This window comes from Capra hircus, chromosome 19, assembly GCF_001704415.2.
Source record: "Capra hircus breed San Clemente chromosome 19, ASM170441v1, whole genome shotgun sequence".
Taxonomy (NCBI): domain Eukaryota; kingdom Metazoa; phylum Chordata; class Mammalia; order Artiodactyla; family Bovidae; genus Capra; species Capra hircus.
This window is the reverse complement of record NC_030826.1, coordinates 13,820,310-13,883,018: the sequence shown is the minus strand read 5'-3', so window position 1 is coordinate 13,883,018 and position 62,709 is coordinate 13,820,310. Positions and strand designations below refer to the sequence as shown.

The following is a 62,709-nucleotide window of genomic DNA, read 5'->3' as shown; positions in this document are numbered from 1 at the left end:
GTCTTTAATGTCAACTGAAATAAGACTAAGGTAAGGAAGAGACATTCATATATCACTTGTGCAATTAACAGTTGATGATAAAAGAGAGAAAAACTCCCTAAAATATGGAGACTAGGTTGAAGAGTTGCACAACTAGGGTCAGGAAGTGCAGTTCAGTTCAGTTCCCGGAGTTCACTCAAACTCACGTCCATCGAGTCGGTGATGCCATCCAGCCATCTCATCTTCTGTCGTCCCCTTCTCCTCCTGCCCACAATCCCTCTCAGCATCAGGGTCGTTTCCAATGAGTTAACTGTTCGCATGAGGTGGCCAAAGTATTGGAGTTTCAGCTTTAGCATCAGTCCTTCCAAAGAACACCCAAGACTGATCTCCTTTAGGATGGACTGCTTTTCAAGAGTCTTCTCCAACACCACAGTTCAAAAGCATCAATTCTTCAGCACTCAGCTTAGGAGGGCTTATTAAACATATCATATTGCAACATAGAGAAACATATCTACCCAATCTGTCTCTCATACTCCTGACTTTCCCTAAACTCTCTGATACTGTATTTACCCTACAGGACTTATGAATCCATCAACTGGTGCTCCTTTCGTTGCTGGGAGAGAGATGAACAAACCTGTCCCTGAATGGCAGCCCTCTTTCTGCAGTCTGGGTGCCACTGAAAGGCATTTACTCACTCTTCCCAGCTTCATTGGAATTCCTCTTGTGCAATCAGTCAAAAAAATATCTGAGCCAGCTCTCATGTATAAACAAGTTTTGGCTTTCCTTCCCTGCCCCAGCTGTCCTGCACAGAATGTACCACAGTGGGGTTAGAATGTCCAAACTTTCACTTTCTCTGGGAAGACAAGGCTCTGGGGTGATGAATTAAAACTCAGATGTTCATTCTAGTAAATCATGTGGTTGAAATCAATGTAAACTCTTCTCTGCTTTCTATTTCTCTTTCTAATGTCTTTACCTTGAAGTACCCTAACTCTGGCCTCTGTCAATAGCACCTACTGGCAAAACCCCACTGTTGGAGACCCCTAACTATGGACTTTGCGATTCCCTGCACCAAAGTGCCACACAGCAGGGATGGATTCCACCATAAATTCATGATCAACAGCTTCATATAAGACTTCAACTTTGCCCTGCAATTTTAGTACAATTTCAACACAAACTCTCACTCTTGCAAATGATGATTGAAAATCTTGTCTGTGTTTCTCAAACATCAATCTCTTTCAGTCCCTCACACTTGGCAGATGTCCTTGCCTCCCCCTTTACAGAAAACAACAGCAACAGCAACATTTAAGCTACTGGTACAATTTTTTAAGAAATATAGGGCTATCAGGTTATTTAGTTCTTCTTGAGTTAGCTTTGGTAGGGTGCCAATCTGGATTCAACCAGGAGAAAGGGACCATTCAGTCACTTGAATAGAGTAACTTTAATATAAAGAAGGAGATCAGTCCTGGGTGTTCATTGGAAGGAATGATGCTGAAGCTGAAACTCCAGTACTTTGGCCACCTCATGCGAAGTGTTGACTCATTGGAAAAGACTCTGATGCTGGGAGGGATTGGGGGCAGTAGGAGAAGGGGACGACAGAGGATGAGATGGCTGGATGGCATCACGGACTTGATGGACATGAGTCTGAGTGAACTCCGGGAGATGGTGATGGACAGGGAGGCCTGGCGTGCTACGATTCATGGGGTCGCAAAGAGTAGGACATGACTGAGCGACTGAACTGAACTGAACTGAAATGAACTGTAAGAGGGATTAGAGTAACAAAGGATTTACTTTGTTGTTGTTCAGATGTTAAGTTGTGTCCAACTCTTTGAGACCCCATGGATTGCAACACGCTAGGCTCCTCTGTCCTCCACTTTCTCCCTCCAAGAGTTTGCTCAAATTCATGTCCATTGAGTCAGTGATGCTATCTAATCATCTCCCCCTTTGCTGCCCACTTCTCTTTCTACCCTCAATCTTTCTCAGCATCAGGATCTTTTCCAATGAGTCAGCTCTTCCCCTCAGGTGGCCAAAGTATTGGAGCTTCAGCTTCAGCATCAGCCCTTCCAATGAGTATTCAGGGTTGAAATACGTTTTAGTATTGACTAGTTTGATCTCCTTGAAGTCCAAAGGACTCTCAAGAGTCTTCTCTAATGCCACATTTTGAAAGCATCAATTCTTTGGTGCTTAGCGTTCTTTATAGTCCAACTCTCACATTCATACATGACTACTGGAAAAACCATAGTCCATCCTAAAGGAAATCAGTCCTGAATATTCATTGGAAGGACTGATGCTGAAACTGAAACTCCAATACTTTGGCCACCTGAGGCAAAGAACTGACTTATTTGAAAAGACCCTGATGCTGGGAAAGATTGAGGGCAGAAGGAGGAGGGGACAACAGAGGATGAGATGGATCCGTCGGCATCACCAACTCGATGGACATGAGTTTGAGTAAACTCTGGGAGTTGGTGATGGACAGGAAAGCCTGGCATGCTGCAGTCCACGGGGTCACAGAGTCAGACACAACTGAGCAACTGAACTGAACTTGACTATATGAACCTTTCTGGGCAGTGATATGTCTGCTTTTTGGTATGCTGTCTAGGTTCATCATAGCCTTCCTTCCAAGGAGCAAGCATCTTTTAATTTCCTGGCTGCAGTTACCATACACAGTGATTTTGGAGCCCAGGAAAATAACACATGTCACTGTTTCCACTTTTCCCCCTTCTATTTGCCATGAAGTGGTGGGACTAGATGCCATGATTTTAGTTTTCTTTTTAATATTGAATTGCAAGCCAGCTTTTTCACTCTCCTATTTCACCCTTGTCAAGAGGCTTTTTAGTTCCTCTTCACTTTCTGCCATTAGAGTGGTATCAACTGCATATCAGAGGTTGTTGATATTTCTCCCAGAAATCTTGATGCTAACTTGTGATTCATCCAACCCAGCATTTTGCATGCTGTAGTCTTCATATAAGTTAAATAAGCAGGGTGACAATATACAGTCTTGATGTACACCTTTCCCAATTTTGAGCCAGTCATTTAGTTGTTCCATGTCTTGTTCTGACTGTTGCTTCTTGAGCCCTATACAAGTTTCTCATGAGACAGGTAAAGTGGTCTGATACTTCCATCTCTTTAAAGAATTTTCCAGTTTGTTGTGATCCACACAGTCAAAGGATCTAGTGTAGTAAATGAAACAGAAGTAGATGTTTTTCTGGAATTTCCTTGCTTTCTCCATGGTCCAATAAATTTCAACAATTTGATCTCTGATCCCTCTACACTTTCTAAACCCACCTTGTACATATGAAAGCTCTCAGTTCATGTCCTGCTAAAGCCTAGCTAGAAGGATTTTGAGCATAACCTTGTTAGCATTGAAATGAGAAAAATTGTATGGTAGTTTGAATAGTCTTTGACATTGCCTTTATTTGGAATTGGAATGAAAACTGAACTTTTCCAGTTGTGGCCACTGCTGAGTTTTCCAAATTTGCTGACATATTGAGTACAGCACATTAACAGCATCATCTTTTAGAATTTTAAATAGCTCAGCTGGAATTTCATCACTTCCATTAGCTCTGTTTGTAGTAGCAATTCCAAAGGCCCACTTGACTTCACACTGTAGGATGTTTGGTTCTAGGTGAGTGAACACAACATTGAGTTTATCTGGGTCATTAAGACCTTTCTTGTATAGTTGTTCTGAATATTTTTGCCACCACTTCTTAATCTCTTCTGCTTCTGTTAGGTCCTTACCTTTTCTGCCCTTTATTGTAGCCACCCTTATATGAAATGTTCCCTTGATATCTCCAATTTCTTGAAGAGATCTCTGCTCTTTCCCATTCTATTTTTTTTCCTCTATTTCTTTGCATTATTCACTTAAAAAGGCTTTCTTATCTCTCCTTGCTATTCTCTGGATCTTCACATTTAGTTGGGTAAGTCTTTCCCTTTTTTCCTTACCTTTCACTTCTCTTCTTTCCTCAACTATTTGTAAAGCCTACTCAGACAACCACTCCACCTTCTTGTACATCTTTTTCTTTGAGATAGTTTTGGTCACTGCCTCCTGTATAATGTTATGAACCTTGGTCCATAGTTCTTCAGACACTCTGTCTATCAGATCTAATTTTTGAATCTATTCATCACCTCTACTGGGTGATATCATAAGGGATTTAATTTAGATCACACCTGAATGGCCTAGTGGTTTTCCCTACTTTCTTCAAGTTAAGCCTGAATTTTGCAATAAGGAAATGATTATCTGAGCCACAGTTAGCTCCAAGTCTTGTACTTATTGATTGTGTGGAGTTTCTCCATCTTTGACTACAAAGAAGATAGTCAATCTGATTTTCATGTTGACCAGATATCTGGTGAGGTCCATACATAGAGTCATCTCTTGTGTTGTTGGAAAATTGTGTTTGGTATGATCATCATGGTCTCTTGACAAAACTGTTGGCCCTTGCCCTGCTTCATTTTGTACTCCAAGGCCAAACTTGCCTGTTATTCCAGGTATCTCTTGACTTCCTACTTTTGCATTCCAATCTCCTATGATGAAAAGGACATTTTTTTTTTTTGGTATTAGTTCTAGAAGGTGTTGTAGGTCTTCATAGAACTGGTCAATGTCAGCTTCTTTGGCATCAGTAGTTGAGGCATTGACTTAGATTACTCTGATGTTGAATGGTTTGCCTTGGAAACAAACCGAGATCATTGGTTTTGAGACTGCACCCAAGTACTGCATTTTGGACTCTCTTGTTGACTGAGGGATTGACTAGCAGGAGTAAAGAGAATTCTAAAGAGTATGAGGGTGGCAGATGCAAGGAACAGCCACTAACTCTAGGACTCAGTGTGCCCAAGGCATCCTTACCCCCAGGGATGAGATGTGGACCTTCTTGGAGAAGGCAAGATCAAATTCACGGGATCATGATCAGTTTGGTGCTGCACCCACAGAGCCTGCAGAAATCCACCCTGTAGGGGTGGGAAAATTGTTCACCAAAAGGTATCTTAACAGAGGCACTTTGCTACTAAGTGTCCTACATCTCTTAAAGAAATTGATTTAGTAGTTAAAATTTTTTTCCTGTAAAAGAGGAGTCAAGGTCAACTTCTGAGTATGAAGGACTGGAAGAGACTGAGGTTTGAGAAGCATGGACAAGATTTTCAATAATCCTGATAAAGAATGGGCTTCTCTTGTGGCTCAGCTGGTAAACAATCCACCTGCAATGCAGGAGACCTGGGTTCGATCCCTGGGTTGGGAAGATCCCTTGGAGAAGGGAAAGGCTACCCTCTCCAGTATTCTGGTCTGGAGAATTCCGTGGACTATATAGTCCATGGGGTCACAAAGAGTTGGACACGACTGAGTGACTTTTACTTCACTTCACTTTATGAAGAGTGGGAGCTTGTGTTGAAATTGTACTAAAATTGCAGGGCATCGTTGAAGCTGTTGATCATGAATTTATGGTGGAACCCATCCCTGCTGGGTGGTACTTTGGTGCAGGGAAGCATAAAGTCCATAAGTGTCTCCAACAGTGCAGGTTTTGCCAATAGATGCTATTGACAGAGATCAGAGTGAGGGTACTTCAAGGTATTAAAGGGATTAGAAAGAGAAATTGAAAGCGGAGAGGAGTTTGCACTGATTTACAACCATGTGATTTACTAGAATGAACATCTGGGTTTTCATCTCCCCTGTGTCCCATGTTCCCAGATACAGAAAGCAAAAGCTGAGGAGTTCTGACCCCACCGTGGTACTTTCTGTGCAGGACAGCTGGGGCAAGAGGGGAGAGCCAAAACTTGTTTATGCATGAGACTTGCCTCAGCTATTTTTTCCACTGATTGCACAAGAAGGATTCCAATTTTATTTCTTCTGAATTTTTGAAGGTGAGAAGAGAGAGTAAATGCCTTTCAGTGGCACCAAGACTGCAGAAAGAGGGCTTGGCATCCAGGGACAGGTCTCATCTCTCTCCCAGCATCACGAGGAGCACTAATTGGTGGATTCTTAAGTCCTGTAGGGTAAACACAGTATCAAAGAGTTTAGGGAAAGTCAGGGGTATGGAAGACAGATTGGATAGATATGTTTCTCTATATTGCAATATGATATATTTAATAAACCCTCCTAACAGCACTTCAAGGCTATGGTTTTTCCAGTGGTCATGTATGGATGTGAGAGTTGGACTGTGAAGAAGGCTGAGCGCCAAAGAATTGATGCTTTTGAACTGTGGTGTTGGAGAAGACTCTTGAGAGTCTTCTCAAGAGTTGGATCTGCAAGGAGATCCAACCAGTCCGTTCTGAAGGAGATCAGCCTTGGGTGTTTTTTGGAAGGACTGATGCTAAAGCTGAAACTCCAGTACTTTGGCCACCTCATACGAAGAGTTGACTCATAGGAAAAGAGTCTGATGCTGGGAGGGATTGGGGCCAGGAGGAGAAGGGGACGACAGAGGATGAGATGGCTGGATGGCATCACTGACTCGATGGACGTGAGTTTGAGTGAACTCCAGGAGTTGGTGATGGACAGGGAGGCCTGGCGTGCTGCGATTCACGAGGTCGCAAAGAGTCGGACACGACTGAGCGACTGAACTGAACTGAACAGCACTTCCTGACACTAGTCCTGCAACTCTCCAATCTAGTCTCCATATTTTAGGGAGTTTATCTTTCTTCCATCATTCATTGTTAATTGTACAAGTAATATGTCAATGTATTCTCCTTACCTTAGTCTTATTTCAGTTGATACTAAAGACCTCTTGAGTACCTAAATCCCTCAACTCACTCTGTTATTCCTAACAGGAAGGGAGTGCTGGTACTACTTGAGAGGTTATTGTTCCAGAAGCTTTCTGCACTCTCATGCATCTATCAATCCACATCCACATACATCTACAAGCATACAGATGCACAAATATTTAGCACCACCTTTAGGGAAGAAGGAGAAAGATGGGTCCCTTAACAGTATCATACGATGCAATACAATATTTAGACCCAGGTGCTGATGTAGAGACAGAGAGTTATAGGAAAGGAGTCATGAAATATGAAGCCAATAATATCTGAGTCTGAGCCCCATTTAGTAGCTCTGTAACCTCAAGCAAGCTATTTAACCTTGTGGTACCTCAGTTGTGATGCTTAAAGAGGAAAGCACTTTGCACACAGAGGTTGTTGAGTTACCTCTTCTATCTATGAGCTTCCATCGTGGCTCATATGCTAAAGAATCTGCCAGCAGTGCATGAGACTCTGGTTCCATCCCTGCATTGGGAAGATCTCCTGGAGGAGAAAATGGCAATCCACTCCAGTATTCTCACCTGAAGAATCCCATGGACAAGGAGCCTGGTGGGCTACAGTCCATGGGGCAGCAAAGAGTTGCTCACAACTGAAGCCACTTGGCACGGCATGGCTTCTATATATCTGTCTATCTGTCTATCTATATTCATCTATCTTCTATCACTGTCTTCTTCACCCACTCTCACATCTCTCGTTTTCTCATCTGATAGATTTTTTTTTAATTACAGTAAGAACCATGTCTCAAAGAACTTGCTTGGAAAACAAACATCGCCCAACACCACATAGAGTTTGTGAGGGTTTTTGTTTTTTTGGTTTTTTTGGTTCTTTTTTTTCCAGAAAAGTCAGCTGCTTGGCAGAGGTCCAAGTTTCAAGTTTCCTAAGTGCTGATGGTGGCCTTGAACGCAGGCCAGGATCTCTGTCCAGCAGCGTATAAATCTCGGCTGCCTGGGCCTTGCTGCATCGTCTGCACACGATGTCCTCAATTAGCAACATGAAGCTGGGCAGCCTCTTCCTCCTGGCCATTCTCCTCACCCTCAACACAAGACTCCAGGCAATTGGTAAGTCTCGTCCCACCTCTCAGAACAAGAGAGTCAGAAAGGGGAAAATCTAGCACTCCTGTGCAGTCTAAAGAGGGGGTGGAGCGGGGTGGGTGAACCTGGAGAACAGTCTGCATGAGGAGACACCGAGGCACACCTTATTTTTCCCACGAGTCCCCATGCCAGCGTCCCTCTGTGTCTGCCGACCTCCTCTCTCCCTTTCTCCAGAGGCCAGCTGTCCATTTGCACTGCCCTCACCTCCTCCTCTGTCTCTGCTCCATCAGCTTCTGGGTATGTTCCCAGTATCTCTACCCTCTTCTCTCCATTTGCTTCTACCTACAAACAAATACATTTCTGCATTGTTGAGAAACATGCTTCTGAACCCGCTTCTGTTTTCTGTCTTTCTTGACAGTTACCAATCCCACCTGAGCCCTTCTAACATTGCTTCAACCACCACCACCACTACAATCACCACCAACATCCCCCCTCCACCAATTATCCTCCGACTTCACTCTCCCAAAGCGCCAATATCTTCCTGGTTGACAATCTAATAATTTTTTTCAGTAGTCAACCTCCTTGGTATTTCTGCAGAATCTGACATTGTTCACGATTTTTCAATCTGAATCTGTCTTCCGTGGCTTCTGTCTTTGCTCTTTCTTTTCTGTGCTTTTGGCTTTCTTTTCCTACACTTCCACAGCCAAAGATGATTTCTCTGGCTGTCTTGCTCCCCCCATATAAGCAATGACCAGACTTTGTCAAAGCTTCTTTCACAGTTTCTCTTATAGCCTTTGCAATCTGATTGCCACCGCCCTAGTTACATACCTGGACCCTTGCAATACTCTTGGAACTCTTTCTCCTCTAAAACACATGTGTGTTGAATTCCAGCCAACTCTACGCTTGAATGTGAGATTGTTCTTCCCAAAGTGCAGCTCTAATCAGGCGACTGATTTCCTCAAAATGTATATTCTCTTATGTGACAACCTCCTCAACTCCAGACTGTGGAAATCTCCTTAATCCTTGAAAGCCCCAGTGTACTATTTCCATCATAAACATAATGGACACACTCAGTTCTTCTAGACTAGGGCAGTAGTTCTCAAACTTTAATATGACAGGAATTACCCAAGGATCCGGTTAAACTGCAGACTGTGATTCAGGTCCGGGATGGGGTCCAAAATTCTGCATTCTTAACAAGCTTCTAAGTGATGCTGATGACGCTGGCCTACAGACCATATTTTGGGTAGGAAGAGGCTCTGCCAATACTTTAGAATCACCCCGGAAGTGTATTAAAAAGCCAAGACCCTCGACTGGACCAATTAAATCAGGCTCTCTGAGGTCTCAAGCTCTGTGTTTGCTTGTGTGTGTTTACTGAGATAAAATTTACCATTTTAAGCTGTACCACTCAGTGGTTTTTAATATATTCACAATGTTGTGCAGCCATCACCATCTAATTGCAGACCATTCATCACCCCCTAAAGAAAGCCCATACCCATTGTCAAACTCCCTGTTCTTTCCTCCCCACCCCCACCCCCTTCTAATCCACTTTCCATCCGCGAAGCATTTTTCTATTCTAGATATTTCATGCAAAGGAAATTATATAACAATGTGGGCTTTTGTGTCTGGCTTCTTCAACATTTTCAAAGTTTATCTAAATTTAGCATATATCAGTACTCCATTCCTTTTTATGGCTGGATCGTACGGCTCTACCAGGTGTGATTTATACATTCATCAGTTGATGGACATTTGTATTATTTCTACTTTGTGGCTAGTAAGCAAGTTATGCTGCCACGAGCATTTGTGTATAAATTTTTGTGTGAACATGCTTTCAGTTCCCTTGGGTGGATTTGCAAGCAGTAGAGTTGCTGAGTCATGTGGCAAGTCTGTGATTAATTTCTTGAGGAACTGCCAAGCTCTCTTTTCCACAGAGCCTGTACCAGTTTATCCAACATCAATCTGTGACAGTTCTCAACCCTCCCACATCCTTTCCAACACTTGCTGACACCTGACTATTAATTATAGCCATCATAGTGATTGTGGGATATCTTACTGTGATACCTCATTGTGGTTTCAATTTGCATTTTGCTAGTGATTAATGTGATTAATGATATTGGGTACTTTTTCATATGCTTAATGTTCATTTGTATGTAATCTGTTCAAGAAATGTCTAATCAAGCCCTCCCTTTGCAAGATGGGAGGGTTTGTCCTTTTCTTGCTGAATTGTAGGAATTCATTATATATTCTGGATTGTTGTCACTGTTTGGTTGCTAAGATGCGTCTGACCCTTTTGCAACCTCATGGACTATAGCCCACCAGGCTCCGCTGTTCATGGGATTTCCCAGGCAAGAATACTAGGGTGGATTGCCATTTCCTTCTCCAGGGGATCTTCCTAACCCAGGGAACCAACCCATGTCTCCTGCACTGCAGTCAAATCGTTCACCACTGAGACCCTTAGAAGCATGCTTTAGACATTTGACCCTTATCAGACATATGATTTGCAAATATTTTCTCCCGCTCTGTGGATTTTCTTTCCATTTTCTTGACAGTGTTCTTTAATGCACAAGAGATTTTAATTTTTTGAGGACCAACGTATATGCCTCTTTTTTTGCTTTTGTTTAGGGTGTCATATTTAAGAAACCATTGCCCAATCCAAGGTCACAAAGATTTATACCCATGTTTCCTCCTACGAGCTTTATAGTTTTAACTTTTACATTTAGGTCTTTGATCCATTTTGAGTGAATTTTTGTACATGTGTGTGTATACTGTACTCACTCAGTCGTGTCTAACTCTTTGCGACCCCATGGACTATAGTCCACAGGCTCCTCTGTCCATGGACTTCTCCAGGCAAGAATACTGGAATGGGTAGCCATTCCCTTCTCCAGGGGATCTTCCTGACCCAGGGATTGAGTCCAGGTCTCTCAAATTGCAGGTAGATTCTTTACTGTCTGAGCCACCAGGGAAGCGCATACTATAGGTATGTATGTATGTATACATATGATTTGAGGCAGTAATCCCAATTTATTCTTTTGCATGTGGATGTCCATTTTCTCAGCACCATTTATTAAAAAGACCACTCTTTCCCCATTGGATGGTCTTTGTCAACGTGTGTGACTGTATTTGTGAGTTCAAATCCCAGCTAATTCTCTAGCACAGTAATCACTAAACCACTCCTATCTAGTCTTTGCAGTCCCTTTCTCTTGTCACTTATTATTAAAGATGCATAGTGTTGTGAACTGTGGCTATTTCAGAGCAAACTTGATTTCCCATCCTAGTTTTAATCTGCCCTGTTGATATGAAAACTAAACATCCCAATTTCCTGAAACATCCAGTCCTGTTCCTTACACAGAGTTGATATTTTTCTTAGAATAAGTTAATGAATTAGAAACAAGGGAATGAATGAATGAGTAAATGAACCATGAGCAAATGAATGAATGGTTGGATATTGACGAAGAGTTGTGGTCCCCAGCTTTCCTCCACAAATTGGTAAAAGCTGATTAAATCCTAAAATGTCAGACCTACTGGCTCTGGAAGAATCTCTAGTCCATCTCAGCATCAGCATCAGCTGGAGCCCTCATTAAAATATACAAGTACAGGCTCAACCCTGGAGAAGCTGAGTAATTAGGCCTGAAGAGGTCCTACTATCCGTAGTTCATTTTAAAGATGCTTGTTATCATCGGCCACATTTGGGAGTCACTCATCTACTAGCCAGAGAAGGCAATGGCAGCCCACTCCAGTACTCTTGCCTGGAAAATCCCATGGATGGAGGAGCCTGGTGGGCTGCAGTCCATGGGTCACTAAGAGCCAGACGACTGAGCGACTTCACTTTCACTTTTCACTTTCATGCATTGGAGAAGGAAATGGCAACCCACTCCAGTGTTCTTGCCTGGAGAATCCCAGGGACGGGGGAGCCTGGCAGGCTGCCGTCTATGGGGTCGCACAGAGTCGGACACGACTGAAGCGACTTAGCAGCAGCAGCAGCAGCAGCATCTACTAGCCTCTCTTTACTTGCTCATACCACAACACCAGACAACCTCCATTTACGGAGTATAAAAGTGAGATTGGAAGAGATTCATAATGTGATGGCAGAGGCAGGGTCAACCCTGTGGCAGGAACCACAGTGAGAATTCTCTTGGTGGTGGTGATATACTCGTGGTGGAGGTGTTATTCTTTTGCCCAAGTCTTTGATCAGCTTCCAGGGCTGCCTCCGTCTTTAAACTCTGTCTCCAGGAGTATCAAAGAGCCACACTGAGACTTTTTGAGGAATCTGAATCCAATAAATTCTCATCTGAAGTAATTTCTTGACCTTTAGGGGCTCTACTCTGTATTCAAGGTTAATTTCACTGAGTTGTATAGCAAAAAGGACATGTGCTTTAAAAGAAAATGTCTCTGAATTGAAATCCAAATATTCCTGCAAATCCTTCAGATATTATTTGATGGAAGGGTCAGATTAGTTTCTCAGTGAGTTCATGTTTAAACAATGAAGACCTAGATCAAAGTGTATTCTGATGTTGTTACGCCATGGTCATTTATAAGTATTTATTTAGTTTAAGAGTCTCAGCCAGTCTTTTCTGACCGTGAAGGTGTCTGTGAGGAGCAGTGCCGAGAAGACCGGGACTGCGCGGCAGGAGAGAAGTGCGTCGGCAATGGCTGTGGCCACGTGTGCTCACCAGCCCCGCAAGCAAGTAAGGCTGAGCGCCCTGCCCGATGTCCTGGGCTTAAAGGGACTATGCACTTGGTCCTTCCCAACCTTTCAACAAATGTTCCATAGTAATTTATCTTGAGTACGGTTTTGAATGTTTTCAACATAAAACATTCAAAGGATGGGGTGTTCTTTGAACTCCTTCATCACGGTACCATTGCATTCAGTCCTTCTCAATTGTTTCCAGCACACTCACTTTCAGTTCAGTTCATTTGCTCAGTCATGTCTGACTCTTTGTGACCCCGTGAATAGCAGCATGCCAGGCTTCCCTGTCCATCACCAACTCCCAGAGTTTACCCAAACTCATGTCCATTGAGTCGGTGATGCCATCCAACCATCTCATTCTCTGTCGTCCCCTTCTCCTCCTGCCCCCAATCCCCCCAGCATCAAGTTCTTTTCCAATGAGTCAACTCTTCACATGAGGTGGCCAAAGTGTTGGAGTTACAGCTTCAGCATCAGTCCTTCCAAAGAACACCCAGGACTGATCTCCTTTAGGATGGACTGCTTGGATCTCCTTGCAGTCCAAGGGACTCTCAAGAGTCTTCTCCAACACCACAGTTCAAAAGCATCAGTCGCTTTACCACCCCCCAAATATATATCTAGGTTGGAAAGCAAGACTCCACAACCAAAGGTATAGAAACTACCATTACCCAGAGAAACATCACTGTTGGTCATTCCACACTTACTCTGTCCGTGTGTATGAATGTGTTAGTGATTGCACATTTTTTAACTCATTAAGATATTTAGCCTTCCCTCAGCACATTTTAGTTTTAACTTTTTATTATAGGCAATCTGTGTACAAAGCAGACAGACTGGTATAATGATACACCATGTACCCATCACCCAACCATTGTCAATGTGTGGTCTTTCTTCCTTCTTGTCTAATCCCACTCACTTCCCCCATCCCTGGTATTTTCAGATTCCAGGCATTATTTTATCACATTCTACGTGTATTCTACATGTATCTCTAAAAGAGAGGACAAGGTTTATCTTACCTGTTTGGTTGTTATTTTATTTACTGTTGTAGATGTATTTACTGGACACATAGTTTTTCATTATATAACCTATTTTATTTCTGCAACCTCTGTATCTTTTTCTCTCTCTTATATTATAAGTTTTGCATTTAGAAAGCTTTATGTTTTTTGTTCTAATAGGTACCTTCTATCAATACCTTAGTGTACTAACTGGGGTCCCCACCCTTTATTTATTATTGCCTATAGATTTCCTACTATGACTAATAGTAAATAATACTATGCGAAGTCGATTCAGTCGTGTCCGACTCTGTGGGACCCCATAGACAGCAGCCCACCAGGCTTCCCCGTCCCTGGGATACTCCAGGCAAGAATACTGGAGTGGGTTGCCATTTCCATCTCCAATGCATGAAAGTGAAAAGTGAAAGTGAAGTCACTCAGTCGTGTCTGACTCTTCCCGACCCCATGGACTGCAGCCTACCAGGCTCCTCTGTCTATGGGATTTTCCAGGCAAGAGTACTGGCGTAGGGTGCCATTGCCTTCTCCGAAATAATACTATAGCAATAGTAAATAATAAAAATAATTCATTTCTTTCTTTATTCCTCCCCACTTCCCTATTCCCAGCAGTTAAGTTTAAGCAACATCCTTGCATTTGCACTGAATCTTGTTAAGGTGCTTATCAAGCTTACTCTGCTTTTCGTATGTTCTTTCCTTGTCCTTCCTGATATTTAATAGGTATATTGTCACAGCACATAGAGGGTTCATAGGCTCTCTTCATGAACATTATTGAGTCTTAATTCTTCTGTAAGTATGTATTTAATGATCTTACTAGTCCCAGTTTTCCTATCTCTCCACTACTTTTGTTGGCTGGCAGTCAACCTCTAGTGGGTTCCTTAGGAAGCTCTCGTAGGAATGATGTCCCCAGGCTTCTCCACCAGTCACCTCATCGCTTTCCTCAGATTTCTGCACAGATGCAGACACCTCATTGGTCTGGTGGAAGGTGGTATTTAGTCTCCTTCCACCCACTCTTATTTTGGAGTTTGAGGGGATATCTTGTTCTACAGATCTGTTGTCTGTGTGTTTTGAACTGTGCTATTTTGATTGCTCTGTTTTTCTGGGGAGATTCTAGAAGGTTCAAAAACTATCCCAATCTGCACAATTAAAACCAAGTTCCCAGAATCTGACATTATTTTTGTCTCACAACTACCAATTATCTCCTTTGTGAAGTGTCTACTAAATTCTTTTCCCCAATTTACTCTTTGGTTATGAATTGTTACTATTGACTTGTGAGGAATTCTGGATCCAAATTGTTTGTTGTATACGTGTATTATAAACATTTTCTCTCAATCAGGCTTTTTTTTTCTCTGTCTTAATGTTGTCATTCAATGAAGAAAAGTTCATAATTTTAATGAGATTCCATCTATTTTAATGGCCAGTAACATTTCTGTAAAATTTAAGAAATGTTTGCCTATCTTAAGGTCCTAAAGCTATCTTTTATAGCATTTTCTAGAAGCTTTATTGCTATACCTTTCTCTTAAATCTGTTAACTCACTTGAACAGATTTGTTGTGTGGTATGAGGTAGGAGACAAGGTTTCTTTTATTTCGTATGGAGACCCCCGTTCATCCAACCACAATTTCAGTCCTACAAGTTTGCTAAACTTATCTCGATTCTTATCTTGATAATTGTTGGTTTTGGTGAACTTTCATATAAAATTTCAGAGTCAGCTTATGCATTTTTGTGACAAATCCTTTTACAATTTTGACTGGGACTGTATTAAATTTCAATTTGGGAAGGTAACGAATATGTCTAAAACACCATATCTTTTCATCCAAGAACATGGCATCTCTGCATTTATAAGATAGTTATTTTTTTTTCTTTGTCGTATCGTATAGGTTTTTGCACATAACTGGATAGATGTAGTTCTAGGGAGTTGATGGTTTTTGAATGATATTGTAAAGGCATTTGAAGTATTTATTCTGAGATTGTAAGAGAAGAGCTTTTAACCACATATTTCTGCTCATCAGCCATCTGTAGCATCGAATGCAGTGAAGACAGGGATTGTGGGAGAGGAAAACAGTGTATCCAGGACGGCTGTCGGTGGATCTGCTCCCCGCTGATGAGTGTAGGTGAGTCCTGACTCTCTCCACCCTGCTCTGTCCTGGAAGAGTTCAGTGCATGACGTGATCTGATCTGGCACAGTTGTGTGGTCATCCAGAGAAACAAACCAGAATACCTGAGGTGTTCATGATAATCACTGTATCTGAAGACACTTGTCTAGTGCAGCCTCTCTTCACTTGCCCAGGCCATACATCAGTCACCCAGTTACAGATGATAAAAGTAGCTGGAAAGAGATGAATTGTGAGTAGGACAGAGGTAGGTCAACCCTGTGGCAGGACCCACAGTGAGAATTCTCTTGGTGGTGGTGATGTGATTGTTGGTTCAGATGTTGTTCTTTTGCCAAAGGTTTTGATGCAGCTTCCAGGGCTGCCTCCATCTTTAAATTCTGTCTCCATGAGGATCAAAATGTCACACTGAGACCTTCTTTAGGGATTAGAACCCAGTAAATAATTGCATCAAAAATAATTTCTGGACCTTTAGGGCCTCAACTCTATATTCAAGGTTAATTTCACTGAATTGTATAGAAAAAGGCACATGTGCTTTAAAGGCAAAGAACCCGGAATTCAAGTCCCAACTCTGCCATGGACTAGATAATCTCTCAACGGCCTCATCTATAAAATACCAAAATTAAAACCTACTGTTTAAAGATCACTGGGGTTACCATTAACCTGCTTTCCTTGCATCTTTCTTTCCTACAAAGACTTCAGTCCTAAGGAATTACTCCAAATAACCCTGCAAATACCTCAGCTATTATTTGCTGTTAGGGTCAGATGAGGTTCTGTGTGAGATCATATTTAAACAGCGAAGTCCTAGATCAAAGTATACGCAGCTGTTGTTACGCCATGGTCATTTATAAGTATTTATTTAGTTTAAGAGTCTCAGCCAGTCTTTTCTGACCGTGAAGGTGTCTGTGAGGAGCAGTGCCAAGAAGACCGGGACTGCGCGGCGGGAGAGAAGTGCGTCGGCAATGGCTGTGGCCACGTGTGCTCATCAGCCCCGCAAGCAAGTAAGGCTGAGCGCCCTGCCCGATGTCCTGGGCTTAAAAGGACTATGCACTTGGTCCTTCCCAGCCTTTCAGCTAATGTTCAATAGTAATTTATCTTGAGTACAGTTTTGAATGTTTTCAACATAAAACATTCAAAGGATGGGGTGTTCTTTGACTCCTTCATCACGGCACCATTGCATTCAGTCCTACTCAATTATCTCCAGCACAGTCACTTTACCACCCCCCAAATATATATCTATGGCTGGAAAGCAAGACTCTACAGCCAAAGCTATAGAAACAAATAAATGGAACCCACATCCTTTTGCCCAGAGAAACACCATTGTTGGTCATTCCACACTTACTCTGTCCGTGTGTATGGATGTGTTAGTGATTGCACATTTTTAACTCTAAGATATTTAGCCTTCCCTCAGCACTTTTTAGTTTTAACTTTTTATTATGGCCAATCTATGTACAAAGCAGACATATTGGTATAATGATACACCATGTACCCATCACCCAACCATTGTCAACGTGCGGTCATTCTTCCTTCATGTCTAATCCCACCCACTTCCCGTCATCCCTGTTATGTTCAGATTCCAGGCATTATTTTACCACATTCTCCATGTATTCTACATGTATCTCTAAAAGAGATGTATAAGGTTTATCTTATCTGTTTGGTTCTTATTTTATTTACTGTTGTAGATGTATTTGTTAGATACATAGTCTTTCATTATACAACCTATTTTATTTGTGCAACGTGTCTACCCCTTTCCCCCTCACTTATTATGTTTTGCATTTAGGAAGCTTCATGTTTTTTGTTCTAATAACTACCTTATATCAAGACCTTAGAGTACTAACCTTGGTTCCAACCCTTTTTTTCTATTATTGCCTATAGATTTCCCACTATGAGTAATAGTCATATTAAAATTAGCTCATTTCCATCTTTCATTCCTCTCCCATTCTCTATCCCCAGCAGTTAAGTGTAAGCAATATCCTTGCATTTGCACTGAATCATGTTAAGGTACTTATCAAGCTTATTCTGCTTTTCGTATGCTCTTTCTTTTGTCCTTCCTGATATTTAACAGGTACATTGTCCCAGCAAATAGTTCATAGACTCTCTTTATAGAACATTATTGAGTCTTAATTCTTCTGTAAGTATGTATTTAATGCTCTTGCTGCTGCTGCGTTGATTCAGTCGTGTCCAACTCTGTGAGACCCCATAGACGGCAGCACCCCAGGCTCCCCCATCCCTGGGATTCTCCAGGCAAGAACACTGGAGTGGGTTGCCATTTCCTTCTCCAATGCATGAAAGTGAAAAGTGAAAGTGGAGTCGTCAGTCGTGTCCGACTCTTAGCGGCCCCATGGACTGTAGCCCACCAGGCTCCTCCATCCATGGGATGTTCCAGGCAAGAGTACTGGAGTGGGCTGCCATTGCCTTCCCAATTTTCCTATCTCTCCACTCCTTTGGTTGGCTGACAGTCAACCTCTAGTGGGTTCCTAAGGAAGCTCTCGGAAGAATGATGTCCCCAGGCTTCTCCACCAGTCACCTCATCGCTTTCCTCGGATTTCTGCTCAGATGCAGACACTTCATTGGTGTGCTTGGAGGTGGTGTTTTGTCTCCTTCCACCCACTCATATTCTGGAGTTTGAGGGGATACCTTGGTCTACAGATCTGTTGTCTATGTGTTTTGAGTTGCGCTATTTTGATTGCTCTGTTTTTCTGGGGAGATTCTAGAAGGTTCAAAAACTATCCCAATCTGCACAATTAAAACTACCTTCCCAGAATCTGACATTATTTTTGTCTCACAACTTCCAATTATCTCTTTTATGAAGTGTCTGCTCAATCCATTTCCCCATTTTTCTCTTAGGATATGAATTGCTACTATTGACTTGTAAGGAATTCTGGATCCAAATTTTTTGTTGTATACGTGTATTATAAACATTTTTTCTCACTCAGGCGATTCTTTTCTCATCTTAATGTTGTCATTCAATTTTAATGAGATTCCATCTACCTATCTATTTTCATGGTCAGTAATATTTCTGCAAAATTTAAGAAATATTTGCCTAGCCCAAGGTCCTGAAGCTATCTTTTATAGCATTTTCTAGAAGCTTTATTGCTTTACCTTTCCCTTAGACCTATAACTCACTTGAACAGATTTGTTGTAGGGTGTGGGGAAGGAGACAAGGTTTCTTTTTTTCATACAGAGCCCAGGTCATCCAATCCCATTTCAGTCCTGCAAGTTTGCTAAACTTATCTTGATTCTCATCTTGATAATTGTTGGTTGTATAAAATTTCAGAGTCAGCTTATGCATTTTTGTGACAAATCCTTCTACAATTTTGACTGGGACCGTATCAAATTTCAATTTGGGAAAGAAATTAATATCCCTAAAACACCGTACCTTTTCATCCAAGAACATGGCATCTGTCTGCATTTATAAGATAGTTAAATTTTTTTGTTGTTGTATCATGCACCTTTCTGCACATAATTAGATAGATGTATTTCTAGGGAGCTGATCATTCTTGAATGGTATTGTAAAGGCATTTGACGTATTTATTTTGAGATTGTAAGAGAAGAGCTTTTAACCACATATTTCTGCTCATCAGCCATCTGTAGCATCGAGTGCCGTGAAGACAGGGATTGTGGGAGAGGAAAAGAGTGCATCCAGGACGGCTGTCGGCGAATCTGCTCCCCGCTGATGAGTGTAGGTGAGTCCTGACTCTCTCCACCCTGCTCTGTCCTGGAAGAGTTAAGTGCATGATGTGATCTGATCTGGCACAGTTGTGTGGTCATCCAGAGAAACAAACCAGAATGCAGAGGTGTTTATGATAATCACTGTATCTGGAGTCACTTGTCTAGTGCTGCCTCTCTTCACTTGCCCAGGCCATACATCAGTCACCCAGTTACAGATGATAAAAGCGAGCCAGAAAGAGAGGAATCGTGAGCAGGGCAGAAGCAGGTCAGCCCTGCGGCAGGACCCACAGTGAGAATTCTGTTGGTGGTAGTGATGTGATTGTTGGTTCAGATGTTGTTCTTTTGCCAAAGGTTATGATGCAGCTTCAAGGGCTGCCTCCATCTTTAAATTGTCTCTATGAGGATCAAAAAGTCACACTGAGACCTTCTTTAGGGATTAGAATCCAGTAAATCCTCTACTTGCATCAGAAATATTTCTGGACCTTTAGGGGCTCAACTCTATATTCAAGGTTAATTTTACTGAATTGTGTAGAAAAAGGGACATGTGCTTTGAAGGCAAAGAACCCAGAATTTAAGTCCCAACTCTGCCATGGACCAGACAATCTCTCAGTGGCCTCATCTATAAACTACAAAAAATAAAACCTACTGGTTAAAGATCATTGGGATTACCATTAACCTGCTTTCCTTGCATCTTTCTTTCCTACAAAGACTTCAGTCTTAAGGAACTACTCCAAATACCCCTGCAAATACCTCAGCTATTATTTGCTGTTAGGGTCAGATGAGGTTCTATGTGAGATCATATTTAAACAGTGAAGACCTCGATCAAAGTATACGCAGCTGTTGTTACGCCATGGTCATTTATAAGTATTTATTTAGTTTAAGAGTCTCAGCCAGTCTTTTCTGACCGTGAAGGTGTCTGTGAGGAGCAGTGCCGAGAAGACCGGGACTGCGCAGAGGGAGAGAAGTGCGTCAGCAATGGCTGTGGCCACGTGTGCTCACCAGCCCCGCAAGCAAGTAAGGCTGAGCACCCTGCCCGATGTCCTGGGCTTAAAAGGACTATGCACTTGGTCCTTCCCAGCCTTTCAGCAAATGTTCAATAGTAATTTATCTTGAGTATGGTTTTGAATGTTTTCAACATAAAACATTCAAAGGATGGGGTGTTCTTTGAACTCCTTCATCACGGTACCGTGCATTTAGTCCTCAATTTTTTCCAGCACAGTCACTTTACCACCCCCCAAATATATATCTATGGCTGGAAAGCAAGACTCTACAACCAAAGCTATAGAAACAAATAAATGGAACCCACACTCCCTTTGCCCAGAGAAACACCACAGTTTGTCATTCCACACTTACTCTGTCTGTGTGTATGGATGTGTTAGTGATTGCACATTTTTAACTCTAAGATATTTAGCCTTCCCTCAGCACATTTTAGTTTTAACTTTTTATTATGGGCATTGTATGTACAAAGCAGACATATTGGTAGAATGATACACCATGTACCCGTCACCCAACCATTGTCATCAGGTGGTCATTCTTCCTTCATGTCTAATGCCACCCACTTCCCGTCATCCCTGTTATTTTCAGATTCCAGGTATTATTTTACCACATTCTACATGTATTCTACATGTATCTCTAAAAGACATGTATAAGGTGTGTCTTACCTGTTTGGTTCTTATTTTATTTACTGTTGTATATGTATTTATTCGACACATAGTCTTTCATTATACAACCTATTTTATTTCTGCAACCTGTCTATCCCTTTCCCTCTCTCTTATTATATGTTGTGCATTTAGAAAGCTTTATGGTTCTTCTTCTAATAGGTACCTTATATCAAGACTTTAGAGTACTATCTGTGATCCCCACCCTTTTATTTTTATTATTGTCTATAGATTTCCTAGTATGGCTAATAGTAAATATTACTATGCTGCTGCTGCTGCTGCTAAGTTGCTTCAGTCGTGTCCAACTCTGTGCGACCCCATAGATGGCGGCCCACCAGGCTCCCCGTCCCTGGGATTCTCCAGGCAAGAACACTGGAGTGGGCTGCATTTCCTTCTCCAATGCATGAAAGTGAAAAGTGAAAGTGAAGTCGCTCAGTTGTGTCCAACCCTCAGCGACCCCATGGACTGCATCCCACCAGGCTCCTCCATCTATGGGATTTTCCACACAAGAGTACTGGAGTGGGGTGCCATTGCCTTCTCTGAAATATTACTACTGCTATAGTAAATAGTAAATAATAAAAGTAGCTCATTTCCTTCTTACCTTCCTCCCCACTTCCCTATCCCCAACAGTTAAGTTTAAGAAATATCCTTGCATTGGCACTGAATCTTGTTAAGGTACTTATCAAGCCTACTCTGCTTTTCATATGTTCTTTCCTTGTCCTTCCTGATATTTAATAGGTATATTGTCACAGCATATAGTTAGTTCATAGACTGTCTTCATAGTACATTCAATTCAGTTCAGTCACTCAGTCGTGCTTGACTCTTTGGGAGCCCATGGACTGCAGCACGCCAGGCCTCCCTGTCCATCACCAACTCCCGGAGCTTACCCATTGAGTCGGTGATGCCATCTACCATCTCATCCTCTGTGATCCCCTTCTCCTCCCACCTTCAATCTTTCCCAGCATCAGGGTCTTTTCCAATGAGTCAGCTCTTCGCATCAGGTGGCCAAAATATTGGATTTTCAGCTTCAACCTCAGTCCTTCCAATGAACACCCAGGACTGATATCCTTTAGAATGGACTGGTTGGATCTCCTTGCAGTCCAAGGGACTCTCAAGAGTTTTTTCCAACACGACAGTTCAAAAGCATCAATTCTTCAGTGCTCAGATTTCTTTATGGTCCAACTCTTACATCCATACATGGCTACTAGATAAACCATAGCCTTGACTAGATGGACCTTTGTTGACAAAGTGGTGTCTCTGCTTATGTTGTCCAGGTTGGTCATAACTTTCCTTCCAAGGAGAAAGCGTCTTTTAATTTCATGGCTGCAATCACCATCTGCAATGATTTTGGAGACCAAAAAAATAAAGTCAGCCACTGTTTCCACTGTATCCCCATCTATTTGCCATGAAGTGTTGGACTGGATGCCATGATCATCGTTTTCTGAATGTTGAGCTTTAAGCCAATTTTTTCACTCTCCTCTTTCACTTTTATCAAGAGGCTCTTTAGTTCTTCTTCACTTTCTGCCATAAAGGTGGTGTTATCTGCATATCTGAGGTTATTGATATTTCTCTTGGCAATCTTGATTCCAGCTTGTGCTTCATCCAGCTCAGTGTTTCTCATGATGTACTCTGTGTATAAGTTAAATAAGCAGGGTGACAATATGCAGTCTTGACGTACTCCTTTTCCTATTTGGAACCAGTCTGTTGTTCCATGTCCAGTTCTAACTGTTCCTTCCTGACCTGCATACAGGTTTCTCAAGAGGCAGGTCTGGTGGTCTGGGATTCCCATCTCTTTCAGAATTTTCCACATTTTGTTGTGATCCACACAGTCAAAGGCTTTGGCATAGTCAATCAAGCAGAAATAGATGTTTTTCTGGAACTCTCTTGCTTTTTCCATGATCCAGCGCATGTTGGCAATTAGATCTCTGGTTCCTCTGCTTTTCCTAAAACCAGCTTGAACATCTGGAAGTTTACAGTTCATGTATTGCTGAAGCCTGGCTTGGAGAATTTTGAGCATTACTTTGCTAGTGTAAATAATGAAAAAATAATTTTAGAAAACAGTACATTATTGAGTCTTAATTCTTCTGTAAGTATGTATTTGATGACCTTACTACTACTACTACAAAAGTCGCTTCAGTCGTGTCCAACTCTGTGCGACCCCATAGACCTCAGCCCACAAATCTCCCCCATCCCTGGGATTCTCCAGGTAAGAACACTGGAGTGGGTTGCCATTTCCTTTTCCAATGCATGAAAGGAAAAGTGAAAGTGAGTTCGCTCAGTTGTGTCCGACTCTTAGTGACCCCATGGACTGCAGCCCACCAAGCTCTTCCGTCCATGGGATTTTCCAGGTGAGAGTACTGGAGTGGGCTGCCATTGCCTTCCCAATTTTCCTATCTCTCCACTCCTTTGGTTGGTTGACAGTCAACCTCTAGTGGGTTCCTTAGGAAGTTCTTGTAGGAATGATGTCCCCAGGCTTCTCCACCAGTCACTCTGTCGTTTTCCTCGGATTTCTGCACAGATGCAGACATCTCATTGGTCTGGTGGAAGATGGTGTTTTGTCTTCTTCCACCCACTCATATTTTGGAGTTTGAGGGGATATCTTGTTCTACAAATCTGTTGTCTATGTATTTTGAATTGTGCTATCTTGATTGCTCTGTTTTTACGGGGAGATTCTAGAAAGTTCAAAAACTATGCCAATCTGCACAATTAAAACCACCTTCTCAGAATCTGACATTATTTTTGTCTCACAACTTCCAATTATCTCCTTTATGAACTGTCTACTCAACCCTTTTCCCCATTTTTCTCTTAGGATATGAATTCTTACTATTGACTTGTAAGCAATTCCAGATCCAAATTGTCTTTGTTGTATATGTGTATTATAAACTTTTTCTCTCAATGAGGCTTGTCTTTTCTCTGCCTTAATGTTTTCATTCAATGAAGAAAAGTTCATAATTTAAATGAGATTCCATCTACCTATCTATTTTCACGGTCAGTAATATTTCTGTAAAATTTAAGAAATATTTGCCTACCCCAAGGTCTTGAAGCTATCTTTTATAGCGTTTTCTAGAAGCTTTATTGCTTTACCTTTCCCTTCGATCTATAACTCAATTGAACAGATTTGTTGTGTGGTATGAGGTAGGAGACAACGTTTCTTATTTTTTCATATGGAGAGCCCAGTTCATCCAACCACGTTTCAGTCCTGCAAGTTTGCTAAACTTATCTCGATTCTTATCTTGATAATTGTTGGTTTTGGTGAACTTTCATATAAAATTTCAGAGTCAGCTTATCCAGTTTTGTGACAAATCCTTCTACAATTTTGACTGGGACTGTATCAAATTTCAATTTGGGAATGAAATTGATATCTCTAAAACACCCTGTCTTTTCATCCAAGAACGTGGCATCTCTCTGCATTTATAAGATAGTTAAATTTTTTTTCTTTGTTGTATCATGTACCTTTCTGGACATAAGTAGATAGATGTATTTCCAGGGAATAAACGGTTTTGAATGACATTGTAAAGGCATTTGACGTATTTATTTTGAGATTGTAAGAGAAGAGCTTTTAACCACATATTTCCGGTCATCAGCCATCTGTAGCATCGAGTGCCGTGAAGACAGGGATTGTGGGAGAGGAAAAGAGTGCATCCAGGATGGCTGTCGGCGAATCTGCTCCCCGCTGATGAGTGTAGGTGAGTCCTGACTTTCTCCACCCTGCTCTGTCCTGGAAGAGTTAAGTGCATGACATGATCTGATCTGGCACAATTGTGTGGTCATCCAGAGAAACAAACCAGAATGCTGAGGTGTTAATGATAATCACTGTATCTGGAGTCACTTGTCTAGTGCAGCCTCTCTTCACTTGCCCAGGCCATACATCAGTCACCCAGGTACAGATGATAGAAGCGATCTGGAAAGAGATGAATCGTGAGGAGGACAGAAGCAGGTCAGCCCTGCGGCAGGACCCACAGTGAGAATTCTGTTGGTGGTGGTGATGTGATTGTTGGTTGAGATGTTGTTCTTTTGCCAAAGGTTTTGATGCAGCTTCCAGGGTGGCCTCCATCTTTAAATTCTGTCTCTATGAGTATCAAAAAGTCACATCGAGACCTTCTTTAGGGATTAGAATCCAGGTGGCAAGAATACACAGAACTGTACAAAAAAGATCTTCACGACCCAGATAATCACGATGGTGTGATCACTCATCTAGAGCCAGATATCCTGGAATGTGAAGTCAAGTGGGCCTTAGAAAGCATCACTATGAACAAAGCTACTGGAGGTGATGGAATTCCAGTTGAGCTACTTCAAATCCTGAAAGATGATGCTGTGAAAGTGCTGCACTCAATATGCCAGCAAATTTGGAAAACTCAGCAGTGGCCACAGGACTGGAAAAAGTCAGTTTTCATTCCAATTCCAAAGAAGGGCAATGCCAAAGAATGCTCAAACTACCGCACAATTGCACTCATGTCACATGCTAGTAAAGTAATGCTCAAAATTCTCCAAGCCAGGCTTCAGCAATATGCGATCCGTGAACTTCCAGAAGTTCAAGCTGGTTTTAGAAAAGGCAGAGGAACCAGAGATCTAACTGCTAACATCCACTGGATCATGGAAAAAGCAAGAGAGTTCCAGAAAAACATCTATTTCTGCTTTATTGACTATGCCAAAGCCTTTGACTGTGTGGATCACAACAAAATGTGGAAAATTCTGAGAGAGACGGGAATCCCAGACCACCTGACCTGCCTCTTGAGAAACCTATATGCAGGTCAGGAAGCAACAGTTAGAACTGGACATGGAACAACAGACTGGTTCCAAATAGGAAAAGGAGTGTGTCGAGGCTGTATATTGTCACCCTGCTTATTTAACTTATATGCAGAGTACATCCTGAGAAACACTGGGCTGCAAGAAACACAAGCTGGAATCAAGATTGCCGGGAGAAATGTCAATAACCTCAGATATGCAGATAACACCACCCATATGGCAGAAAGTGAAGAGGAACTAAAGAGCCTCATGATGAAAGTGAAAGAGGAGAGTGAAAAAGTTGGCTTAAAGCTCAACGTTCAGAAAACGAAGATCATGGCATCTGGTCCCATCACTTCATGGGGAATAGATGGGGAAATAGTGGAAACAGTGTCAGACTTGATTTTGGGGGGCTCCAAAATCATTGCAGATGGTGATTGCAGCCATGAAATTAAAAGACGCTTACTCCTTGGAAGAAAAGTTATCACCAACCTAGATAGCATATTCAAAAGCAGAGACATTACTTTGCCAACTAAGGTCCGTCTAGTGAAGGCTATGGTTGTTCCATTGGTCATGTATGGATGTGAGAGTTGGACTGTGAAGAAGGCTGAGCACCAAAGAATTGATGCTTTTGAACTGTGGTGTTGGAGAAGACTCTTGAGAGTCCCTTGGACTGCAAGGAGATCCAACCATTCCATTCTGAAGGAGATCAGCCCTGGGATTTCTTTGGAAGGAATGATGCTAAAGCGGAAGCTCCAGTACTTTGGCCACCTCACGCGAAGGGTTGACTCATTGGAAAAGACTCTGATGCTGGGAGGGATTGGGGGCAGGAGGAGAAGGGGACACAGAGGATGAGATGGCTGGATGGCATCACTGACTCGATGGACATGAGTCTGAGTGGACTCAGGGAATTGGTGATGGACAGGGAGGCCTGGCTTGCTGCAATTCATGGGGTTGCAAAGTGTCAGACACAACGGAGCAACTGAACTGAACTGAACTAAATGTTCTACTTGCATCAGAAATAATTTCTGGACCTTTATGGCTCAACTCTATATTCAAGGTTAATTTCACTGAATTGTATAGAAAAAGGCACATGTGCTTCAAAGGCAAAGAACCGGACTTGAAGTCCGGTTGAACTTGAACCAGATTTCAAGTCCCAACTTTGCCATGGACCAGACAATCTCTCAATGGCCTCATCTACAAGATACCAAAAATAAAACCTACAGTTTAAAGATCATTGGGGTTGCCATTAAACTGCTTTCCTTGCATCTTTCTTTCCTACAAAGACTTCAGTCCTAAGGAATTACTCCAAATACCCCTGCAAATACCTCAGCTATTATTTGCTGTTAGGGTCAGATGAGGTTCTATGTGAGATCATATTTAAACAGCGAAGTCCTAGATCAAAGTATGTGCTGCTATTGTTATGCCATGATCATTTATAAGTATTTATTTAGTTTAAGAGTCTCAGCCCAGTCTTTTCTGACCGTGAAGGTGTCTGTGAGGAACAGTGTCGAGAAGACAGGGACTGCGCGGCGGGAGAGAAGTGCGTCGGCAATGGCTGTGGCCACGTGTGCTCACCAGCCCCGCAAGCAAGTAAGGCTGAGCGTCCTGCCCAATGTCCTGGGCTTAAATGGACTACGCACTTGGTCCTTCCCAACCTTTCAGCAAATGTTCAAAAGTAATTTATCTTGAGTACGGTTTTGAATGTTTTCAACATAAAACATTCAAAGGATGGGGTGTTCTTCGACTCCTTCATCACGGTACCATTGCATTCAGTCCTTCTCAATTTTTTCCAGCACAGTCACTTTACCACCCCCCAAATATATATCTATGGCTGGAAAGCAAGACTCTACAGCCAAAGCTATAGAAACAAATAAATGGAACCCACACTCCCTTTGCCCAGAGAAACATCACTGTTGGTCATTCCATACGTACTCTGTCTGTGTGTATGGACATGCTAGTGATTGCACATTTTTAACTCTAAGATATTTAGCCTTCCCTCAGAGCATTTCAGTTTTAACTTTTTATTACTGGCAATCTATGTACAAAGCAGACAGATTGGTAGAATGATACACCATGTACCCATCACCCAACCATTGTCAACGTGTGGTCTTTCTTCCTTCATGTCTACTCCCACCCACTTCCCCCATCCCTGTTATTTTCAGATTCCAGGCATTATGTTATCACATATTAATTCTACATATATCTTTAAAAGAGAGGTATAAGGTTTATCTTACCTGTTTGGTTGTTATTTTATTTACTGTTGCAGATGTATTTATTCGACACATAGTCTGTCATTATATAACCTATTTTATTTCTGCAACCTGTCTATCCCTTTCCCTCTCTCTTATTATATGTTCTGCATTTAGAAAGCTTTATGCTTTTTGTTCTTATACATATCTTATGTCAAGACCTTAGAGTATTAACCGTGGTCCCCACCCTTTATTTATTATTGCCTATAGATTTCCTACTATGAGTAATAGTCATAATAAAATTAACTCATTTCCTTCTTTCCTTCCTCCCCACTTCCCTATCCCCGGCAGTTAAGTTTAAGCAATATCCTTGCATTTGCACTGAATCATGTTAAGGTACTTATCAAGCTTACTCTGCTTTTCGTATGTTTTTCCTTTGTCCTTCCTGATATTTAACAGGCATATAGTCACAGCACATAGAGGGTTCATTGAGTCTCTCCATATTATTGAGTCTTAATTCTTCTGTAAGTATGTATTTAATGACCTTGCTAGCCCCAGTTTTCCTATCTCTCCACTACTTTTGTTGGCTGGCAGTCAACCTCTAGTGGGTTCCTTAGGAAGCTCTCGTAGGAATGATGTCCCCAGGCTTCTCCACCAGTCACCTCATCGCTTTCCTCGGATTTCTGCTCAGATGCAGACACCTCATTGGTCTGCTGGAAGGTGGTGTTTAGTCTCCTTCCACCCACTCATATTCTGGAGTTTGAGGGGATATCTTGTTCTAAGATCTGTTGTTTATGTGTTTTGAATTGTGCTACTTTGATTGCCCCGTTTTTCTGGGGAGATTCTAGAAGGTTGAAAACTATGCCAACCTGCACAATAAAAACCACCTTCTCAGAATCTGACATGATTTTTGTCTCACAACTTCCAATTATCTCCTTTATGGAGTGTCTGCTGAATCCTTTTCCCCATTTTTCTCCTAGTTTATGAATTGTTACTATTGACTTGTAAGGAACTCCGGATCCAAATTGTTGTATATGTGTATTATAAACATTTTCTCTCAATGAGGCTTGTCTTTTCTCTGTCTAATGTTGTCATTCAATGAAGAAAAGTTCATAGTTTGAATGAGATTCCATCTACCTATCTATTTTCATGGTCAGTAATATTTCTGTAAAATTTAAGAAATATTTGCCTATCCCAAGGTCCTGAAGCTATCTTTTATAGCATTTTCTAGAAGCTTTATTGCTTTACCTTTCCCTTAGATCTATAACTCAATTGAACAGATTTGTTGTGTGGTGTGATATAGGAAACAAGGTTTCTTTTTTTTCATACAGAGAGCCCAGTTCATCCAACCACATTTCGGTCTTGCAAGTTTGCTAAACTTATCTCGATTCCTATCTTGATAGTTGCTGATTTTGGTGAAATTTTGTATAAAATTTCAGAGTCAGCTTGTCTATTTTTGTGACAAATCCTTCTACAATTTTGAGTGGGGCTGTATTAAATTTCAATTTGGGAAAGAAACTGATATCTTTGAAACACTGTATGTTTTTACCAATGAACATGACATCTGTCTGCATTTATGAGTTAATTTTTTTTCTTTTTTCGTATTGTGTAGTTTTCTGCACATAACTGGATAGATGTATTTCCAGGGAATTGATCATTTCTGAATGATATTGTAAAGGCATTTGAAATATTTATTCTGAGGTTGTAAGAGAAGAGCTTTTAACCACATATTTCCGGTCATCAGCCATCTGTAGCATCGAGTGCCGTGAAGACAGGGATTGTGGGAGAGGAAAACAGTGTATCCAGGACGGCTGTCGGCGAATCTGCTCCCCGCTGATGAGTGTAGGTGAGTCCTGACTCTCTCCACCCTGCTCTGTCCTGGAAGAGTTAAGTGCATGACGTGATCTGATCTGGCACAGTTGTGTGGTCATCCAGAGAAACACATCGGAAGGTTTATCACAGTCAGCCATATCTGGAGTCACTTGTCTAGTGCAGCCTCTCTTCCTTGCCCAGGCCATACATCAGTCACCCATGTACAGATGATAAAAGCGAGCTGGAAAGAGATGAATCGTGAGGGGGGCAGAAGCAGGTCAAGCCTGTGGCAGGACCCACAGTGAGAAATCTATTGGTGGTGGTGATATGATTGTTGGTTCAGATGTTGTTCTTTTGCCAAAGGTTATGATGCAGCTTCCAGGGCTGCCTCCATCTTTAAATTCTGTCTCTATGAGTATCAAAAAGTCACATCGAGACCTTCTTTAGGGATTAGAACCCAGTAAATAATTGCATCAGAAATATTTTCAGGACCGTTAGGGGCTCAGTGCTATACTCAAGGTTAATTTCACTGAATCGTATAGAAAAAGGCACACATGCTTTAAAGGTAAAGAACCGGACTTGAAGTCCGGTTGTACTTGAACCAGACTTGAAGTCCCAACTTTGCCATGGACCAGACAATCTCTTAATGGCCTCATCTATAAGATACCAAAAATAAAACCTACTGGTTAAAGATCATTGTGGTTACCATTAAACCGTTTTCCTTGCATCTTTCTTTCCTACAAAGACTTAAAGTCCTAAGGAATTACTCCAAATACCCCTGCAAATACCTCAAGTATTATTTGCTGTTAGAGTCAGATGAGGTTCTATGTGAGATCATATTTAAACAGTGAAGTCCTAGATCAAACTGTATGCAGCTATTATGCCATGATCATTTATAAGTATATTTGGTTCAAGAGTCTCAGCCAGTCTTTTCTGACCGTGAAGGTGTCTGTGAGGAGCAGTGCCGAGAAGACCGGGACTGCGCGGCGGGAGAGAAGTGCGTCAGCGATGGCTGTGGCCATGTGTGCTCACCAGCCCCACAAGCAAGTAAGGCTGAGCGCCCTGCCCGATGTCCTGGGCTTAAATGGACTATACACTTAGTCCTTCCCAACCTTTCAGCTAATGTTCAATAGTAATTTATCTTGAGTACGGTTTTGAATGTTTTCAACATAAAACATTCAAAGGATGGGGTGTTCTTTGACTCCTTCATTACGGTACCATTGCATTCAGTTCTTCTCAATTGTTTCCAGCACAGTCACTTTCAGTTCAGTTCAGGTCAGTCGCTCAGTGGTGTCTGACTCTCTGCGACCCCATGAATCGTAGCATGCCAGGCCTCCTCGTCCATCACCAACTCCCGGAGTTCACTCACTCTCACGTCCATCAAGTCAGTGATGCCATCCAGCCATCTCATCCTCTGTCGTCCCCTTCTCCTCCTGCCCCCAATCCCTCCCAGCATCAGACTCTTTTCTAATGAGTCAACTCTTCACATGAGGTGGCCAAAGTACTGGAGCTTCCGCTTTAGCATCATTCCTTCCAAAGAAATCCTAAGGTTGATCTCCTTCAGAATGGACTGGTTGGATCTCCTTGCAGTCCAAGGGACTCTCAAGAGTCTTCTCCAACACCACAGTTCAAAAGCAGCAATTTTTCGGCGCTCAGCCTTCTTCACAGTCCAACTCTCACATCCATACATGACCACAGGAAAAACCATAGCCTTGACTAGATGGACCTTAGTCGGCAAAGTAACGTCTCTGCTTTTGAATATGCTATCTAGGTTGGTCATAACTTTTCTTCCAAGGAGTAAGAATCTTTTAATTTCACGGCTGCAATCACCATCTGAAGTGATTTTGGAGCCCCCCAAAATAAAGTCTGACACTGTTTCCACTGTTTCCCCATCTATTTCCCATGAAGTGATGGGACCGGATGCCATGATCTTCGTTTTCAGAATATTGAGCTTTAGGTCAACTTTTTCACTCTCCATTTTCACTTTCATCAAGAGGCTTTTTAGTTCTTCTTCACTTTCTGCCATAAAGGTGGTGTCATCTGCCACTCCCCAAATATGTATCTATGGCTGGAAAGCAAGACTCTACAACCAAAGCTATAGAAACAAATAAATGGTACCCACACTCCCTTTGCCCAAAGAAATATCATTGTTGGTCATTCTATACGTACTCTGTTGTGTGTATGGACGTGTTAGTGATTGCACATTTTTAACTCTAAGATATTTAGCCTTCCCTCAGTGCATTTCAGTTTTAACTTTTTATTATGGGAAATCTATGTACAAAGCAGACAGATTGGTAGAATGATACACCATGTACCCATCACCGAACCACTGTCAACGTGTGGTCTTTCTTCCTTCATGTCTACTCCCACCCACTTCCCCCATCCCTGTTATTTTCAGATTCCAGGCATTATGTTATCACATATTAATTCTACATATATCTTTAAAAGAGATGTATAAGGTTTATCTTACCTGTTTGGTTGTTATTTTATTTACTGTGGTAGATGTATTTGTTAGACACATAGTCTTTCATTAAATAACCTATTTTATTTCTGCAACCTGTCTATCCCTTTCCCTCTCTCTTATTATATGTTCTGCATTTAGAAAGCGCTATGCTTTTTGTTCTTATACATATCTTATGTCAAGACCTTTGAGTATTGACCGTGGTCCCCACCGTTTTTTATTATTACCTATAGATTTCCTACTATGAGTAATAGTCATAATAAAATTAGCTCATTTCCTTCTTTCCTTCCTCCCCACTTCCCTATACCCAGCAGTTAAGTTTAAGCAATATCCTTGCATTTGCACTGAATCATGTTAAGGTACTTATCAAGCTTACTCTGCTTTTCATATGTTTTTCCTTTGTCCTTCCTGATATTTAACAGGTATATAGTCACAGCACATAGAGGGTTCATAGAGTCTCTTCATATTATTGAGTCTTAATTCTTCTGTAAGTATGTATTTAATGACCTTGCTAGCCCCAGTTTTCCTATCTCTCCACTACTTTTGTTGGCTGGCAGTCAACCTCTAGTGGGTTCCTTAGGAAGCTCTCGTAGGAATGATGTCCCCAGGCTTCTCCACCAGTCACCTCATCGCTTTCCTCGGATTTCTGCTCAGATGCAGACACCTCATTGGTCTGCTGGAAGGTGGTGTTTTGTCTCCTTCCACCCACTCATATTCTGGAGTTTGAAGGGATATCTTGTTCTAAGATCTGTTGTTTATGTGTTTTGAATTGTCCTATTTTGATTGCTCCGTTTTTCTGGGGAGATTCTAGAAGGTTGAAAACTATGCCAACCTACACAATAAAAACCACGTTCTCAGAATCTGACATGATTTTTGTCTCACAACTTCCAATTATCTCCTTTATGGAGTGTTTGCTGAATCCTTTTCCCCATTTTTCTCCTAGTTTATGAATTGTTACTATTGACTTGTAAGGAACTCCGGATCCAAATTGTTGTATATGTGTATTATAAACATTTTCTCTCAATGAGGCTTGTCTTTTCTCTGCCTTAATGTTGTCATTCAATGAAGAAAAGTTCATAGTTTGAATGAGATTCCATCTACCTATCTATTTTCATGGTCAGTAATATTTCTGAAAAATTTAAGAAATATTTGCCTACCCCAAGGTCTTGAAGCTATCTTTTATAGCATTTTCTAGAAGCTTTATTGCTTTACCTTTCCCTTAGACCTATAACTCAATTGAACAGATTTGTTGTGTGGTGTGAGACAGGAGACAAGGTTTCTTTTTTTTCAGAGAGCCCAGTTCATCCAACCCCATTTCAGTCCTGCAAGATTGCTAAACTTATCTCCATTCTTATCTTGATAATTGTTGATTTTGGTGAACTTTTGTATAAAATTTCAGAGTCAGCTTATCCAGTTTTGTGACAAATCCTTCTACAATTTTGACTGGGACTGTATCAAATTTCAATTTGGGAAAGAAATTGATATCTCTAAAACACCATTTGTTTTCATCCAAGAACATGGCATCTCTCTGCATTTATAAGACAGTTTAATTTTTTTTTTTTGTCGTATCATGTAGCTATCTACACATAATTAGATAGATATATTTCCAGGGAATTGATCGTTTTTGAATTATATTGTAAAGGCTTTTGAAGTATTTATTCTGTGATTGTAAGAGAAGAGCTTTTAATCACATATTTCTGCTCATCGGCCATCTGTAGCATCGAATGCCGTGAAGACAGGGATTGTGGGAGAGGAAAAGAGTGCATCCAGGATGGCTGTCGGCGAATCTGCTCCCCGCTGATGAGTGTAGGTGAGTCCTGACTTTCTCCACCCTGCTCTGTCCTGGAAGAGTTCAGTGCATGATGTGATCTGATCTGGCACAGTTGTGTGGTCATCCAGAGAAACAAACCAGAATGCAGAGGTGTTTATGATAATCACTGTATCTGGAGTCACTTGTCTAGTGCAGCCTCTCTTCACTCGCCCAGGCCATACATCAGTCACCCAGGTACAGATGATAAAAGTGAGCCAGAAAGAGATGAATCGTGAGGAGGGCAGAAGCAGGTCAGCCCTGCGGCAGGACCCACAGTGAGAATTCTCTTGGTGGTGGTGATGTGATTGTTGTTTCAGATGTTGTTCTTTTGCCAAAGGTTATGATGCAGCTTCAAGGGCTGCCTCCGTCTTTAAATTCTGTCTCTATGAGGATCAAAATGTCACATTGAGACCTTCTTTAGGGATTAGAATCCAGTAAATCCTCTACTTGCATCAGAAATAATTTCTGGAGTGTTAGGGGCTCAACTCTAAATTCAAGGTTCATTTCTCTGAATTGTATAGAAAAAAGGACATGTGCTTTAGAGGCAAAGAACCCGGAATTTAAGTTCTAACTCTGCCATGGACCAGACAGTCTCTCAATGGCCTTATCTATAAGATACCAAAAATAAAACCTACTGGTTAAAGATCATTGGGGTTGCCATTAAACTGCTTTCCTTGCATCTTTCTTTCCTACAAAGACTTCAGTCTGAAGGAATTACTCCAAATAACCCTGCAAATACCTCAGCTATTATTTGCTGTTAGGGTCAGATGAGGTTCTATGTGAGATCACATTTAAGCAGCGAAGACCTCGATCAAAGTATACGCAGCTGTTGTTATGCCATGGTCATTTATAAGTATTTATTTAGTTTAAGAGTCTCAGCCAGTCTTTTCTGACTGTGAAGGTGTCTGTGAGGAACAGTGCCGAGAAGACCGGGACTGCGCGGCGGGAGAGAAGTGCGTCGGCAATGGCTGTGGCCATGTGTGCTCACCAGCCCCGCAAGCAAGTAAGGCTGAGCACCCTGCCCGATGTCCTGGGCTTAAAAGGACTATGCACTTGGTCCTTCCCAACCTTTCAGCTAATGTTCAATAGTAATTTATCTTGAGTACAGTTTTGAATGTTTTCAACATAAAACATTCAAAGGATGGGGTGTTCTTTGACTCCTTCATCACGGTACCATTGCATTCAGTCCTACTCAATTATCTCCAGCACAGTCACTTTACCACCCCCCAAATATATATCTATGGCTGGAAAGCAAGACTCTACAGCCAAAGCTATAGAAACAAATAAATGGAACCCACACTCCCTTTGCCCAGAGAAACACCATTGTTGGTCATTCCACACTTACTCTGTCTGTGTGTATGGATGTGTTAGTGATTGCACATTTTTAACTCTAAGATATTTAGCCTTCCCTCGGCGCATTTCAGTTTTAACTTTTTATAATGGAAAATCCATGTGCAAAGCAGAGACATTGGTAGAATGATACACATGTACCCGTCACCCAACCTGTATCAGCCTGTGGTCATTCTTCCTCCATGTCTGATCCCACCCACTTCCGCCATCCCTGTTATTTCAGATTCCATGTATTCTACATGTATCTCTAAAAGAGAGGTATAAGCTTTATCTTACCTGTTTGGTTGTTATTTTATTTACTGTTGTAGATGTATTTGTTAGACACATAGTCTTAAACCTATTTCATTTCTGCAAAAGGATAGATTTATATCTATCCCTTTCCCTCTCTCTTATTATATGTTCTCCATTTAGAAAGCGTTATGCTTTTTGTTCTTATACATATCTTATGTCAAGACCTTAGAGTATTAACCGTGATCCCCACCCTTTATTTATTATTGCCTATAGATTTCCTACTATGAGTAATAGTCATAATAAAATTAGCTCATTTCCTTCCTTCCTTCCTCCCCACTTCCCTATCCCCGGCAGTTAAGTTTAAGCAATATCCTTGCATTTGCACTGAATCATGTTAAGGTACTTATCAAGCTTACTCTGCTTTTCGTATGTTTTTCCTTTGTCCTTCCTGATATTTAACAGGCATATAGTCACAGCACATAGAGGGTTCATTGAGTCTCTCCATATTATTGAGTCTTAATTCTTCTGTAAGTATGTATTTAATGACCTTACTAGTCCCAGTTTTCCTATCTCTCCACTACTTTTGTTGGCTGGTAGTCAACCTCTAGTGGGTTCCTTAGGAAGCTCTTGGAGGAATGATGTCCCCAGGCTTCTCCACCAGTCACCTCATTGCTTTCCTCGGATTTTGCTCAGATGCAGACACCTCATTCGTCTACTGGAAGGTGGTGTTTTGTCTCCTTCCACCCACTCATATTCTGGAGTTTGAGGGGATATCTTGTTCTACAGATCTGTTGTCTATGTGTTTTGAATTGTGCTATTTTGATTGCTCTGTTTTTCTGGGGAGATTCTAGAAGATTCAAAAACTATCCCAATCTGCACAATTAAAAGCAAGGTCTCAGAATCTGACATGACTTTTGTCTCACAACTTCCAATTATCTCCTTTATGAAGTGTCTGCTGAATCCTTTTCCCCATTTTTCTCCTAGTTTATGAATTGTTACTATTGACTTGTAAGGAACTCCGGATCCAAATTGTTTGTTGTATGTATGTATTACAAACTTTTTCTCTCAATGAGGCTTGTCTTTTCTCTGTCTTAATGTTGTCATTCAATGAAGGAAAGTTCATAATTTAAATGAGATTCCATCTACCTATCTATTTTCACGGTCAGTAATATTTCTGTAAAATTTAAGAACTATTTGCCTATCCCAAGGTCTTGAAGCTATCTTTTATAGCATTTTCTAGAAGCTTTATTGCTTTACCTTTCCCTTAGATCTATAACTCAATTGAACAGATTTGTTGTGTGGTGTGAGACAGGAGACAAGGTTTCTTTTTTTTCATACAGAGAGCCCAGGTCATCCAACCACATTTCAGTCCTGCAAGTTTGCTAAACTTATCTCGATTCCTGCTTGATAATTGTTGATTTTGGTGAACTTTTGTATAAAATTTCAGAGTCAGCTTGTCTATTTTTGTGACAAATCCTTCTACAATTTTGACTGGGACTGTATTAAATTTCAATTTGGGAAAGAAACTGATACCTCTAAAACACTGTATCTTTTTATCCATGAACATGGTATCTGCCTGCATTTATAAGATTCTTAAATTTTTTTCTTTGTCGTATCATATAGTTTTCTGCACATAACTGGATAGATGTACTTCTAGGGAATTGATGGTTTTTGAATGATGTTGTAAAGGCATTTGAAGTATTTATTCTGAGCTTGTAAGAGAAGAGAAGCTTTTAACCACATATTTCTGCGCCATCTGTAGCATCGAGTGCCGTGAAGACAGGGATTGTGGGAGAGGAAAACAGTGTATCCAGGACGGCTGTCGGCGAATCTGCTCCCCGCTGATGAGTGTAGGTGAGTCCTGACTCTCTCCACCCTGCTCTGTCCTGGAAGAGTTCAGTGCATGACGTGATCTGATCTGGCACAGTTGTGTGGTCATCCAGAGAAACAAACCAGAATACCCGAGGTGTTTATGATAATCACTGTATCTGAAGACACTTGTCTAGTGCAGCCTCTCTTCACTTGCCCAGGCCATACATCAGTCACCCAGGTACAGATGATAAAAGTGAGCCAGAAAGAGATGAATCGTGAGCAGGGCAGAAGCAGGTCAGCCCTGCGGCAGGACCCACAGTGAGAATTCTGTTGGTGGTGGTGATGTGATTGTTGGTTGAGATGTTGTTCTTTTGCCAAAGGTTATGATGCAGCTTCCAGGGCTGCCTCCGTCTTTTAATTCTGTCTCTATGAGGATCAAAAAGTCACACTGAGACCTTCTTTAGGGATTAGAACCCAGTAGATCCTCTACTTGCATTGGAAATAATTTCTGGATTTCGGAGCTCAACTCTATATTCAAGGTTAATTTCACTGAATTGTATAGAAAAAGGCACACGTGCTTTAAGGCAAAGAACCGGACTTCAAGTCCCAACTCTGCCATGGACTCTCAACAATCTCTCAATGGCCTCATCTATCAAACACCGAAAATAAAACCTACTGGTTAAAGATCATCGAGGTTACCATTAACCTGCTTTCCTTGCAGCTTTCTTTCCTAAGACTTCAGTCCTAAGGCATTTCTCCAAATACCCCTGCAAATACCTCAGCTATTATTTGCTGTTAGGGTCAGATGAGGTTCTATGTGAGGTCATATCTAAACAGTGAAGTCCTAGATCTAAGTATACACAGTTGTTGTTATGCCATGGTCATTTAAGCATTTATTTAGTTTAAGAGTCTCAGCCAGTCTTTTCTGACCGTAAAGGTGTCTGTGAGGAGCAGTGCCGAGAAGACCGCGACTGCGCAGCGGGAGAGAAGTGCGTCGGCAATGGCTGTGGCCACGTGTGCTCACCAGCCCCGCAAGCAAGTAAGGCTGAGTGCCCTGCCCGATGTCCTGGTCCCAGCAGGAATATATGCCTTGTTCTGCCCACCTTTTCAACAATTGTTCAATAGCAATTAACTCTTGAGTATGGTTTTGAACACTTTCATCATAAAATATTTTTAAAAAGGAGATTGTTTGGACTCTTCCATCACAATCTCATTGCATTCCGTAAGTCAACTTTTTTCAGCTGGGCACTTCTTTTTAAGAACAACTCTTCTCTTTATCCTCTTCCCCCCAAATATATATTTATGGTTGCAAAACAAGACTGTACATCTAAAACTATATAACCATATAAATGACACCCACAGTATCATCACCCAGAGAAACATCATTGTTAATCTTTCCACACTTACTCTCTCTGCGTATGGACATGTTAGTGATTGCACATGTTTTTACTCATTAAGGTATTTTGAATGTCCCTAAGCATAGCGTCGCTAAGAGTCGGACACGACTGAGAGACTTCACTTTCACTTTTCACTTTCATGCACTGGAGAAGGCAATGGCAATCCACTCCAGCGTTCTTGCCTGGAGAATTCCAGGGTCGGGGGAGCCTGGTGGGCTGCCGTCTATGGGGACGCACAGAGTCGGACATGACTGACGCGACTTGGCAGTAGCAGTAGCAGCAGCAGCAAGCAGATTTCAGTTCACTTTTCATTTTGGGAATTTCTTCACACAAAGCAGACACATTGTGGAATGATAGACCATGTACCCGTCACCCAGCTTCAACCATTATCAACATGTGGTCATCCTTCTTTCAGATCTAATCCCACCCACCTCCCCTCATCCCCTGATATTTTTAAGCAAATTCCAGACATCATTTTATTACATATTATTTCTATATACATCTCTGAGAGAGATACATGAGGTTTATCTTACCTTTTTTGGTTGCCATTTTACTTACTGTTGTGAATGTATTTATCAGATGTATAGTCATTGATCATATAGCCTATTTTATTTCTGTCATCTGTCTCTCCTTTTCCCTGTCTCTTACTGCGTGCTTTGCATTTAGAAAGCTTTATGGGTTTTGTTCTGATAGTTACCTTATACCAAGACCGTAGAGTACTACCCTTTGCTATTGTTCAGTTGCTGAGTTGTGTCCAACTCTTTGCAACCCCATGGACTGCAACACGCCAGGCTTCCCTGTTCTTCACTATCTCCCAGAGTTTACTCAAATCATGTCCATTGAGTTGGTGATGCCATCCAACCATCTCATCCTCTGTCACCCCCTTCTCCTCTTGCCCTCAATCTTGCCCAGGCTCAGGGTCTTTTCTAATGAGTTAACTCTTCACATTGGGTACCCAAAGTGTTGGAGCTTCAGCTTCAGCATCAATCCTTCCAATGAATATTCAGGGTTGATTTCCTTTAGGATTGACTGGTTTGATCTCCTTGCTGTCCAAGGGACTCTCAAGAGTCTTCTCTTCTGTCCCCCTCTTTTTTTAATTATCATCTATAGGTTTCCTACTATGAGTTACAGACATAACAAAATTAGCTAATTTCCTCCTTTCCTTCCTCTCCACTCCTCTGCCCCCAGCAGCTGAATTTAAGCAATATCCTTTCATTTCCCCTGAATCAAGTTAAGTTACTTACCAAGCTTACTCTGCTTTTTGTATGTTCTTTCCTTTGTCCTCCCTGATTTTTAACAGGTGGATTGTCAAAGCATATAGCAATTTCATAGACTCTCTCCATAGACCACTACTGAATCTTAATTTTTCACGTGAAATACATACTTACTGCAGAAAAGGCAGAAACTACAGAACAAATTGTGCTTCCCAGGTGGTGCTAGCAGTAAAGAACCCCGGCCAATGCAGGAGACATGAGAGACATAGGTTCAATCCCTGGATTGGGAAGATACCCCGGAGGCGGTGTTCTTGCCTGGAGAATCCCACAGACAGAGGAGCCAGGCAGGCACAGTCCATAGGGTCGCAAAGAGTAGGACAGGACAGAAGCAACTTAGCATGCCTGCGCAGAACAAACTGATGAAAGATGTCCCTATACTCTTATTACCTGGAGATAAACAGAGTTACATGTACACTCATATTCTTCCACATATATATTCAGGGGGTATGGTGCCAAATAATCATGGCATCACCCTCCACAAATACATTTTTTAAATTTCCTTTATCTTTTAACACTCAATAATATGTAGTGGGTAGTTTGCCACAAGCGTGGACATGTGTTATACAACTGTTTTTTTTTTAAGACTTCAAAGCATTTTTATTGTAAATATACCACATTTTGTTTACTAATCCTTAATCAATGGGCTTTTCAACTTCTCTAATACTTTTCTATCAAAGGATCCCCTTGGAACTAAGTCTTTACGTGTATAACTTGATTCTTTCCTTAGGAAACATTCCTAGAAATGATATTGCTGACTCAAAGGGCATGTATGTTCACTTGATTTCTTTTAAATTCAAACATACTTGGCTAATTTTCTTTTCTAAGGATGTATTGTTTAGGTCAAAAAGTTTCATGAACTTTAAAATGCTGCATATAGTTTAAGTTTTCAATGTTTGACAATGATAATTTCATATGAGTTTATTGTTTTAAACTACATGCAATTATAAAACATTGAGTGATGTTTATGAAATACAGTTCTTAGGGATTATTTCAATGATCCTTTGCAATGAGTTGGCATCCCAAAGAATAGGAAAAGAGGGAAAAACCCATATTTGGCAACCCCTCTGTGTCAGGTCTTTTCAAAGTTCATTCTTATGTTTAATCTTGAGAACTTTAGATATGAAAGACGTGGGTATCCGTCTCACCTCCATTTTCCAGATGAGGAAACTTAAAAATGAACCAAATATATTTTGTTCCTCTTTCTCGTTTAACTGTGATTTGCGCCCACCCTCTTCTTTAAGTCACTTGGCTCACACTGCAGACAGTGACACCAAGGGGTGCCTTAACAGCGCTCGCAGCTGTTGTCCCACCTTCAGGAAGGGTGATGCCGGGGCGCCTGGCTCGGGAGCTAGGTCTGTAGTGTGAGCTACGGTGGCGCCATCTGCTGACTGTCACTGACCATTGCATGACCTCCCCAGTCATAATATCAGCTGAGTTCAGTCGCTCAGCCATGTCCGACTCTTTGCGACCCCATGAATCGCAACAAGCCAGGCCTCCCTGTCCATCACCAACTCCCGGAGTTCACTCAGACTCACGTCCATCGAGGCGGTGATGCCATCCAGCCATCTCATCCTCTGTCGTCCCCTTCTCCTCCTGCCCCCAATCCCTCCCAGCATCAGACTCTTTTTCAATGAGTCAGCTCTTCGCATGAGGTGGCCAAAGTACTGGAGCTTCCGCTTTAGCATCATTCCTTCCAAAGAAATCCCAGGGCTGATCTCCCTCAGAATGGACTGGTTGGATCTCCTTGCAGTCCAAGGGACTCTCAAGAGTCTTCTCCAACACCACAGTTCAAAAGGATCAATTTTTCAGCACTCAGCTTTCTTCACAGTCTAACTCTCACATCCATACATGACAGCTGGAAAAACCATAGCCTTGACTAGATGGACTTTTGTTGGCAAAGTAATGTCTCTGCTTTTGAATATGCTGTCTAGGTTGGTCATAACTTTCCTTACAAGGAGTAAGCGTCTTTTAATTTCGTGGCTGCAATGACCCTCTGCAGTGATTTTGGAGCCCCCAAAAATAAAGTCGGACACTGTTTCCACTGTTTCCCCATCTATTCCCCATGAATGATGGGATCAAATGCCGTGATCTTCGTTTTCTGAATGTTGAGCTTTAAGCCAACTTTTTCACTCTCCACTTTCACTTTCATCAAGAGGCTTTTGAGTTCCTCTTCACTTTCTGCCATAAGGGTGGTGTCATCTGCATATCTGAGCTTATTGATATTTCTCCCAGCAATCTTGATTCCAGCTTGTGCTTCTTGCAGCCCAGCATTCCTCATGATGTACTCTGCATGTAAGTTAAATAAGCAGGGTGACAATATACAGCCTTGACATACTCCTTTTCCTATTTGGAACCAGTCTGTTGTTCAATGTCCAGTTCTAACTGTTGCTTCCTGAACTGCATATAGGTTTCTCAAAAGGCAGGTCAGGTGGTCTGGTATTCCCATCTCTTTCAGAATTTTCCACAGTTTCTTGTGATCCACACAGTCAAAGGCTTTGGCATAGTCAATAAAGCAGAAATAGATGTTTTTCTGGAACTCTCTTGCTTCTTCCATGATCCAGCGGATGTTGGCAATTTGATCTCTGGTTCCTCTGCCTTTTCTAAAACCAGCTTGAACATCTGGAAGTTCACACTTCACATATTGCTGAAGCTTGGCTTGGAGAATTTTGAGCATTACTTTACTAGTGAGTGAGATGAGTGCAATTGTGTGGTAGTTTGAGCATTCTTTGGCATTGCCCTTCTTTGGGATTGGAATGAAAACTGACCTTTTCCACTGGTGTGGCCACTGCTGAGTTTTCCAAATTTGCTGGCATATTGAGTGCAGCACTTTCACAGCATCATCTTTCAGGATTTGAAGTAGCTCAACTGGAATTCCATCACCTCCACTCGCTTTGTTCGTAGTGATGCTTTCTAAGGCCCACTTGACTTCACATTTCAGGATCTCTGGCTCCAGGTGAGTGATCACACCATCGTGATTATCTTGGTCATGAAGATCTTTTTTGTATAGTTCTTCTGTGTATTCTTGCCACCTCTTCTTAATATCGTCTGCTTCTCTTAGGTCCATACCATTTCTGTCCTTTACCAAGCCCATCTTTGCATGAAATATTTCCTTGGTATCTCTAATTTTCTTGAAGAGATCTCTAGTCTTTCCCATTCTGTTGTTTTCCTCTATTTCTTTGCATTGATCACTGAAGAATGCTTTCTTATTTCTTCTTGCTATTCCTTGGAAGTCTGCATTCAGATGCTTATATCTTTCCTTTTCTCCTTTGCTTTTCACTTCTCTTCTTTTCACAGCTATTTGTAAGGCCTCCCCAGACAGCCATTTTGCTTTTTTGCATTTCTTTTTCTTGGGGATGGTCTTGATCCCTGTCTCCTGTACAATCTCATGAACCTCCATCCAGAGTTCATCAGGCACTCTATCTATCAGATCTAGTCCCTTAAATCTATCTCTCACTTCCACTGTATAATCATAAGGCATTGGATTTAGGTCATACCTGAATGGTCTAGTGGTTTTCCCCACTTTCTTCAATTTCAGTCTGAATTTGGCAATAAGGAGTTCATGATCTGAGCCACAGTCCGCTGCCGGTCTTGTTTTTGCTGACTGTATAGAGCTTCTCCATCATTGGCTGCAAAGGATATAATCAATCTGATTTCAGTGTTGACCATCTGGTGATGTCCGTGTGTAGAGTCTTCTCTTGTGCTGTTGGAAGAGGGTGTTTGCTATGACCAGTGAGTTCTCTTGGCAAAACTCTATTAGCCTTTGCCCTGCTTCATTCTATATTCCAAGGCCAAATTTGCCTATTACTCTGGTTCTATGAAGACCTACAAGACCTTTTAGAACTAACACCCCTCCAAAAAATTCATAACATAGTGCTGGCTAAAGCGGATAAGGTAGAAATGTCTGTAGACCTCACCTTTGCATTTTATCTTCATTACACCTTCAAGAAGCAAATCTTATTACCCACATTTCAAGCGCTTGGAAACTGGGCCTCAGGGAGATTATGTGCTCCTCCTATATCAGGCAGTTAATAAAAGGCAGCGGCGGTCTCTTCATATCCAATGCCAGAGTACTTCCCAGATCACGCTGCCTCCCAAAGAAGTAACAATGAAGGGACATTATCCACGTGGCCTGTATTTTCCTCCACATTCAAACTATAAGGAAAAAACCCACCCTGCATCTTTGCATGAAGTGGCCACAAGTGTGTGTCCCTAGCGTGGCAGCTGCTGGCCACACTCTGGCTCATTCTCACAGCCACGCTGCCTGCTTAGGACATCTCCTTCCTGCTCAGATCTTCTTGTCCTGTTCTCTGCAAGGCCAACTGGAGCAGCTGCCTCTGTTCCAGGGCGGGTGTTTCGCCACATCTGGCTGGCTGATGGAGTTTCCCCTGGGACTCCCCTCCTGACCCACAGAGCCCCAGTCTGTGGAGCTAGGACAGGAGGCCCTGGGGCTTCTGATGGGGAAGGCTAGTCCTGGGGCTGACATCATTGTCCTGGCTCACATGAGAACACGGCTGCTAGCTCCAGAGAGCCTTCAGAGCAGTAGAGGGTAACGAGGAGGCTTGCAGTCACACAGACTGCATTCAAACCCTGGCCCCTCCTTTTCCCAGCTCTGAGATGGCTGCAAGTTACTCATCCTAAAACAAGGATAATAGCCCCTATCTAACAGGGTCATTCTAAGGATTAAGTGAGATTCTGCTAAATATGTAGCCAGGTGCCTGGCACTTAGTCAGTGCTCAATAAGTGGTAGCCCAGAAACAAGTGAAGGGTGAGTGCCAGATGTACGCCTTCCCCGAGGATCCCTTGGTCAAGAGGGAGCATTTGCACAGACAGACATCCGCTTGGCTTTTGGCTGGGCCACTAAGGATGGATGGAAATCACCACAAGCTCAAATGTCACCATTGGGAGAATGAGAAAAAGGCCTCTTGCAGTGGACAGAGTCCAGTGGGTGCTCAGTTTGGCAACCGACTACATTTATCCATATGGAAAAATTGCCCTTCTCTCTGGGTGGAGGCAGGGCCCAGGTGGAAGGCTTCAGGATGAAGATGGGAGGGATTACAGTCCTGCTCATCCTGTCACCAGTCATCATTGTAAAATTACGCACAACCTGTAAAGCCATACCTGGCAGCTCTGGGTGGAGTGGATGAGGGGGAAGTGTGAGTGCCTTGATTCCTCATAACATCTTTTTAAGCTGTCATGTCACAATCATTTCCTAGACATAGAAATTTGAGGTCAGAAAAGTTATGTGACTTGTTAATACCTGGCAAAGCTGGTGTCCTCAATTTGAAAAACCCTGAACAATTTTCTGCAGCCTCCCTGCAGGAGGAACTCTTCAAGAGTCACCACTTACCCACTTCTGTCTCTTTCTTCATTTCCTCAAGGCACAGAACGTGGAATAGAAAGGACCCGCATCTGTCATATGGTGGGTTCTGTTCTTTTTTCTGAAAGTCCCAACTGCAGCAAGCGAGCCCTGTCCCGGTGGGATTTCCCCACGTCTTGCCTTCCTCCGCAGCTCCCCTCCCTTCCCTTAGTCAGGATCCACAGCACCGTCCTGAGAAGGTCTTCTGATAGAAGCAGCTTTCTGGGGCTGTCCTCCCGTCCTGGTTCATGAGTGAACACAGATGTTAGTGCTACAGAGAGGCGGCAGCAGTAACGAGGAAGCTTCTTTTCAAATCTTTCTTTTGAAAGAGCTGTGTGTCTCAGATGCTGCGCCTGCTTTTTTCTAGCTCAGGGGTCTTGTGGGCGTTACTCAAGCTCCCAGCGTCTCGGTTTCTGTACATCGAGATTAAGAAGGCCCATCTCCTAGCAATCTTGTGACAGATAAATGAGGTCACAGATGTGAGTCACTTGCCTAGAACTGGCACAGTAGCAAGGGCTCAGTGAATGGTAGGAAAAGACCCTGGCAGCATGGGAGCCAGACATGCGCCTTTCAGAAGGTGCCCTTCATTGGAAGGGAGCATCACTCTCATGTGATTGTGAAAAACCAGGATATCCGGAGCCCAAAAATCTCCGGTGAAATCCCAGCCTTGCCATGGGCCCTCCCTTGTTTTCACCTTGGTCTCTGTTTGGAGGACAATGAACAAGCCTTCAGTCCAACCTAGAGACCTGAACACTTTAAAGTGTTTCGATTCAAATGTTCAAAATTGCCCCATGAAGACACTGTAATTATGTAAAAAGTGTCAGGCAGTCCACATGGTGGTTGATTATCCAGTTTACTCAGTGATGCTAGTAAACTCTTTAGTAATTTATTGAGGACAATAGTTCCCATATGTGTTTGAAAACTTGCAGCGTCTACTATTTGAGGATACTTGGTGTCTGGAAGGATTTACCAACCTCTTGCATTAACTGATTTGACAGATACATAGTCACTGTGGGAAGAAACATCAAATTCTGAGTTCCTGTTATTTTCCAGGCATGTTCTGAGATTGTTGCTTTTCAATCTCAGAAGTAGTAACAGATATTGTTGTACAGATGAGGGAACCAAGGCTTACAGTAGTGAAAAGACTTACCTGTAGCCACATAGACCACGAGAAAGAGCCTGGGTCTGTCTGTGAACCGTATTGAAATTAGAATAAGCCCTCTATTGTGGCCTCCAGTTGCACAAATTAGCGTATATCCTATTCTCTTGTATAAAGTATCCTATCATGCATGACATATGTGCTGTGCTACGCTTAGTCGCTCAGTCGTGTCTGATTCTTCACAACTGTAGCCTGCCAGGCTCCTCTGTCCACGGGGATTCTCCAGGCAAGAATACTGGAGTGTGTTGCCCTGCCCTCCTCCAGGGAATCTTCCCAGCCCAGGAATAGAACCCACATTGCAGGCAGATTCTTTACCATCTGAGCCACCAAGGAATCCCTGCATGAACATATGTCTTTTACAATTTAGTATGAGTTGTGGACATTTTCCAATGTCCACACAGACAGATTTCATAATTTTAGGATTATATGATGACTAGTGAATACATTTACTTTAATTCATTTAACCAGTTCCCATTTGATGGTCGTTTTATTTGCTTGACATTTTTTTGCTGTTGCCCAGGATGGTATAAGGAAAATGATTTTATAGTTTTGTCCATCAGTGGAAATGCTTCCTGTAGAATATATTTCTTAGGAGTGAAACAAAAAGGTCAATTTTATGAATGTTTGTTTCCATAAACATTCTCTCCCTTTCTCCTCCTCTTTCTCCCTCCCTCTCTCTGCCTCCCCACTCTCTCCTTCCTGTCTGATACCCCCTTCCTTACCCTCTCTTCCTCATTGACCAGAAGGACTTTCCTATTTTCTATGGGATGAGAACTCACATAATCTCCAGCGTCTTCTCTCTGCTCAGATTTCTAAGCCTTGTATAAGCAAAGAGGCGCTTCTGAAATTTAGAAAATCTTTTCTCTCTCAGCAGAGCCTGTTGTCTAATTCAACAAAGCCTAATTCAAAACTCACTGCCAGGCCCTGGCCTTTTTATTTCAGGCTGGTGTGCCTTCCCCACAAAGCAGGGGTTGCCATTGACTCCATGAGGTGGTGGTTGTGGGTGGGGATTGGAAAGCCAGAAACTAGGAAGAATCAGGAACAAAAAGATACATGGGATTAGCATCTCTGAATAATATCATCTCTGTTACGTCCTGTAGATTGTAAAAGCAGTCTTAAAGCTGTAAAGTTCTATATAGATTGTGAACTTTTTTGCGACAGTAGACATTTTGTAAATTACATAATTTGTTAAAGTGATAAAATGCAGATGGTGCCTCTTAAGAAGGGTTCCATTTATTCTCTTCTACAGCCCCTTCCTAGTACCTGCTTCTGAGACTTAAGTTTTTGATGCCTCTTCTCTCGCAGGCATCTGTGAGTCCCAGTGCTTCAGAGATCGGGACTGTGGAGCTGGAAGACGGTGCGTCAGCAAAGGCTGTAATCGGGTCTGCTCCCCTGCACCAGAAGCATCAATAGGTAAGACGAAGAGTCCTGCCTGGTTCCCTAACCAGGTGTGCCAGAGCTAGCCTTGCCTGGCCTTTTCAAAACTGTGCTGCTGATCAGAAATGAGACAGAAACCCATCAAGGTTCTTGGAGTCCCTTCCTCCACTCTTGCCCTTCTAGGGGGAAAACAGGTCAGAGGGCCAGGTGCCCAGCATCTCATCAATAAAGATCCCTTAAAAAGACCCTTAATCATTTCCTTTTTTTTTAAAGTCATACTCATTATATAAAAATCAGAAACTAATGATAAGCCTATATATGTGTGTGGGCATATATATACACACTATAATTATGATATAATTGTTTTACATATATATATATGGTATGCTTTTATGCATCTGCCTCCCAATGCAGAATACACAGGTGTTTGATCCCTGGTCTGGGAGAAACCCCTGGAGAAGGAAATGGCAACCCACTCCACTCTCCTTACCTGGGAAATCCCAGTACAGAGGAGCCTGGCAGGCTATAGTCCATGGAGTCAAAAAGAGTTGGACATGACTTAGTGACTGAACAATTGATAGCTTATGGTGAACAGTGTCAGATTTGTGGCGTCCATAGGAGAGAATTTCAATCCAGGGCCAGAGACAAGGCTTGATCACTCAGCTTTTGTGTAGCAGAGCTTTATTACAGCGAAAAAGTGGTAGGCAAAGCTTCTGACATAGACATCAGAAGCGGGTAGAGAGTGTCCCGCTTACTAGTTTGGGTGGGGCTTTATATACTTTTTTGCATTGGTTACTAACAATAGAAAGGTCTTACCAGACTCACTTCCACAACAGGCATCTTAAGAGAATAGGATCAGTCAGAAGGTTTTTGTTAAGAAGGAGAAACCTGTCCTCAAGCAAGATACATTGTTTTATATAATCATAAGTACAGAGCTTAAGAAAAAACATCCTTTGAGAGAGATGTGCTATTGTGTAACCATTCAGTTCAGTCGTTCAGTTGTGTCTGACTCTTTGCGACCACGCCAGGCCTCCCTGTCCATCACCAACTCCCGGGGTTTACTCTAACTCATGTCCATCGAGTCGGTGATGCCATCCAACCATCTCATCCTCTGTTGTCCCCTGTTCCTCCTGCCCTCAATCTTTCCCAGCATCAGGGTCTTTTCCAATGAGTCAGCTCTTCGCATGAGGTGGCCAGAGTACTGGAGTTTCAGATTCAACATCAGTCCTTCCAATGAACACTTAGGACTGATCTTCTTTAGGATGGATGGGTTGGATCTCTTTGCAGTCCAAGAGACTCTCAAGAGTCTTCTCCAACACTATAGTTCAAAAGCATCAATTCTTTGGCACTCAGCTTTCTTTATGGTCCAACTCTCACATCCATACATGACTACTGGAAAAACTATAGCATTGAGACCTTTGTTGGCAAAGTAATGTCTCTGCTTTTTAATAGGCTGTCTAGGTTGGTCATAACTTTTCTTCCAAGGAACAAGCATCTTTTAATTTCATGGTTGCAGTCACCATCTGCAGTGATTTTGGAGCCCCCCAAAAAAACATTAGCTCTGGGCTTAATGAAAGTTAGTCTTAGGAGAAATAACTTCTTAGAGGTTAAGAAAAAACATCTTATGTGACTAAGACACAGAAATGTAAAAAATAAGTTTGTCCTTTTCTCCTCCTGGAGAGCCCCGAACTTCTTATCAATCTACCTAAGAATAAGCTCTCTCACAATGCTTATATAATCATAATATTTTGACTGCCGAGAAAATAATGAACATTTCTATGGCATTATACTTATTATTTGCACTTATTAATTATTGATAATATTTACCAAATTCAATAAATTTATTTAAGTAAATTTCCTCTATCCCACCATATAGAATATACTACATCACCTCAGTAACTTACCTTCTAGTGGACATTTCTGGTGGGATTTTCTTTACAGTTGCTACTCTAAGCAATACTTCAATGCTGGTTCTTCTCACTAGATTTTACATACCTCCTTATTATACTGGATGAAGAAACTGAAGTTTCTTGGGTCTAAGTGACCGTGAATTGCTCATGGTTATAAAGCCAGTGAGTGGCTGAGTCAGGATTGACCCCAGGTCTGTTTTTGGCATTGAAGGAGGTGGAGGGCAAGGCTCCAGAAACTTCAGATTCTACCTCTGCAGCTCACCAATGTGGGGTTCAGGGCAAGCTGCTTAACTTCGAGTTCCTCTGCTGTTATATGGGTCAACACCTATGTCAGAGGATATGCTGATGGCTCAATGAACTCATGTAGATCTGTATTTGGTCCTAACCATAGCACATACTTTAAAAAAAAAAAAAAATTAACAATGGGGAAAGAATGGAGTAACAGGAAACACTGTCAGTAAGAGGCAACACCTCATGCAATTAGGAATTTATTTCAAAATGTTGTTCTGGGGACACTGGGGGAAAGTATGTAATTTCTAAAATTTTTTAATTAATTTATTTATTTTATTTGTGACTGCGCTGGGTCTTCCTTGCTTTGCATGGGCTTCCTCCAGCTGTGGTGTGCGGGCCTCTCGTTGTCGTGGCTGCTCTTGTTGCAGAGCAGGGGCTCTCGGTGCTCAGGCCTCAGCAGTTGCAGCACACCGGTGCATTAGCGGTGGCTCCCGGGCTCTAGAACATAGACCCGGCAGCTGTGGCGCGTGGGCTTAGTTTTCCACGGCATGTGGGATCTTCCCCAACTGGGGATAAGAACCCATATCTCATGCGTTGACAGGCAGACGCCCATCCACTGCACCACCAGAGAAGCCCGCATGTAATATTTTATTACCCTCAGTTCTGCATCAAGGAAACCCAGAAAATGATATCTCTGTTATTGCATCGTGTGAAGACTAAATTAAATATATGAATTTATACAGCATTGTCAGCTTTGAACAAGAAAATGGTAAGCAATTCAGCCAGCAAAATCAAGTTTTTTTGAGAATAGCAGAGGACTTAGAATTGGAGACAAGAAAAATGTGGTAAACGAGGGGCAAGTCAGGAGAGCGAAGGACAGCAGCATTTTTATAGAGGACAGGAGAAAGTTGGGAATGGTTGTTCTGAACAGAAGTTCATTGGAGGAAAGTGAGAGTCTGAAGTGGTGGTGGCTTCTCATTGGCTGCAGGCAAGGGTGGCTCCCAGTTGCCAACCAACAGGAAATCTTCCTCTTTCTTGCCGGAGAATACAAGCTGCCTTGAGTGGTACCTGTGTGCGAGCCCTCCCTTCGTGGTTTCCTCACTCTATTTGTTTTCTGAACTTTTTAATTTTATATTAGAGTACAGGTGATTGGAATCCCAGGTGGCTCAAACAGTAAAGAATCTGCCTGCAATGCGGGAGACCTGGGTTCGATCCCTTGGTTGGGAAGATCTCCTGGAGGAGGGCATGGCAACCCACCCCAGTATTCTTGCCTGGAGAATCCCATGGACAGAGGAGCCTGGAGGACTATAGTCCGTGGAGTTGCAAAGAGTCAGACAGGACAGAGCAACTAACACAACGCAATAGCTGATTAGCAATGTTACGGTAGACAGCAAAGGGACTCAGCCACACATATACATGAATTCATTCTCCCCCAAACTCTCCTCCCATCCCCACTCTGATTTTAAGTTAGGTTTCCTTAACACATTTTCACAGTATAAACTTCTGGCAAAGCATATGTGCTCAGATAACCAGTGACTCCTTGCATGGGGCCACTCTGTGCTGGAACTCATGGGAGCTGGGACAAGCAAAAAGAATCTTAGTGTCCACTCCACCTATACCTTTTATCCCTCTAAACCTGGCTAATTTAATTCAGGTCACCCAGAAGAGGGAAATGGAAAAAAACTGGAAAGGAACAGATGAGACTCAGCTTTGACATATAGTCTGTTGGATACGGATCAGCCTCTACTCTCAGATGACTTTCTTTGTGCAAGAAACTCCACATCTCAGACGACAAATGTATCCTGGAGAAGAAATAGATGCTACAGGAAGCTGGTGTGAGCGCACAGGCTCAGCTTGCAGAGCTTTTGCAGGAATTACTTGTTCTTCTCTTCCCTTAATGGCAAAGCTCTGGAAATCTTACAGGAGATAAGCGCACTCATGGAATAGTCCCACCAGACCAGAGAATTAGGGTGTGCAGGGTTAGACCATCCTCGAGACAGGAGCCAGGAGCTGGAAACCTGGGACCTGAACTCTCCTCCTGTCGGGCCTGGGGGCCTCTGACCAGAACCCCAAGCCAAGGTCTCCCAGCCAAACTCACTGGAGGTGAGCTGGTGCCCACATCAGCTTGGTTTCTCAAAGCTACAGCAGTGCCAACCTCACTATTGATCAGAGATGTCCATTTCCCTGCAGGTTTCCGGGACTTGACATTTCCTCCTTCTTTGCCTTTGCCTCTTCTGGGGCACACAGCAGGGTGGCCCCATTCCCCATACCCTGAAAAGGCTTTGGTTGCACATTCTCTTTAATTTGGCTCACTCTTTCAGGGCATCCTATCCTGCCCCCCACCATCTCCCTAGCAACCACTCTGCTCAATTCTCTGCACAGCTGGATCAGAAGAAAATTTGAGAGGTCCCTTAACAAGTTACATCCCCAATTGTTCCCCTACATTTCCCTCAGGCAAGATCCCTAGATCAAATCTTTGTTCCTCTGAGTGATTTTCTTTCTTTTTTAAATTATTTTTTAAAGATTTTTTTTTAATGTGGACCATTTTTACAGTCTTTATTGAATTTGTTATAACATTGCTTCTGTTTTCTGTTGGGTTTTTTTGGCCAGAAGGTATGTGGGATCTTAGTTCCTTGACCAGGGATCAAACCTGTGTCTCTTGCATCTCCTGAACTGGCAGGAGGATTCTTTACCACTGAGCCACGTGACTCTAGAAGCACAAGCAGCAAATTCAGTCAAGTCGCTTAAAGAGGAGACATTCCTTTGAACCCAAAGGCCACTGATTACAGTGACCTCCGTCCTGTTCTCCACAGTGGCTGTACCAATTTACATTCCCACCAACTCGCTGATCCTTTTCTGATGTTAGGAATCTGTGTGCAACGCTGCCGAGGAAACTGGGACTGTGGGGCTGGAGCACGATGTATCAGGAAGGGATGCAGTCGCGTCTGCTCTCCAGTCTGCACAGCAGGTAAAAACACCCAGCCCTGCCCGGGTCCCCAGACCCCACACAACCCAGGGAGACTGTGTGCTTAGCTCGGCCCCGACTTCCCTCCTTAGATGGTTAATTCCCACAGTCTCCACATTCAGGCTTGTCCTTCCGGAGGGAAAAGCATGTCTCAGAGCTGTGTCCTAACTTTTTGAAACTTCTTTTATTTTGTTATACAGCTTATGTTTGTTATTAAAAAAAAAAACCTCAGAAATACTACTAATTAGAAAGATACATGATCCATGATCCTGTTACTCAGATAACCATGTTAGCATTTACAATAAAAGTTTCCATATTTCATACGCACACATATTTTTTTTCAGATTTCACAGGGAGTAGATGTTGATTTTTGTGGTTACTGCATGCCTGGGACTGTGCTGAGTGCTGGGCGATAGCAAAGCAGAGATCTTCATCTTTAAAGATCTCATAGTAGCAAAGACAGACATACAAACAAACCAACAAAAATCCAGGATATGTGATTTTTACAAATATGGTGTCATAGACCATCCCTAATCAATAAACACAATTCTATCACACATTTTAAAAAGCTTCATTGTTTCCCAGTATGTGGATATGCCTTATTTCCATGCCCTATTCTACTGTTGAAGAATTGGATAATCTATCACTTTGAGTTACTTTTTAATAACAAGTACAAGATAAATGCCCTTGAGTTAAATCACATTTCATAGGATAAATTCCTAAACATGGAAGGGCCAAATTACATTTGAAAACTTTTGATATACATTGCTAAATTGCCTAATGAAGACATCTTTCAATACCAAAAATATGTATAGTCTCACGCCACATATTTGTAATTTAATAGACAAACGTCTCCTTGTATTGTGTGTACATCTGTGCATTATTGGTGTGTTTGCCTTTATATTTGTAAAAGCACAGAGAAGATTCCAGAAGGAGCTACAGGAAATAGGAGATATCTCCTGGGAAATGGGCTGAACGGGTTGGGGGAAAGAGAGACTTCCTTTTTACTTTATATAGTTGAGTACTTTTTGTTTTAAAACTTTTAAAATGTACTCCTTTCATGATCATGCAAAATATATAGATAGCTTGTCTATATTTTTTGAATTGAATAAAAGTTTAAAACAAGCAAATCTTCTCACAGCTCTCCCCTGCTATCCTGCCGGGCTTAACAGTTTTCAGCTGAATTTTCTTTAGGGGTAGGTATCTGCCTGGACCAATGCCAAGGACACTGGGACTGCCCAGCAGGAAGCCGATGTGTCAGCAATGGATGTGGCCGTGTCTGCTCACCCACCCAGGACCGGCGAGGTAAGAGCTGCAAGGCTTCCGCGTCCCTGACCCACTGAATGCTCAGCCCTGCTAGGACAATGGCTATCAGACCCGCTGCACATAGAGAGAGGAGGCTGCTATAGTGGGGCCAAAAGAGCCTCTGACAGAGAAGGGAAAGATGCCCGGTCTCCCAAGTCCGGAAGACCATGAAGACAGATTGATAATATCTTGCTCTAGAAGTATTTGAAAACTTGAAAAGGCTGGAAATACTTTTAACACAAAAATGAAATAACGTTCAGGTACCAAATTATTCTTCCACAAGGGCTGGAAAGAACACGGATACGAACAAGTTAACCTATGTCTCACACCCAAACACGCCGGTGTGACACTCAGGTCCATTCGTTCAGTCCACCAGTATGTACACCTGCCTAGGCTGATTCTCTCTCTCTTTTTTTTCTTTTTTAACATTTTTCTATATTTGCTTCATATCCTTATTTTAGATAGATAAACATTTCAAAGACACTTGAAACCGCATGAACAAGTATCTTTTTCCCCATTTCATTCTTCCCTTCCCAGTGGTCATAATGAACTTTATTTGATTTTTAATCTCTTCTTGCTTGTTTTTATGTTTATACATATATGTGATTTCATGAGCATGATAGAGTTACACATACTGTCATATAAATATCACACCACATGTATTATTCTGCAACTTGCGATTTTTCTCAACATGGCTATTTTAATATTTTTCTATTTAACACATCTTGGTGACTAAAGCTCATCATAAACTACTCTGTGCACTGTCCCATTTACCTCGTGATCCAGGCTGATACTTGCCAGCAGTGGCGGGCAGGTGCGCTTTCCCTGCAGAACCTTCAATGCCCTCACTTTCCTGACTGAAGGCTAGGGTCGAGCACTGCTGCTGTAATTTTGGTGGGTGAACCAAAGTGGCCTGAGAGGGACTTCCCTGGTTGTCCAGTGGTTAAGACTCTGAGCTTCCAGTGCAAGGGGGTGCAGGTTCAATCACTGGTCAGGGAACTAAGATCCCACATGCTATGCAGCGCAACCAACAAACAAGTAAACTGGCCTGGGAACTAGGGAGGCTGTAGGGTTAAGACTGCATGTAAAATCCAAAGAACAGCTTGCTAACACACCTCTCCATCGTCTTGGGCTCAAGGACCACACTTAGATGTTTTTTAGGGGGTGTGTGTGTGATGGAGGAGTATGTAAGGGAATCCCACAGATCAAGGAGGTCTCTGCCCAACACGGAATAGAGAGAATTGTCGACCCCCATTTCACCTGATGCACAAGAGTAATATCCAGCCTGCATTTTCCATGCCCCCAACTCAATAGGGTAGACTGTTTTGGGGAATGATATACAGCAGAGTTTCTCCAATATCTACATGTGTAAGAATAACCTGGGTGGAAGGGTTGTTGAATCCAGATTGCTCTGCCCCAACCCTAGAGTTTCAGTAGGTGTGGGGTGGGGCCCAAGAATCGAATTTCTAACAAGCTCCTAGGGAATGCTGATCCTGCCGGGTCATGGGACCCAGTTTGAGTAGCACTGGATACTGGACTGGGGATCTTAGTCCCCTGAGCAAGGATTGAAACCAGGCCATAGCAGTGATCGTTCCGAGTCCTAACCACTGGACTGCCAGGAAGTTCCCTCTTAAAAACTGGAAACCTGGCCTTTTGCCTTTTGTCTGCTATTTCTTTCCAAATCCAGTCATCAGAACCCTGTTCTAGAATGATGCTGCTAATGGCCTGATGATTTTTCTCACTGTGGGACTCAAGTGTTCGTCGGCACCTGGAGGCGTGTAGAATTGGTGGGAAGCTGGCGCTGTTTGTGATCTGGGATTTAATTATCTAGTTTCAACTGGAACAAAAAGAAGGGGGTTAGTGGCAAGGCTCTCTCCTCTTCTCCCAAGACGCTACAGCAGTTGGTCATCAGTGTGTTTTCCCATAGACAAAGCAGTCCTGTGTGCCTCCAAAGTTGAGAAAGGGGGGCGACTGGGGACATCAAGAAAGTCCCTCAGGAAGTGAGGTCTTAAGCTCTCTATCTCTCAGCACTGGGTCCCACTGCCTTCTACAGAGCCAGCCTGGGTTATGGAAAGTCTGTTTTGTCTTTTAGTGGAACAGAGACCTGGAACGTGTCCAAGGGTGCCAGAAGGAACGTTTGGAACTTGTGCTGAAAGGTGCACAGGAGATGGATCCTGTCCCCCGGGCCAAAAATGCTGCAGCAATGGCTGTGGAAAATCTTGCCAAGTCCCTGTGAGTATAGCGGAGCTACTTACGGGGAGGCTGAGTCCCTGCTGGCCTTTGCCAGCCCAGAAAGGACTCCAGCTGCCCCTCTGCTCGTGGGAGTCTGGGTGGCACGTGGAGAAAGCTGATTGGTAGCAAAGAGCAGGAATTTCTGGAAAGTAACATAATTATCTTTGTGTTTTAGGATCTGGGCCTCACTATCCATTTGGATGATAAATGAACCTTGGCCTCCTTCAGTAATTGTTTCCAAATGTCATCTTTATTCTGAGATCTGTGCTTTCTTACTGTCTTTTCCGGAACCCCAGGATCACAGGATATGGATCCAAAATAACTCAGTTTTTAAGTGTTGAATTTGGGCAATTATTTGATGATTTATAGCATGACTGCTTCTAAAATTATCTTTTTGTCTGAATAAAATGATTTCTGTGGCATTATCCAACCTTAGTCATTCTTTCTATGTAAGATTTCTAGTTCACTTACATTAAGACCTCCACCGAAAAAGAGTATTTAACCCCAATCCACGGACCTTCTCTCTTTTTCATTATCCATCACAATTCATGGCCTGTTTCCTCCTCATCCTTTTTCCTGGGACCAGCCCAGGCACTCAATACTGTCTGGATATCTATCCACACTCCCCGCCCCAGGAAATTCACTCTCTCAACCACCAAGATGACAATGTCACGCTTCTCTTTCTTCAAACACCCATGTCATCTACCTCTTACTCCAACCTCCACCATTCCCGTCTCACCATCTTTCTTGCCACATCTTTCGTTAAGAAAAGAGCTGTGGGACTTTGTTGGTGATCTGGTGGTTAAGAATCTGCCTTCCAGTGTGAGGGATATGGGTTCAATTCCTGGTTAGAGAACTAAGGTCCCGCATGCCACTCTGGAGCTTACATACTTCAACTAGAGAGACACCCACCGGCTGCAACAAAGACCCAAGAGCCCCGACAAAGGCCTGATGGAGCCAAAAATAAATCAGTATTTTTTAGAAAGAAAAAAGTGGCAAGTTTGCAACTTGTAATACAAATTCCCTCCTTTTCTATCCCTGTATATTTGTACCCATTTACTCTGCTTTATGGGTTTTCCTGCTTTCCTGGTGGCTCAGTGGTAAAGAACCTGCCTGCCAAGCAGGAAATAGGGGTCTGATCCGTGGATCAGAAAGATCCTCTGGAGAAGGAAGTGGCAACACACTCCAGTATTCTTGCCTGGAGAATCCCATGGACAGAGGAGCCTGGTGGCTATAGTCCACGATGTTGCAAAGAGTCAATCACAACTAACACTTAACTTGCCTCCTCATACAGTCTGGACAACACCCCTTCTTATGCATGAAAGACTTCTCTAATTGTTATCTTCAGTGGGTTTCTACCCACTTGCTACTTGGGTTTCTCCCTTGCTACTGAATCTCTCTACTTGTCACGTAACTATGCCTTGACTTCATATTTCCTTTTTTTTCTTTTTTTTTTGAGATTTTTTTAAAAAGATTTTTTGATGTGGACCCTTTCTTAAAGTCTTTATTGAATTTGTTACAATATTATTTCTGTTTTATGTTTTGGTTTTTTGGCCCCAAGGCATGCTGGATCTTAGTTCCCTGACCAGGGGTCCACAGTGTACCACCTGCACTCGAAGGCAAAATCTTAATCCCTGGACCACCAGGGAAGTCCTGGGACTCCATATTTCAATCCAGCTACCATCACCCACAGATGACAGCCCAGCTACCATTGTCTATGTATGTTGACTTCTTTACCTCCTCGCCACCGTCCCCACCCACTTTCTCTCCTCAAAGTGCATGCCTCCTGCTTCCTAGGGATTGGCGCCAAGCCCCATCTCACCTCACTTTGGGACTCCAACCAAAGTTCCTGTGGTCTACCACGCACACTGAAACTTGGATGAGGCCAGTCCTGTAGTCTAAATAGCACTTCCCACGGGGACCCTCTGAGCAGGGCACACAAAATGGAAAGCTAGCACGTTCCAAAACATATGATCTCTGGAGACAGTAGAGTAGTTGAGGGCCTTGTTCGACCCCTGGTCTGGAGGATGATGCCCAAAGCAGTGACTGACAACGAAATTCTTTTCTTTTTCTTTTAATAGGTAAAATTAACGTTTAGCTCAACATTCACATGTTGTCAGTGCAAAAAAAAAATTAATGAGAGATTTTGCCTTCTTTTTTTCACACTAAATCTTTGAAGTCCAGTGTGTATTTTGCATTTATAGTGTATCTCAATCTGGGCTTTAAATTTTCATCAAAAATTCTTGAACTGTGTTTAGATTTCATAAACTGTACAGTTGAAAAAGAAGATTCAAGTACCAAATTTGTTCCAAACGTGCTTAAATATTTCCAGTGACTAAGCTGAATATCTGCTTCTAAAAGTAAACTTAAACGACTTAACAGCTGACTAAATAAAGGTCAAACTCTCCTGCTCCTTGGTTGCACAAGCCGCATTTCAAGTGCTCACTTGCCACGGGTGGCTAATGGCTGCCATATTGGATATCCAAGCCTAGATCCTCAGGGCAGCTCTCAAACCTGTGCCTCTTTTCATGGTAACAGAGGCTCCAGAGAGGTAGCAAAGGATAGCCTCTTGCCTTTAGGGGTTTAAAATCCAACTAAGTGTAAGGAAACATTTAGAGGAGAAGGAAAATATTTTATTTGGTATATTATTCATGTCAGATACTTCTCCAATGTTATTTCGTTATCCTTACAACAACCCGATGAGTTGAGTATGCTGAGCCTCTAACTCTTGATGGAGAAACGTGGAGAGATTGTCAGGGTCATACAGCCAGGATGTGGTAGAACCTGCATTTAAATCCAGATTTTAGTGGCTCCAAAGCTCCTTCTTTTTCTTATACTATGTGCTGTGCTGTGCTTGCTTAGTCGCTCAGTCGTGTCCAACTCTTTGCAACCCCAGGCTCCTCTGTCCACGGGGATTCTCACTATACTACATTCAAAAACGCTGGCTGCATGTGCGTGCTAAGTTACTTCAGTTCTGTCCGACTCTGTGCGACCCTATGGACTGCAGCCTGCCAGTCCGCCCTGTCAATCTGGAAATTTAATTCCAACCAACCACTTTGAAAGCTATTGTACCCCCCACACTCCTACAGCAGGAAGCACGCATAGTGTTTGAGGCCTTAGGAGTTGACACAGCAGAGTTTCATTAACACTTGGTTACTGACTTGCTACAAGATCGGTGCTACCATTTGGGCCACCAAGAGCTTGAAACGTGAAAGTGAAAGTCGCTCAGTTGCGTCCTACTCTTTGCGACCCCAAGGACTATATAATCCATGGAATTCTCCAGGCCAAAATACTGGACTGGGTAGCCGTTCCCTTCTCCAGGGGATCTTCCCAACCCAGGGATCAAACCCAGCCTCCCGCATTGCAGGTGGATTCTTTCCCAGCTGAGCCACAAGGGAAGCCCAAGAATACTGGAGTGGGTAGCCTATCCCTTTTCCAGGGGATCTACCCAACCCAGGGATCTAACCAAGGTCTCCTATGTTGCAGGTGGATTCTTTACCAACTGAGCTATCAGGAAAGGCATCAGAGCTTGAAAGATCTGGAGCAATTACATAGTCTCAGGGCAAAGATAACCAAACAGTCCCTAACAGAAAGGGTATGGGTACCGGCTTCTTCTGAAACTTTCAGAGATAAAGAGGGAACCTCTGGGACTTCCCTGGCAGTCCAGGGGTTAAGACTCCATGCTTCGAGTGCTTCCACTGTGGGGAGTGCTGGTCCATCCCTGGGCTGGGAACTAAGATCCCACATGCTGCATGATGCGGGGAGGGGAGGGAGAGGGAACCTCTAACGCTGGGTTGAGAGAATAGCACCATCGCAGTTGACAGTGGATTGCAAAGTCCCTGGAGCCTAAAGCCTATGCGATGCTACCTGGAGAAGCAGCTGCTTGCTGGCTGGTACATTTGGATTTGTGCAATGGAAAGTCACTGGTAGCCCAGAAATCTATACTTATTTCCAGCTGTGCCAATTCCAAAATATTTGTCTACCTTACCCTTTTCTCCCCTTTACTGAGCTTCACTTTCTCAATCTCAAGCTGAAATCCCAGGGCTCACAAATATTCCCTCTCCTAGGCCAATAAAATGCACAAGGGGGTCACTCCAAAGTCCTTAGCCTCATAGCCTATAAGGAAGGAAAGAAATCACATCTGAATTATAGCACAGGCTGGCATGTCTTAAACGCAATAAGAATGCAGTATTCCATAATGGCTGCACTACCACCATTATTCAGGAATAAATAAGTGACTTCAAGAAACTGAAATTTCCACTCCCCCTCAAATATCTTTGGGAGTGGAGTGTGTGTGTATGTCGACTGTTGAGGGGAACTGTGGCGGGGAGGATGGGGCAAGAGATTAAATGGATTTGTCAAGAGTGATGTGATACAGGGGAGTTCCCCAGTGGCCTAGTGGTTATGGTTCAGCGCTTTCACTGCAGAGGCTGAGGTTTGATCCTTGTTCGGGGAACCATCCTGCATGTCATGTGATCAAAATACAAAAATTAAAAAAGAGTGATGTGACTAACTAGAGTTCACAGTGTATTAAATAGCTGTCAGAACAAATAAATCTGCAAATCTTACTGGCTTAACTCACATGTTTCTTCATCATCTATGTGAAATAAAAAATGGGTATTCTTGAGCAGCAGGCAGGTTTTCCTCCAAGTGGTATTTTAGGAACCAGCGGTTGCAGCACTCAGGCCCACTAGTTGTGGCTCTCAGGCTCTAGAGGGCAGACTCAGCAGTTGCAGCCCATGGGCTTAGTTGTTCCACAGCATGTGGGATCTTTCCAGACCAGGGATTGAACCCATGTCTCATGCATTGGCAGGTGGAAAAACTAGGTCCACATTTCTGAGAACCTGTGGTAAAAGGGGGCATGAGGATTCTGTACAAGGTAGAAGGACGGAAAACAGCTCAGATGTTTTCCTTTTTATACTCAGATGGGGTTTTCCTTTCACCTGAGCATGGCATGAAACTTAATTTACCAAAGGGAATGTCTCCTTGTTAGCAGTTCAGGTTATGTGACTCAGGAAGGAATTCTAGAGTTCCATGGAGGTTGGGGGAAATGAGAGGGTGCCAGCGCCCACTCTTAGGTCAAGCCTTGAGCCCTGTAGAATTAATATTTGGGTCTAGAATCTAGTGAGTGGAAATATGTAAGGAAAAGGCAGAAACAGTGTTGGGTGGAGGAGAGAGCTTGGGATTTGAAGTCAGAAAGACTTGGGTAATTAAGAAGTTGTGTGAATCTGGAAGAGTGATTATCTCCCCATGTGCGAAATGGAGATAACCCTTGAAAGAGTATTTTTGATCTTGAAAAGGAGTGAAGATAATATGTGTGTGTGTATATATATATATAGTTATATGTACATGTTCAGTTCAGTTCAGTTCAGTCGCTCAGTCATGTCCAACTCTTTGTGACCCCATGAATTGCAGCAAGCCAGGCCTCCCTGTCCATCACCAACTCCCTGAGGCCACTCAGACTCACGTTTCATCGAGTCCGTGACGCCATCCAGCCATCTCATCCTCTGTCATCCCCTTCTCCTCCTGCCCCCAATCCCTCCCAGCATCAGACTCTTTTACAATGAGTCAACTCTTCACATGAGGTGGCCAAAGTACTGGAGTTTCAGCTTTAGCATCATTCCTTCCAAAGAAATCCCAAGGCTGATCTCCTTCAGAATGGACTGGTTGGATCTCCTTGCAGTCCAAGGGACTCTCAACAGTCTTCTCCAACACCACAGTTCAAAAGCATCAATTCTTCATTGCTCAGCTTTCTTCACAGTCCAACTCTCACATCCATACATGACCATTGGAAAAACCATAGCCTTGACTAGACGGACCTTAGTCGGCAAAGTAATGTCTCTGCTTTTGAATATGCTATCTAGGTTGGTCATAACTTTCCTTCCAAGGAGTAAGCGTCTTTTGGCAAAGTAATGTCTCTGCTTTTGAATATGCTATCTAGGTTGGTCATAACTTTCCTTCCAAGGAGTAAGCGTCTTTTAATTTCATGGCTGCAGTCACCATATGAACATGTAATTGTATATATATTGGAGCTTCCCAGGTAGCATGGTATTAAAGAATCTGCCTGCCAATGTAAGAGATGCAGGTTTTATCCCTGGACCAGGAAGATCCCCAGGCATAGGAAATGGAAACCAACTCCAGTATTCTTGCCTGGAAAATTCCATGGACAGAGGAGCCTGGCAGGGCCCAGTCAATGAGGTTGCAAAGAGTCAGACGTGACTGATCAGCTGAACACATACACAC

General features: G+C 42.5%; 1 protein-coding gene across 9 annotated transcripts; it reads left to right on the top strand.

The window, feature by feature from the left end:
- Positions 7,674–57,250, top strand: LOC102179130 (WAP four-disulfide core domain protein 3). 9 transcript variants are annotated; one of them, XM_018064203.1, is made up of 19 exons: positions 7,674–7,769; positions 12,323–12,424; positions 15,439–15,540; positions 16,437–16,538; positions 19,122–19,223; positions 20,122–20,223; positions 24,452–24,553; positions 27,084–27,185; positions 29,529–29,630; positions 30,542–30,643; positions 33,776–33,867; positions 34,769–34,870; positions 37,211–37,302; positions 38,198–38,299; positions 47,752–47,859; positions 52,831–52,932; positions 54,124–54,234; positions 56,327–56,466; positions 56,642–57,242. In XM_018064203.1, the coding sequence occupies exons 1-11, from the start codon at positions 7,685–7,687 to the stop codon at positions 33,856–33,858; spliced, it is 1,086 nt and encodes a 361-aa protein (XP_017919692.1). In that variant the 5' UTR covers positions 7,674–7,684; the 3' UTR covers positions 33,859–33,867; positions 34,769–34,870; positions 37,211–37,302; positions 38,198–38,299; positions 47,752–47,859; positions 52,831–52,932; positions 54,124–54,234; positions 56,327–56,466; positions 56,642–57,242. The 9 variants fall into 9 exon arrangements, with proteins under 9 accessions (XP_017919692.1, XP_017919697.1, XP_017919694.1 ...); XM_018064207.1 differs by lacking the exon at positions 20,122–20,223 and having other exon boundaries at positions 7,688–7,769; positions 56,642–57,241; XM_018064206.1 differs by lacking the exon at positions 12,323–12,424 and having other exon boundaries at positions 7,689–7,769; positions 56,642–57,241.

Coding starts and splice junctions, on each gene's coding strand:
- LOC102179130 (XM_018064205.1), top strand. CDS start 7,685: ATGTCCTCAATTAGCAACATGAAGCTGGGCAGCCTCTTCCTCCTGGCC. Junction 15,541..16,436: donor CTCCCCGCTGATGAGTGTAG/GTGAGTCCTGAC, acceptor CTGACCGTGAAG/GTGTCTGTGAGGAGCAGTGC. Junction 16,539..19,121: donor CTCATCAGCCCCGCAAGCAA/GTAAGGCTGAGC, acceptor TCTGCTCATCAG/CCATCTGTAGCATCGAGTGC.